Below are 72,089 nucleotides of genomic sequence, written 5' to 3'. Positions count from 1 at the left end.
GGACTGTGAAGAAAGCTGAGTGCCAAAGAATTGATGCTTTTGAACTATGGTATTGGAGAAGACTCTTGAGAGTCCCTTGGACTGCAAGGAGATCCAACCAGTCCATCCTAAAGGAGATCAGTCCTGGGTGTTCATTGGAAGGACTGATGCTGAAGCAGAAACTCCAGTACTTTGGGCACCTCATGTGAAGAGTTGACTCATTGGAAAAGACCCTGATGCTGGGAGGGATTGGGGGCAGGAGGAGAAGGGGACGACAAAGGATGAGATGGCTGGATGGCATCACTGACTCGATGGGCATGAGTTTGAGTAAACTCCGGGAGTTGGTGATGGACAGGGAGGCCTGGCGTGCTGCAATTCACGGGGTCGCAAAGAGTCAAACATGACTGAGCGACTGAACTGAACTGAACTGAACTCTGATGCCACTTAAACATTTTAGAGGAGTGAGGTTTACAGGATCCTTTTTCAATAACACAAATCACTTTAGGTTTATAAAAGATTCTTGTATTCTAATTAAACATGTATTTATGATACAAACTCTCATTCCCTTATATAAATTTATATTAGAATATCTGGATTAACCTGTGCACAGGTTATATAGTAAAGCCCATTATAGAGGTTACTATGAAGACAATTTGGCTTCCCTGATAGCTCAGTTGGTAAAGAATCCACCTGCAATGCAGGAGACCGAAGTTCAATTCCTGAGTTGGGAAGATCCACTAGAGAATGGATAGGCTACCCACACCAGTATTCTTGGGCTTCCCTTGTGGCTCAGTTGGTTAAAAAACCTGCATGCAATGCAGGAGACCTGGGTTTGATCCCTGGGTTGGGAAGATCCCCTGCAGAAGGAAAGGGCTATGCACTCCAGTATTCTGGCCTGGAGAATTCCATGGACTTTATAGTCCATGAGATCACAAAGAAACAGACACAACAAAGCTAGTAGAGGTGATGGAATTCCAGTTGAGCTATTTCAAATCCTAAAAGATGATGCTGTGAAAATGCTGCACTCAATATGTCAGCAAATTTGAAAAACTCAGCAGTGGCCACAGGACTGGAAAAGATTAGTTTTCATTCTAATCCCAAAGAAAGACAATGTCAAAGAATGCTCAAACTACTGAACAACTGCACTCATCTCACCTGCGAGTAAAGTAATGCTCATAATTCTCCAAGCCAGGCTTCAGGAATATGTGAACTGTGAACTTCCAGATGTTCAAGCTGGTTTTAGAAAAGGCAGAGGAACCAGACATCAAATTGCCAACATCTGCTGGATCATCAAAAAAGCAAGAGAGTTCCAGAAAAACATCTATTTCTTCTTTATTGACTATGCCAAACCCTTCAACTGTGTGGATCACAATAAACTGTGGAAAATTCTGAAAGAGATGGGAATACCAGACCACCTGACCTACCTCTTAAGAAACCTGTATGCAGGTCAGGAAGCAACAGTCAGAACTGGACATGGAACAACAGACTGGTTCCAAATAGGAAAAGGAGTACGTCAAGGCTGTATATTGTCACCCTGCTTATTTAACTTATATGCAGAGTACATCATGAAAAACACCAGGCTGGAAGAAGCACAAGCTGGAATCAAGATTGCTGGGAGAAATATCAATAACTTCAGATATGCAGATGACACCACCCTTACGGCAGAAAATGAAGAAGAACTAAAGAGCCTGTTGATGAAAGTGAAAGAGGAGAGTGAAAAAATTGGCTGAAAACTCAGCATTCAGAAAACTAAGATCATGGCAACCGGTCCCATCACTTCATGGCAAATAGATGGGGAAACAGTGTCAGACTTTATTTTTCTGGGCTCCAAAATCACTGCAGATGTTGATTGCAGTCATGAAATTAAAAGATGCTTACTCCTTGGAAGGAAAGTTATGACCAACCTAGATATCATATTAACAAGTAGAGACATTACTTTTACAACAAAGGTCCATCTAGTCAAGGCTATGGTTTTTCCAGTGGTCATGTAGAGATGTGAGAGTTGGACTATAAAGAAAGCTGAGCACAGAAGAATTGATGTTTTTGAACTGTGGTGTTGCAGAAGACTCTTGAGAGTCCCTTGGACTGCAAGGAGATCCAACCAGTCCATCCTAAAGGCGATCAGTCCTGGGTGTTCATTAGAAGGACTGCTGTTGAAGCTGAAGCTCCAATACTTTGGCCACCTGATGCGAAAGTTGACTCATTGGAAAAGACTCATGCTGGGAAAGATTGAGGGCAGAAGGAGAAGGGAACGTCGGAGGATGAGATGGTTGGATGGCATCACCGACACAATGGACATGAGTTTGAGTGGACTCCGGGAGTTGGTGATAGACAGGGAGGCCTGGTGTGCAGCGGTTCATGGGTTGCAAAGAGTCGGACATGCCTGAGTGACTGAACTGAACTGAGAAACATTCACTTCACTTCATGAAGATCTATGTTTATATCAGACCTTGTACCGTGAACACTAGACATTTGCTGAATTTGAAGAAGTCAGTAACATTATTTCAAACTCATATCTGTGTAAGTAACATATTTATCAACAGCTTCAATATTGGAATATATAATGCTAGACTTTATAATAGAGACAAAAATGGATCAGAAATAACACCTGTGCTCAAAGAATCTACAGCCTAGTCAAAGCAAAAGGACTTCTTGTAAAACGTACTGCTTTATCACTGAGGCATTATCAATATTTTAAGAGTTCAAATATAAAACTGTGAAGTGGAATGAGAATAATCCCATGGTGGAAAAAGTGATAAAGCAAACAAACAAACAAGTAGAGAGCCCTGGGAAACTTGCTGTTACATTCAAAATTCTGTGCAGTGGTGAACTGCTAAAATGCTGAATTTGATTTGTTCTTTGGAAGACTGCTTGAGTCCCAGCACTACCTGGCTTTGTACATTTGACTTTCTATTTGCCCTCACAGCTTTATTTCTTTCTGTCTCCAGGTTCTTATGATATATTAAGGCCTGAAGAATAGACCTGAGATGGGCCCAATTCATTTCAGCTTCACAATCCATACTAACTTGCAAACACTCTCTAAAGACAAGTCATAGAAAGTGCTTATCTAAGTTCAATATGTTTTTTTTTCCATTTATTTTTATTAGTTGGAGGCTAATTACTTTACAGTATTGTAGTGGTTTTTGCCATACATTGACATGAATCAGCCATGGATTTTTTAAAGATAAAGAGGTATAGACTGCGTCCCAGTGGACTTTGGTGAGGTGCAGGGGGAAAACAAAATCTTCTGTTTTGTTGTAAGTACTACATGCCCACAGGAATATTTATTTTCGCATTATTCTCCTGTGATTGATTTCCAAACCTGCAAGCATGTCACAAGTATAAGCCCAAAAGTTTGCCAAAATATCATCACATCTTGCTGTTACTGCTTTGAATGGACCATGTATAAATACCTGCTACTTCAACACTTTGAGTTGCTTTATGAAGAAATGTCTAACTTAGGGAAGAACATCAATATTAAAAAGGTACTTAAATTAGGATAGGAGTTACTAATTATAAAAAATATAGAGTAAGTTCCCTCAAAGAAAAGTTCGTGAAGCCCAGGAACCTGATCTTCAACATACACTTGTCTAATTAATTCAAGTATTATACATTGCTTTCTTCCTTCCTTTAAGTGTGATATACAAAATATTTAACAACTTATATGACACTGATACCAACCAGGCAAAAGTAAGCCCCATGAGTAACAGGGTCCCGGGAGGGCCTTATTTTGCTGGGTGTTACTTAATGGCTTAATCAAGGAGAGGCAGAGGCACCAGGGTGGGACTACGTGAGCTAGAGGGGTTGTACTGGCAGGGAGTTCCTCGGGTGATTAGAGCAGCAGCTATTTGTCATTCTTTAAAAATTTTTACCACCAATATTTACACACTGGTATATACCAACTAGATATAAGCCCAAGCTGTTTAAAATAAAGCAATATACATGGACAAATATAGTCATATTTTATGTTGAGAAACTTGATCCAGTGGATACCCAGAGATTAAAATGCATTACTTATAACAATACAATTCTAACTTGTCCATATTTGCCAATTTTTCTACTTGCCACCAGCCTACAGTCCCAGTACCCTACACGAAAGCACAGAGTGCCAATATGATAACAGGAGGCAAGAAACAAACAGGCCCCTCAGACAGTTCTCACTACATAACTACTGCATAAAGGGTGTACAAACAAGGCCATTCAAAGAGTTGACTAGGGATATTCAAGAGCAAAGAGTGGAAATTTAGAATCATTGCTGTCCAGCATATGACTTAAGGAACAAAAATGTGCTGATATGTTTTTCTCTACTTATACATTTCTCCTCTTTCTTCAGGATTCTGTTCATCCCATGTCTATCCTTTTATAGTGTACAAGAACACTAAATCTGTTTTCTTCCCCTTCTGTTGGGTTGGCCTAAAAGTTTGTTTCCTGTAACCTCTTATGAAAAAACCAGAACAAACATTTTGGTCAACCCAATACTTTACCTGCTGACCAGTCATATCTCATAAAAACATGGAATTTCTTGTGGTTTATCCCTACTCCTGTACTCTTGGGAGAAAAGCAATATATCCAAGGGATGAAAGGGGCTATCCTCCCACCTTCCACTCACCAATTATGGCCACATATGTCCCTGAGTGCACAGGGAAGATGCTTAGCTGCTCAAATATGCACTTGAAAAAAATGTAAACCATGAACATATTCATAACCCAGATGATGTTCATGAAAATCATTGACCCTTTCTCTTTTGGCTTACTCTTTTATTACTCAGGGAATGGAATAAACAGCACATTTTCTTTCTTATCTTCCCATTCATTCATGTCATAGGGATTTGAATTGTTTTCTTAACATTAGAAGCACCTGTGGATAAATTTAACAATTTTTATTCTATTTTAATGACAGAAAGAGAAGAACCTAAGAGTCTCTTGATGAAGGTGTAAAAGCTGGCTTAAAGCTCAGCATTCAAAAAACTAAGATAATGGTATCCACTCCCATCACTTCATGGCAAATCGATTGAAAATAAGTGGAAATGGGAGATTTTCTTTTCCTGGGCTCCAAAATCACTGCAGATGGTGACTGCAGCCATGAAATTAAATGATGGATGCTCTTTAGAAGAAAAGCTATTACAAACCTAGACAGCATATTAAAAAGCAGAGACATCACTTTGCCCATAAAGGTCCATATACTCAAAGCTATGGTTTTTCCAGTAGTCATGTATGGATGTGAGAATTGGACCTTAAAGAAGAGGAAGTGTTGAAGAATTGACACTTTCAAATTGTGGTGTTGGAGAAGACTCTTGAGAGTCTCTTGAACAGCAAGGAGATCAAACCAGTCAATCCGAAACGAAATCAACCCAAAATATTCATTGGAAGGACTGATGCTGAAGTTGAAGCTCCAACACTTAGGCCATCTGATACAAAGAGCTGACTCATTAGAAAGACTCCCATGCTGGGAAAGATTGAAGACAGGAAGAGAAAGGGGCAACAGAAGAGGAGATGGTTGTATGGCATCACTGACTGAATGGACATGAGTTTGAGCAAACTCCAGGAGATGGTGAAGGACAGGGAGACCTGGCGGGCTGCAGTCCATAGGGTTGCAAAGAGTCAGACATGACTTAGCAACTGAACAATTCTATGATGAATATATAGCAAAACAATAAACGGAGAAGATCCAAATGTTTTGCAAATAGTCACCTCAGACTCCTATCAATCATGGTGTATATCATTAGAATCAGTGACAGTTCTCAGGCTTCTTTTTTTTTTTTAAGCAATTCAGAAACATTGATGATTAACAGCTGTTTATCACAATTGATGGCACATACCAGCGATTTCACAGAACTCCATAAAATGACCATGCTTCAGAGGTGGTGGTTTAGCCGCTAAGTCATGTCTGACTCGTGCAACTTCACGGACTATAGCCCTCCAGCTTCCTAAATCCATGGGATTCTCCAGGCTAGAATACTGGAATGGGTTGCCATTTTCTTCTCCAGGGGATCTTCCCAACCCAGGAATCGAACCCCAGTCTTCTGCATTGCAGGCAGATTCTTTACCAACTGAGCTACGAAGGAAGCCACCAGACCATGCTACAGAGCTATTATAAAACACAAGAACAAAACCTTCACCCACGCATGTTCACAGGCATACACATATGCATGTGCATGCACACGCGCGCACACACACACACCCCATTTAAGTGCAGAGGGGCACAATTATAAATTCAGCTTAACTTATTTTTTGGCTACAAATCAAAAGAAGACTGGGAAAGGCAACCCAAACAAAACATATGCAGATGGACCATATCTTCCCCCAAAATGCTAAAACAGTTAGAATCCTCTTTACTCATTCCTGTGTGTGGTTCTCTGGTACCTTATCATGACCCAGTTATAATACCAGAGGGAGGAAGTAGTCAGGGAAAGCAAGGAGGTGATGAAAACTAAAAAGGCTTTGTAGAATTACAAATATCTAGTGTCATCATAGTAGGGAACAGGGGCAGGACACAAACCCTCCCAGATTTAAGAACTCTGTCTACTACCGAAGTATCTCTCTTCTGCTGCTTATAAAATGAGGACAACAATGCCTGCCATTTTACAACCTAACTGCCTAAGTTTGCAGTCAGCGTAACATGCAAATACTGCGCTTGGTGTTCCCGAAGGGTCTGGAGACTGGAGGATTTGCATTGACAGTGCCTGAACTGTTTTTCCGAGAGTTTTTTCAAACTCTCCACCGTCTACAGACTTAACAAGTTACTGACATATTGTCAAAGTTACAACAACAGAACATTAATCGTTTCAAGGAGTTCTGAAGCCAGGACAGTTCTTGTATGCTGGGAGACAGGGCCGCGGCCACGAGTAGTAGCCCTGGACAGCTAACCTGGTCTGCGCCCTTGGCAAGGGAGCATGCAGCTCTGCTGCCCGTAGTGGACACAGAGGGACACCGTCACTCCCCATTCACTCCTTTGGTGGTCTCATCACAAAGATGTTCACTTCTCACCTTTCCTCCTCTTCTGCCTGGTTATTCTGCGCTGGGGTTATCTACTGCGTCTTACTCATTGCCAGTTATTATGAACTGCTGTACATATTACCATCTCTCCGGCTGTTGACTAACTAAATTACCATGCATGTGGAGTAGAGTCTTTGCTGAGTACGTGGACCCTCTAGAAGAGAGATTCTATCTACAAGAGCTCATCAGGGGCTTAATCTGGCTGACACCATGATATGGCTGTGTGAATGTCTTCTTCCTCGGTCCCAGTTTCACCAGGCAATGAGAGCTCCTTACTGAGCCTTCAGCACCTCTGGTCAGAGGCTGGATGGTTCAAATTGTGAAAGGGATGCCTCTTGCTAAAAGAGAAACTGCTTTCTAACAGTCAGCTCTCCTCCCAAGTTACCTGTTACCTCTCCTACATTATCTACTTACTAAGCCAAATGAGCATACTGAAATAAAGCTAATAGCAGCTAACCTCAAAAGCAGGTGGAGGGTGAGCACTGAGGCTTCTTCCGTATCAGAGACCTTGTATCTGATCAGCCCTGTGTGGCTGAGAGAGATGGGTAGGGAAGTAGCAGCGCAGTGGACTGTGTTAAACAGACTCCTCTCCAAACTCTGCAATGGCCAATTTGGTCTAAACTACCGTGTGAAGTGTGGATAATAAAAACAGGAAACCTGGGACTTCCAGTGGAACGAATCTCTGTAAAATAGTCATAGCCTTAGGAAACCATAAATAGCAAAGCCACTTCACCATGTTATTTATTCTGACTAACATCTTCCAGATAAAAGGGAAGAGTAAAGGGGGAAAGGGAGAAACAAGGATGGGAAATTTTAAAAGGCTCTTTGTGTTTAAATACCTGAATTCCCTGCAAAGCCTCTCTCAGAATCCTTGCTATCTCTGGGCTCTCCTTGCCACGGAACTAAAAAGTCATAACTACTGCTTTGCGATATGCCATTTCTTACACACATTATATACAAATTATCTGTTTTGATAACTAAAGAGTTTGTTTGGTATTTTTTATCCTGAATAATATCTTCACAGATTGCTTGCAGTCACCATTGTTTTCAATAAGATTGGAAAACCATTTGGGTTGGAAAAATGATCATTTGTAGAAATGTATAGAGTGAATAGAGCATGCTAAATCTAATACACTTTCATTTTCCTATTAATATCCATATCATCCCTGAAGAGTTTTCCTTTCTGAATGATTTCTTATTTCAGTCTGAACAATAAAGTGATCTTATACTATGTAAGGTCCACAAGAACAGGGGTGTTTCTTCCCTGGCAAAGTCCATGGTAGATAACTACTGCATAAAAACCCAAAGAAATGAGAGAAAAGTAGCCCAAAATAAAACTTAACACAGTATAGTGTTTCATTTCTTCACAAGCTTCAAACTAACCCTTTCATTGCTAAATTAAGCAGGACATTTTATTCCCAGTCACTAATTAAAACCAAGTGGCAGAAACAGTACAGTGGTTCTACCCATTCATTATGAACCCACTTAAAATTCAATTAAATGTAAACAGGAAAATACTGTGGCAGAGAGACTATAGGCTCTCAGTGTGACCTTTTCAACTCACCTGGCTTTCATCCTGATATCATTAGAACTACTTAGTACAAGGATGCATTAATTGAATATGACTTACCTAAAACTTAGTCAGCTGAGAGGCCGAAAACAATTTCTATAGTACCGTGGTTTTTGTCTTCTGGATCTACAGCTCGAGGGGTGGTTTAAGAAACACCTGTATGCAAATATTGGTGATTTACCTCCCTGAGAGTGTAAAACAATTCAATCTGCAAATTTTGGCCACTGGTTACAATATGGAGGTGGCAGAGGGAGCAACATTTGAAGTCAACAAATAGTCTTTCATCTTTAGGATTTGCTTTCTGTACTCTTGAGTTTCCCTTTGCTTCCTAAATATTTGTCCAGGACAAGACTTTCCAACACCAGGTTGGCAAAGAATACAGACTGAATTTCTCAGAACTTTGATTGCAATTCATTCCCAAGAGCTCCCAAACAACTATCTCAGGGAGACTGAAAATATAACTTGGACATTACCTGAATGACATCATAGTCATTTTATTCCTTAAAAGCGCACTGCCAGAAATTTAGGCGGGACTGTCTAAGGCTGCTGATCCCTGGGCCCCTCCACAGGCAGCTTTGTGGCCTCCATGAAACGACACAGGGAACCACCTGAAAACTGGCATTATACAGCCTCGCACTTGCATGGGTAGCAAAGTGCAGGAATGGGTAATGTAACAATGGAATGGGCTGACAGTTTCTTTAGCCATCTGTTCTGCATGTGTTCAGCAGATCGTCACTATATTAGACCTTATAGTTTGTGCAGATATCCTCCAGAGAGAGAGAGAGGGTCTAAAATGACTCAGTGCAAAGATTAGTCTTAGTATGAGAGATGGTAGATAACTGTCTGTCTCACCAGGTTGTAAAAATCATCAATTCTGCAACTGACCACTTTGACCATACAGCTTGAAAGTTTACGGTGGTTCATTTGGATTTGTGGCTCTCTGTGACTCTTATCTCAAGCCACATCAGGTTTAAGGAGATAAAGAGACTGATGTTTAATTCTTTAATTTTATTAATGTTTACTAAGATTCTTCATTCTTTTTGTAATAAGAACTGGACTTTTGTTTCGTCTGCTTCTATAATAAGTGAGCCTTTGAGTAGTTCGACAAAAGCGTATCTTTACCTTCTTGGCCATACTTCAAAAAAAGGTATACACTCATCCTTTAAAAATGCACTGCAAATGAGACCCAGAACCGGCTACTTCTTCCCAGTGCCAGGATATCTGACCTCCTGACTTTCATCATGGACTTGGCTCTCCCAGATTAAAGGAAGATCAAAAGCATTAATCAAAGAGCAAGGATACAGGGAAGACTCCACTAAAGATAGGGTAAAAAGTGATGACTGAATGGTAACTCAGAGAGACGACACCTCAGACTTCAAAAGGTCTCTGGGAGAAAAGAAAAATGAGTATGTTTTTGAAGAAATCAATGTCTAATTCCAGAAGGATTTTTAGAAAAGGACACAAGGAAATACAGCAGAAGATGTATGCCAGAACTCTGTTCCTGTGTCTTCTTGAGGGAAACGTACAAACTCAGAATATGAAAACTTAGAATGTCAATGCATCTTTACAGAATGATAGGATTTAGGACAAGAGAAAATGAAATTAATGATGCTATCCATAACTTCCAGGGGAAGATATGCTTGGAGCTGGCTTCGGAAAGCTCCCAAGTGCATCAGCTGAGAGCATGGAGCAGGCAGGAAGAGAAAACAGACCGGGAGATGCTCCCCACAGTCCACTGAGCTTGCCCATCCTTGCAATTCATCACACTTAATTGAGTTGTTTAAAATCTGGCCACCCACAAAACCATAAACCCTGTAAGGTCAAATACCATGACTATGCTATTTAATTATATAGCCCTACTTAGCAAAACACCTCCATTAATATTGCTTGAATACATGGGGATATAAACATTTCTTATGACATAAAAGCCCTCAGTACAGCAAATCCGTAAAGCCTTTTCCTGGCGGGTTACGCCCTCTAGACCCTACTTAACATCAGAGTCCTCCCCCACCATCACCTGACACAGATGTGTCCAGAGTCTCTCTCTCTGAATGGTCTGGCCCCTAGACCTGAAACGAAAGCTGCCTCACCCAGTGAGTGTTGATTTCCTCCACCTACTAAACTACCCAGCCTAGAACTTAAATATTTCATCTGCGTCTGTACCTTACCCAAAGTAAACTACTCATCTGTGTCCTCTTTCCAGAATGCTTTCCCTGTGCTTCCATTTTACTTCCATGGATACTTCATAATGATCATAATGATGATGATCATGATATGCAGGTACTTTTCTAAGAATTTTGTATATATCACCTTATTGAAACCTTATAACAGTGCTATGGAGCACATAGTGTTATTATCCTCAGGTTAAGATGAAGAAACTGAGGAACAGAAGGTTTAAGTAATCTGTCCATATGCACTGCTAGGAGGAAGTGAGCACCATTTGGGTTTGAACCCAGGTATCCCGGCTCCAATGGTAACTCTCTTTAACACTATGATCTGTCTCTCTCCTAGACTTCTTAATGTGTGTCTGCTATCAACACAGTACTGTGCCAATACATAAGGGAATCTAAGATCAGGTAGGAATAGACCTTATTATTAAGATGTTTCCTATGAGGAGAAAAGAAACTTGAATATAATAAGCAAAACACGTTGAATAAATTCATGAACAACTTTTACGGTAATAATAAGGATCAGAACCAAAACTATCACCTAAAACTCTTGCAGAAATTTTCTCAGTTTCATAGTAAATAAGAACTGGAATTTGGTAAAAGTTTGTGATATACCCATGAGATAACACATCCAAACCCTACACTTCCTCAAAGGCCACTTCAAGACTCTCTATTCTGAAAACCTACCGGTGACTAACATCACTCCCGTCATAGTCTTTCTGTTATTCTGAAATTTCTGTGCATTCATAGAATTACATTTCAGATGGTTAATACATGGAAGTTCAGTGCAGTCATTCAGTCATATCTGACTCTTTGCAACCCTTTGGACTGGAACACGCAAAGCTTCTCTGTCCATCACCAACTACAAGAGCTTACTTAAACTCATGTCCATCAAGTCAGTGATGCCATCCAACTATCTCATCCTCTGTCGTCCCCTTCTCCTCCTGCCTTCAATCTTTCCCAGCATCAGGATCTTTTCCAGTGAGTCAGTTTTTCGCCTCAGGGGGCCATGTTATTGGAGCTTCAGCTTTAGTATCAGTCCTGCCAATGAACATTCAGGACTGATTTCCTTTAGGATAGACTGGTTGGATCTCCTTGCAGTCTAAGGGACTCTCAAGAGTCTTCTAAAATACCACAGTTCAAAAGCATCAATTCTTTGCACTCAGTTTTCTTTATACTCCAACTCTCACATCCATATGACCACTGGAAAAACCATAGCCTTGACTAGACAGACCTTTGTTGGTAAAGTAATGTCTTTGCTTTTTAATGTGTTGTCTAGGCTGGTCATAGCTTTTCTTCCAAGGAGCAAGCACCTTTTAATTTCATGGTTGCACTCACCATCCTCAGAAATTTTGGAGCCCCAAAAAATAAAGTCTGTCACTGTTTCCATTGTTTCCCCATCTATTTGCCATGAAGTGATGGGACCAGATGCCGTGATCTTAGTTTTCTGAATGTTGAGTTTTCAGCCAACTTTTTCATTCTCCTCTTTCACTTTCATCAAGAGGCTCTTTAGTTCCTCTTCACTTTTTGCCATAAGGGTGGTGACATCTGCATATCTGAGGTTATTGATATGTCTCCTGGCAATCTTGATTCCAGCGTGTGCTTCATCCAGCCCAGCATTTTGCATGATGTACTCTGCATATAAGTTAAATAAGCAGGGTGACAATATACAGCCTTGACGTACTACTCTCCCGATTTGGAACCAGTCTGTTGTTCCATGTCCAGTTCTAACTGTTGCTTCTTGACCTGCATACAGATTTCTCATGAGGCAGGTCAGGTGGTCTGGTATTCCCATCTCTTTCAGAATTTTCCACAGCTAGTTGTGATCCACACAGTCAAAGGCTTTGGCACAGTCAATAAAGCAGAAGTAGATGTTTTCCTGCAACTCTCTTGCCTTTTTGATGATCCAACGAATGTTGGCAATTTGATCTCTAGTTCCTCTGCCTTTTATAAATCCAGCTTGAACAGCTGGAATTTAACGGTTCCCGTACTGCTGAAGCCTGGCTTGGAGAATTTTGAGCATTACTTTGCTAGCATGTGAGATGAGTGCAATTGTGCAATAGTTTGAACATTCTTTTGGCGTTACCTTTTATGGGATTGGAATGAAAACTGACCTTTTCCAGCCCTGTAGCCACTGCTGAGTTTTCCAAATTTGCTGGCATATTGAGTGCAGCACTTTCACAGCATCATCTTTTAGGATTTGAAAGAGCTCAACTGGAATTCCATCACCTCCACTAGCTTTGTTCATCATTATGTTTCCTAAGGCCTACTTGACTTCACATCCCAGGATGTCTGGCTCTAGGTGAGTGATCACACCATCATGATTATCTGGGTCATTAAGATATTTTTTTATATAGTTCTTCTGTGTATTCTTGCCACCTCTTCTTAATATCTTCTGCTTCTGTTAGGTCCATACTATTTCTGTCCTTTATTGTGCCCATCTTTTCATGAAATGTTCCCATGGTATCTCTAATTTTCTTGAAGAGATCACTAGTCTTTTCCATTCTATTGTTTTCCTCTATTTCTTTGCATTGATCACTGAGGAAGGCTTTCTTATCTCTCCTTGCTATTCTTTGGAACTCTGCATTCAAGTGGGTATATCTTTCCTTTTCTCCTTTGTCTTTAGCTTCTCATCTTTTCTCAGCTACCTTTAAGGCCTCCTCAGACAATTTTGCCTTTTTGCTTCTCTTTTTCCTGGAGGTAGTCTTGATCACTGCCTCCTGTACAATGTCATGAACCTCTTTCCATAGTTCATCAGGCACTCTGTCTATAAGACCTAATCCTTTGAATCTCTCTCTCACTTCCACTGTATAATCATAAGGGATTTGATTTAGATCATACCTGAATGGTCTGGTGGTTTTCCCTACTTTGTTTAATTCAAGTCTGAATTTGGCAAAAAGGAGTTCATGATCTGAGCCACAGTCAGCTCCTGGTCTTGTTTTTGCTGACTGCCTAGAGCTTTTCCATCTTTGGCTGCAAAGAATATAATCAATCTAATTTCGGTATTGACCATCTGGTGATGTCATGTGTAGAGTTCTCTTTTGTTGTTGGAAGAGGCTGTTTGCTACGACCAGTGCGTTCTCTTGGCATAACTCTGTTAGCCTTTCCACCTGCTTTGTTTTGTACTCCAAGGCCAAATTTCCTGTTATTCAGGAATCTCTCGACTTCCTACTTTTGCATTCCAGTCCCCTATAATGAAAAGGACATCTTTTTTGGGTGTTGGTTCTTGAAGGTCTTGTAGGTCTTCAGAGAACTGTTCAACTTCAGCTTCTTCAGCATTACTGATCAGGACGTAGACTTGGATTACTATGATACTGAATGGTTTGCCTTGGAAATGAACAGACATCATTCTCTAGTTTTGAGATAGCATCCAAGTACTGCATTTTGGACTCTTTTGTTGACTATAAGGGCTACTCCATTTCTTCTAAGGGGTTCTTTCCCACAGTAGTAGATATAATGGTCATCTGAGTTAAATTCACCCATTCCTGTCCATTTTAGTTCACTGATTCCTAAAATGTTCACTCTTGCCATCTCTTCTTTAACCAGTTCCAATTTACCTTGATTCATGGACCTAACATTCCAGTTTCCTATGCAGTGTTGCTCTTTACAGCATCGGACTTTACTTCTATCACCAGTCACATCCACAGCTGGGTGTTGTTTTTGCTTTGGCTCCGTCTCTTCATTCCTTCTGCAGTTATTTCTCCACTGATCTCCAGTAGCATATTAGGCACCTACTGACCTGGGGAGTTCTTCTTTCAGTGTCCTATCTTTTTGCCTTTTCATACTGCTCCTGGGGTTCACAAGGCAAGAATACTGAATTGGTTTTCCATTCCCTTCTCCAGTGGACCACGTTTCGTCAGAACTCTCCACCAGGACCCATCCATTTTCGGTGACCCTACATGGCATGGCTCATAGTTTCATTGAGCTGAACAAGGCTGTGGTCCCTGTGATGAGCTTGATTAGTTTTCTGTGACTGTGGTTTTCATTCTGTCTACCCTCTAATGGATAAGGATAAGAGGCTCATGGAAGTCTCCTGTTGGGAGAGATTGACTGAGGGGGAACTGGGTCTTGTTCTGATGGCTGGGGCCAAGCTCAGTAAATCTCTAATCCAATTTTCTGTTGATGGGCTGTGTCCCTTCCCTGTTGATTGACCTGAGGCCAAACTATGGTGGAGGTAATGACGATAATGGTGACTTCCTTCAAAAGGTCCCATGCGTGCACCGGTGCACTCAGGGCCCCCAACCCTGCAGCAGGCCATCGCCAACCTATGCCTCTGCCAGAGACTCCTGGACTCTCACAGGCAAGTCTGGGTCAGTCTCTTGTGAGGTCACTGCTCTTTTCTCCTGGGTCCTGGTACACACAAGGTTCTGTTTGTGCCCTCCAGGAGTCTGTTTCCCCATTCCTGTGTAAGTTCTGGTGGCTCTATGGTGGGGTTAATGGCTACCTCCTCCAAGAGGGTTTATGCCACACCCAGGTCTGCTGCACCCAGAGCCCCTGCTCCTGTGGCAGGCCACTGCTGACCCGCACCTCTGCAGGAAACACTCACACACAGTTCTGGCTCAGTCTCTGTGTGGTCTCTGGGTCCTGGTGTAAAAGGTTCGTTTGAGCACTCTGAGCAACTCTGGCAGGTATGGGGTTTGATTCTAAATGCAATTTCACCCCCACTACTATCTTGCTGGGGCTTCTCCTTTGCCCTTGGATGTGAGGTATCTTTTTTTGGTTGGACCCAACATTCTCCTGTCGATGGTTGTTCAGCAGTGAGTTGTAAATTTTGGAGTTCTTGCAGGAGAAGATGAGTGCCCTCTGCCATCTTAGTCAGATGGAAGCTCTATCACCCTGAAAAGTCATAAACTTTACAGAAGTAATGACTATAAAACCATCTCTTAAAGTTCTTATAATTCTCAGTTGAGTGCAGAGCAGACATACATATCCACTGAATAAATTACATGGAACTTAAGGAGCAAGTGAGAGAGAATCTGTGACGAAAGCACATTGGCCCCTGGAAATATTAAAATGTTTAATCAGATAGAAGATTTGGGCCCCCTAAATAAAGACCAGGAGCATAGGTAATTAGCACAGTCTTAGCAGCAGGAGAAAACCAAATCAAACCAAACCCCACTTCATTCTCCCATCCCCTTACACACTTGCACAGTTGGAAACAAAAGGCAATTTACTGGCACCCAGTACAAGTCCTTTCTGGAAGTGATTACTGTCACAAATCCACTTTTAGTCAAAGGTGTTAAAAAATGAGATGGAGATCATCCAATTCTTACTTACTTTTGTGATGAACTGTTAAAGAGTGATACAAGTGGATAGAAAAGAAGGTGGGAAGGGAAAGAGACAGAAGAATAGACTATAGGAGACAAAATAAAAAGTTCAAAGTGGAAAGAAAAAGTAACACTTCATCATTCCCGATTTCCTCTTGGGCTCTGTTGACTAACTGAAGTGTCCTCATTCCCTGATGAGAGGCCGGCTTTGAAGAGCTCAGAGGATTCCTTTAAAGTCTTTGGACCTCATCTCAAGTTGAAGGATGCACAAGTGAAGCTCCCAACCATCATGATATGTTTACAAGGTTCTACTTAACCTATCTTGATGAAAATATCAGCCGACCTTGAATGTTTACCACATCTCAGTAAGCATATATGGTAAATTCAGAAGAAATATACTATAGCCAAAAGAGACTACACAAAAGACAGAATCCAGAGTCTTATGAACTGTTCCTTCTTTGAAGCCCTTTCTAAAAAGAAGGAAGTCAAGGGCATCTCTGTTTACTCTTACCAATATCCACTTAACTTAACTATGTAGAGTCAAGTAAAAAATCTGAGTGTTTTATGGAGAATAAGCCCCTCTCCACTGTGAATGCTACAAAGTGTAGGGTCTCTAGTTAAGCAGATAAACTAAGCCCACTCATGCTCAGATTCTTCATCATTCTTATCTCTGCAGGAAAAAAAAAAAAAAAAAAAACACCCTGGAACTTGCTTCTATTCTCCTAGGTTAATTTGCCTCATCTCAACCTTCATATTTCCCAGGAGCATCTTTGTAGTAGAAACTCCCATTGAGTTTATAGATTATCTTTCCCCTGACCTGACACCTAATACTCAGGCATTTTTATTTAATTACCTAGTAGACATTCATTTTGTTTTTCATTTGAATCTCAAGCCTAACATAATGAAGAAGAAATCCTCATTCTCACAGGCCCCTGGCAACTCATTTCTTTAGAAACTTCTGCAGCTCAGTAAGTGGCAGCATGCATGTGTGCCCAGGTGCTCAGTCGTGTCTGACTCTTGTGACCCCATGGACTGTAGCCCACTAGGCTCCTCTGTCCATGGGATTTTCTAGCACGAATACTGGAGTGGGTTGCCATTTCCATCTTCAGGGGACCTTCCTGACCCAGGGATCAAACCCGAGTCCCTGCAGATCCAGCATTGGCAGGCAGGTTCTTTCCCACTGAGCTACCTGGGAAGCTCTGCTGTCGTTCAGTCGCTCAGCTGTGTCCGACTCTTATGGCAGCAAAGTTCATCAATTTGGTCTTCCCAAATTGTCTTCTTTAAAGTAACTGTCCCCATCACAAAAGTTTTAGGGAGTACAAGGTTGCTCAGCAGGAGAATTGATCTATCTGCTTCCTTGGCACAAAGGAAGTGAGTCCATGTAACTATGTCTAGACTAATGGAAATGAGCAGAACTGATATGGGCACAACCTCAAAGTGACCTTTAAAATGCAAAGTCACTTATCCTGCATTCCTTTTTTCCTACATTCTGTGGGCTGGAATATAGATATGTTGGTAAGAATCTGTCTATAGTATTCTTTGCCGAAAAATACTTCATAACACATAATGGTCACTCAAAGCTTTTTTTTAAATGAAAGAAAGAGGAACACAGAGTAAGGCAGCTATACATTCTCTTGCACAGTTATTAGATATCTGTTATAAATAATTTAATATTACTGCTAAGAAGAGTTCTACAGAAATGCTGAGAAAGAAAAAAGACAATGTATTCATATATGATGCCAAAAAGTCATCACTGAGATAATAATTATGAAAGATCTGAGAAAGAATAAGTAGGCACTTTATGTAAGTGAGCTATGTCTAGAAGCCACACAAAGATGTGATCTGCACTCAAGCTCAAGGATAAAGCACTGTAGAGCCAGGAAGGTGCTATCAAGGAGAATCCCTGTTTAAAAGTCAACAAAATCTACAAAAAAAGTAGAGATGAAACCAGCAACTTTTTTCAGGACAGTGTATATTATTGGCTCAAGTAAGTTGTCCAGGAGACTTTCCTGTTAGCTCAGCTGGTAAAGAATCCACCTACAATAAAGGAGACCCCGGTTCGACTCCTGGGTCAGGACGATCTCTGGAGAAGGGTTAGGCTATCTACTCCAGGATTCTTGCCTGGAGAATTCCATGAAAAAGCAGACTGGCAGGTTACAGTCCATGGTGTTGGAAAGAGTCGGACACAACTGAGTGACTTTCACTTTCAAGTTGTCCAGAGTAACAGTTAAGCTAGAGAATTTTACTTTGGTTAAATCTTTCAAAGAAAAAGAGCAATGTATTATGTCACCTAACTACAATGTTAGGAGAAAATTTTCAGACTTCAAGCAGAGCTGGAACCAAATGTCATGATGATGTCATTGGGGATCTACTATTTCTCTTTATCTTTTTTTACTTTTTATTTTGATCTAAAATTATACTTACAGAAGATTAGTAATTTAGATTAACAGAGAGTTCCTGCACACCCTTTCCTTCCTCAGTTGTCCTCTTGTTAACATCTTGCATAACAACAGTACAATTATCAAAGCCAGAAATTGACCTTGGTACAACAGTTCTATTGACTAAATTGCAGACCTTATTCAAATTTCACTAGATTTTTTTCACTAACTTTTTTTTCCTGTTCCATTATCCTATTGGGATCCCATGTTGCATTTATCTGTCATGCTTTTAGTCTCCTCTAATCAATAATAGTTCCTCAGTTTTCCATGTCTCTCATGATGTTGATATTTTTGAAGATTATTTGGTAGAATGTTTATGAGTTTGGGTTCCTCTGATGTTTTTCTCTTAATTGAAGTAAGGTTCTGTATTTTTGAAAAGAATATCACAGAAAATATGTTATTGCCTTCTCAAGGAATTTTATCAAAGGATTAACAGTGTAATAGTGTCTCATTACTGGTGATTTTAATCTTGATTAATTGGGTAAATGGTGTCTCCTGGATTTCTCTATTTTGGAGTTACTATATTTCTCTTTGAAGGTAACAAGTACCTTGGAGGAAATCATTTAGACTATGCAAGTTCTGTGTCTTCCACAAATTTTGTGCATTAATTTTAGTGAGATGCAAAATTTCAAGTACAAAAAGAATCCTCTTTTACTAGTATACATGAAAAATCACAATCTAAAATTTACTGGAAAAAAATGTGTATTAAGAAAAGCATATTGTACCAAAATAACATTTAAAAATTATGTGTCTAACTATTACTTTTGCTTCAAATGCTTTATACTAGTAGTTCTTATACTTTTCTAGGCCATGGAACCTCTGGAGTAACTGATGAAAGACAGAGATCACTCTAATCCTCAAAAAATGCAAATAGGAATATGTCGACAATGTTGGGAATTTATAAACCACCAAACCTCATCCTTAAATACCTGAGGGGTCTTTAGGCTAAGCACCTCTTTCTTTTTTAAAAAACTTTATTTGTTTTTAATTGGAGGATATTTGCTTTACAATATTGTGTTAGCTTCTACCATACATCAACATGAGTCAATCATAGATATAGATATGTCTCTTCTGTCTTAAACCTCCCTCCCACCTCCCACCCCATCCCATCCCTCTAAGTTGTTAATACCCCAGATGAAGCTCCCTGCATCATATAGCAAATTCCCACCAGCTATCTGTTTTACATATGGCAATTTATATGTTTAAAGCTACTTTCTCCATTCATCCCATGCTGTCCACCCCCACTGTGTCCACAACTCTGTTCTCTGTGTCTACATCTCTACTGCTGCCTAGCAAATAAGTTCATCAGTACCATTTCCTAGATTCCTATCTATCTATTTATCTATCTATCTATCTATCTATTTATTTATACCTGATGTTTATTTTTCTCTTTCTGACTCACTTCAGTTTGTATAACAGGCTTTAGGTTCATGTACTAACATACGTTGGATCATAGAAAAAGTAAGAGAATTCCAGAAGAGCATCTACTTCTGCTTCATTGACTACACTAAAGCCTTTGCAGTGTGGATCACAACAGCGGAAAATTCTTAAAGAGCTGGGAATACCAGATGACCTTACCTGCCTTCTGAGAAACCTGTATGCAGGTCAAAAAGCAACAGTTAGAACCAGACATGGAACAATGGACTGGTTCCAAATTGGGAAAGGACCACATCAAGGTTGTATATTGTCACCCTGCTTATTTAACTTATATGCAGAATACATTTTGTGAAATGCAGGGCTGGATGAAGCACAAGCTGGAATTAAGATTGCCAGGAGAAATATTAATAACCCCCAATATGCAGATGACAGAAAGTGAAGAGGAATTAAAGAGCCCTTCATGAAGGTGAAAAAGGAGAGTGAAAAAACTGGCATAAAACTCAACATTCGAAAAACAAAGATCATGGCATCCAGTCTCATCACTCCATGGCAAATAGATAGGGAAATGCTGGAAATAGTGACAGACTTTATTTTCTTGGGCTCCAAAATCATTGTGGATGGTGACTGCAATCATGAAATTAAAAGACACTTGCTCCTTGGAAGAAAAGCTATGACCAACCTAGACAGCATATTAAAAAGCAGAGACATTACTTTGCCGACAAAAATCCATATAGTCAAAGCTATGGTTTTTCCAGTAGTCATATATGGAATGTGACAGTTGGACCATAAAGAAGGCTGAATGCCAAAGAATTGATGCTTTTAAGCTGTGGTGCTGGAAAAGACTCTTGAGAGTCACTTAGATCCCAAGCAGATCAAAGCAGTCAATCTTAAAGAAAATCAAAGCTGAATATTCATTAGAAGAACTGAGGTTGAAGCTGAAGTTTTGGCCACCTGATGCAAAGAACTGATGGTGAGAAAGACTGAAGGCAGGAGAAGAGGACAACAGAGGGCAAGATGGTTGGATGGCATCACTGACTCAATGGACATGAATTTGAGCAAGCTCTGGGAGATGATGAAGAACAGGGAAGCCTGGTGTGCTGCAGGCCATGGGGTCACAAAGAGTCAGACAAGATAGAGCAACTGAACAACCACCTCACTAGGACTGACTCAAATTCATTCCTTTTTATGGCTGAGTAATATTTTATTGTATATGTTATGTACCACAACTTATGTAAGCACCTCTTTCTTAATGCAATAGAACAACGGTAAGTCAATTTGCTTTTCATGATGTCCTTCCCTCAGTTTTATGGTATTAAAAGGGAAAAGAGGGAGGGAGGGAGGGATGGTGAAAAGGAAGATAGGAAGGAAAGGCAGATGAGGGGTTAGGATGGAGAGATGAAGAGAGGGAGAAAGAAATAATTATAGTATTCCATATGCCCATTACTTCCTTTTCCCAGAGTAGAAAGAAGTCTACAAAAAATGACCAATTCTTCCTAATTATTTTTCCCCTAAACTGCTTTTTAAGTTGGGTCTTGAAGTATATTAGAAACTATTCATTTTACCCCATCCAGCTTTTCTTTTCTCTGTCATCCCACCCATCCAACATCCCCCCATGCTTTTTTCTTTCTGAGTACATTGCTCCCTCAAATATTTCAAGTTTCTTTCAAATACATGTTCACAGAAATTGAATTATATTTTTTCAATTAAAAAAATAGAAGAACACTAAGAAGTTTTGACATTTACTTTTTTTTTTTTTTGACATTTACTTTTAAAAAACAAATTTCACCAGGATCCTAGGGTTGCTTTGTCCACACTTCCACATAGTCTTTAAATACCTAAAAATATTTGAGGGTCTGTCTTCTTCTTTAAAACTGCTTCTCCTCTGAAGCAATTGACCCTATGTCATGAAATTTTTGCAGCACATGTGCACTATGTATACTCACTATCATGAAACTCCTGTTTTTCAGTATGTTGGGATGTTGACTTAAATGCATTTTATTTAAAAATTAAAAGCAAATTTCATAAGCTATTTGCTTTGCACTGAGGAATTTGGGTCAGTCAGAGAGAAAGACAATGGGCTTTTTTCATGGACCTGTTTGGAGGTAAGAACCAGGCCTTTCCTAGAAGGACTCTGCCCTTCCCACCTGAGGGAGCTCTGAGTGTTCTTCAGGAACACTCCAGAAGGAAAGGCAGATGAGGCACAACTATTTCCTCATCCTAAGAGTTTTCATGCCTAATCACTGTTCCAGAAAATCTTGAGGCAAGTCTACTGCGTTAGCCTTTTACATAATATAATTTGGAAAGACTTTTTTTTAGCAAACCTAATTCCGATGAGTCCATCTGCCAAACCCAAAATTTGAGTTTTTCATACAATGCGGATGTAATAACAGACTCAAAGCACAAAAGATAGCATTTGTACAATCTATTAAGCAATAGTCAAAACCTTCCTTTTGTAAAGAGGAAAACTAACTGTATCATCTTCTAGCCAATACAATAAGTCTTAACTAGTTTAAGCTTTGAAATTGCCACATCAAGAATTTCTTCTCTAGATGTTCAAAGTCATGGAGAACATTTTGATAATTAGAGCTGTCCTTATGACCTCCAATTTCTTTCATTAACACTAAAGAAATAAAGAGGAGACCTTTGAAGGCCTGCTGCTCCTGCTAAGTCGCTCAGTTGTGTCTGACTCTGTGTGACCCCATAGACTGCAGCCCACCAGGCTCCTCTGTCCCTGGGATTCTCCAGGCAAGAATATTGGAGTGGGTTACCATCTCCTTCTCCAATGCATGCATGCATGCTAAGTCGCTTCAGTTGTGTCCGACTCTGAGCGACCCCATGGACAGCAGCCCACCAGGTTCCTCTGTCCATGGGATTCTCTAGGCAAGAATACTGGAGTGGGTTGCTGGAGACCTTAGCTCCCTATTTATCCATGGAATATTCTAACTCACTGAATTTCTTTATAAGAAACACAAAAACAAATTTTCACCAAGCAAGTTAGCATAAACATCTTCACAAAAAGAAAACCTAAAATTTGATTTCATATTAACAGAAGGTTGGACTAGATAATGCAGAGCCTGTTTCTCAGTAATGGTGCTATTATATGATAGTTGCATATAATTAATTATACTTACTTTAGCTATTTGCTTTCTGAGGTTGTTTTTTGGTATCCTGAAAAAGTGATCACTCTTGAGAATAAGCAAGAAAATAATGGATTCCAATACTCCCCTCTCCATTTCGAAATCACATAGATCTGTATTGACTCATATTTGCATTTTACTTTTCCACTTAAGCAACTGTTTCCTCTAATCATAAAAGGTGGAAATTTTTTAAATTAATGAACTTTCACATAGTGGATGAAAGTACATGTGATTCACCATGTTAGGAGCGAGACACTGTATCATAACACTGTATTACAACTCTATTAAAGCCAGTAATTTTGAGATGCTTCAGCAACTTTTGGCTTTTGTGTTAAAAGTGGCATCAGTAAGCACATCACATGTCTGAATTTAGATATGAGCTTTAAGAGATTCTGCTCTCAAAGCACATAAGAAAAAAGAAACTATTAAATTTCAGTGAAATGATGTTTCTGTGGCCTAGTTTTTTGGGATTGTGGAAAGAGAATAAAAATTGGGAAATTCTTAAGAGGTCCATTGTAATTCACCAGGAATTTTCCAAACACAAGTTCTACACCTATGTGTCCTATTGAAAGGTGAGTATTAGAGGTTCTGAGGTTGCTCAAATTGTCACCATCACTTTAATTAATGAAGTCAGAGTATGATAAGAGGACTAAAATGATAAATGACAGGAGTTAGTTAGATAATTCCTAACTAACTAGAAGTTATCTGTACTAATTTATTAACTGTGTGACCATGAAAACAGATCTTAGCTTCTTTGAAAATCTCTGTCTCTTTCCTTAATCTATAAAATAAGAGAGTTGGACTAGATGATTTCTCAGTCTTTTCTAATTAATACTTGTTTGATAGCCATCACAACTTCTAATGTATGAGAAGTTTAAGGAGGGCTCTACTTGTGATTTCACAGATAAGACTTTAAATGTTCCTCATCAAATAGCTCCTCATCAATCTAATTATGCTTCTAATATCTCTTGCCATATTTTATCCATAGCTCATGTGGAGATATTTATAACCCATCCTACCTTCAAACAAAGTAAAATGAAAATCTCATCATATTCTTTACTTAATAGTTTAGCACAGAAGAACAGTAGTTGCCTCTCCCAGGCACCTTAGAAAAAGTATGACCAGATGGACAAAAAGCCAGAAGACTTTGGTCCATGTGTCCACTCTTCATTGCCTTGGCAAGCTCTGAAAGCAGAACTTCAAAAGTGTCTCTGGAAAAAGTTGCTGAAATCAGTTCTCCTGCTGGCCTCTGACCAGGCAGACAATAGAAAATATCATCTGAGCTTGCACAGTCTAGATAGCATTTTGCTTGACCATATGGACAGTTCCAAACAGATAAAATCTAGTGGCTTCCTTCAAAGAGTTCATTGTGCATTCAGAGCTACTGAGTCATGAGTAACTTTTCTTCTATTCCTAGTCCTCTCTTAGATATACAACCATTGACATAGTTCCATCAATTAACAGTGTAATTGAGTAGTATACACATATTTTAACATTACTACAATTTAAACTCTTACATTGGTCCAAAAATAAATAGGTTAATGTAACAAAATAGCCTGAATCAATGTTTTGTAACTGATAAAAGAGAGACCGCACAAACCAGGGAGGCAAAGATGACTTGCTTGGTCACCAGAGTAAAGAGAACTGGAGAGCTATTGGGATGGAATCAATGTGTGGTCAATTTAGGTTTTTCTCACACACTGAAATAATCTCTTGTGGACCAAAGAGTTAACTGCAAAAGTTGTATGCAACAAAAGTAAGTATTGCTGAATGTAATTTGATTTCTGCATAGGGAAGGTTCATTGAGCTTAAAAGCAATGGAAAAATTATGGTATAAAAGATAAATACATTTAATTACACATATATTTTAAATATTGTGTGTAAATTAAACTGACCAAAATAAGAAGGCAAAACACAAATTAGGTGATAATACAGAATATATCACAGTTGAAATACCATTCCCACATAAATTTCCCAGAGATATTGTCGCAGACATCTGCATCTCCATAAGTAAGAACTATGAAAAGATGATACACATACACACACACAAATGAAACCATTCTGTCAGATTAGCAGGCTTTCCACTGATAGCACTCAATTTTAGGGAAATTGTGAGGAAGTCAACACACAGCATCTTCATAACCTTTGTTTAGAATGTTAAAGAGTATATAAAATTCCTAAAGCTAAGTGTGGCAATATATTTCCAACACTTTAAAAATTTCATACAATTTGACTTCTAGAAATTTAGCCTAAGGAAATAAACTGACTTGTGGACATTTAAGCACACAGTTGCTTAATGCAGTGATCATTATAATGGCAAATAATTACTGAGTTAAGCAAGGAAACACTTTGAAAACCAAATAATGGATTAAATTATAGTTTACTTCATGACCATTGTTTTGAATAGTATAGGAAATTTTTATTTATAATGTTAGCTGAAAATCAAAATAGGGATTATATAGGATATAAACTCAACAATACAGTAGCACTGGCTTATAAAGCATAAGGTAATCCTAGATAAGATTATCCTAAAATGTTGACAGTGTCTATCTTTGGTTGATGTCTATATACATATTTTATGTTTTTGTTTAATTTTTAAAATTGCTTCTATCTTCAACAAGCATTATTATAGAATAAAAATTAAACCAAAGTTAACTGGTGTTGTCAGGCAGGGATTCTAGGCTCCCATGTGCAAAGAATAATCCGGAAGGGAGTCGGGGTGAGGCTCTGAGTTGGCACCAACTCCTGGCCTCAGAGTCATTCTCTCCTCAGGGGAGCAAAGGCAGGAAGAAGGCAAGGGCAGAAGGCAAGGGCAGAGCCTCCCTCGCCTGGACATTAGAACATTACTACCTATAAATGGTAGGAATATTTACCAGGTATTTATTTATCTCATGAGCTTAAATTGTGGGAAATGCACAAGGAAATGGAGGAAATCCAGATATCAACAACATGAGTGTGAGCATTTGAGGAGTTTAAAGCAGATGTTTTGGTAGAGTATATTATAAATAAAACATGCTGCTGGAGATTGCATCTGGTTGCACCCAAGTTGACACGTAACACTCTCTCAGAAGCACAGTGGGTAAAGCGCCATGAAGGATTTGATCTCTGCTCTCTTCTACCCCATCTCCAACCGCTCTGCCTTTGACTGGCTGCTTCTCACCTTTCCTGGTCTCCTTTTCTTTCCACTGGTCACTCCTCCCGCCTCAGGACCTTTATACACACTCTGTCCTCTATTCGGATATTCCACCCTCACATATTCCCATTAATTCCTCTGAAACCTTCTAATCTCCTTTCAGATTGCACTTCCACAGAGAAGCCATTCCTCAACCTCTATACTGGACAGGTCAGGTATGCTCAGTTATGTAACAACACAGAATCTTGGTCCTTATTGGGAAGATCCCCTGGGGGAGGAAATGGTAACCAGCTCCAGCATTCCTGCCTGGAAAATCCCACAGAGAGAGGAGATGGATGGGCTACAGTTCATGGGGTTGCGAAGAGTTGGACATAATTGAGCAACTGGGCGCACACACACACATACACACACACACACCTATTTAACACTGTTTGTAATGCTATATTCAAGGGGGTTTTAATGAATGGGTCTTTGCTTCAATGATACTACAAATTCAATACAAGCAGAAATCTAAGTCTCCTTTGCTCATCATAAAATGTCAGCACCTGGCACAGTACTGGCATAGAGCAGAAAACACTAATTCAAAAAGATACGCACACACCAGAATTCACGGCAGTACAAGAGTCAAGGTATGGAAGCAACCCAAGTCTCCATCAATAGATAAAAGGATAAAGATGTGAACATTACTCAGCCATAAAAGAGAAGGAAATTCTGCCATCTGTAGCAATATGTATGGAACTGGAGAATATTACAATTAGTGAAATAAGTCAGACAAAGATAAATACTGTATCATGTCACTTATATGTGTAATTTAAAAAATAATGCAAATGAATGTATATAGCAAAAAAGAAACAGCTATAGAAAAAACTAGTGGTTATCAGAGGGGAGGGAAGATGGAGAGGCAAGTTGGTATGGGAGTAAGAGATACAAACTGTATATAAAATTGATAGGCAATGAGGATATACTGCACAGCACAGGCAAACATAGCCACTAGTTTGAAACAACTTTTGTATTATAATCTGCAAAATACTGAATCATTGGAAAAGACCCTGATGCTGGGAAAGATTGAAGACAAAAGGAGAAGAGGGCAGCAGAGGATGAGGTGGTTGGATAGCATCACTGACTCAATGCACGTGAACTTGAGCAAACTCTGACAGATGGTGGAGGACAGGACAGTCTGCAGTCTGGGGGGTCCTAAAGACCTGGACAAGACTTAGCGACCAAACAACAACAACAACATCTGAAACCAATATAATATTTTAATCAACCATATTGCAATAGAAAAAATAAATTCCGTACGTATTTGATGGATGATAACATAACATACTAGGAGAAAAGTCATGGTAGAAGAAACTGAATTGGCCACCAGGCAGTTAGGTGACATATACTACGTAAGGAGCCAGAGGTTTGATCAATGGCCTAAAAATGCAGGACTCTGTCTTAGACCAACTGTTTATTTGGAGGTGATGGAAACAATAACAAATGCTACAATAGCTGTCTGAAGATTTCCTAGGTCTTTTAACATGGGACATGAAACAGTAAACTGGACCAGCTACTAATGACTTGCCTTGAGAACCAGTCCCAATTCTACATCCAGTGATGTCGAGTTGGTATCTTGAAATCTGCCTTGGTGGGACTATTTACACCTGGGAAATTAGCAAATGCAAAAATCACTATGGTTTTTCCAGTAGTCATGTATGGATGTGAGAGCTGGACCATAAAGAAGGCTGAGCACCAAAGAATTGATGCTTTGGACTGTGGTGTTGGAGAAGACTTTAGAGTCCCTTGGACTGCAAGGAGATCAAACCAGTCAATCCTAAAAGAAATCAACCCTGAATATTCATTAGAAGGACTGATGCTGAAGTTGAAGTGCCAATACTTTGGCCACCTGATGAAAAGAGTCGACTCACTGGAAAAGACCCTGATGCTGGGAAAGACTGAAGATAGGAGGAGAAGGGGACGACAGAGAATGAGATGGTTGGATGGCATCAGTGACTCAATGGACATGAGTGTGAGCAAGCTTCAGGATATGGTGATGGACAGGGAGACCTGGCGTGCTGCAGTCCATGGGGTCACAAAGAGTCAGACACAACTGAGCAACCGAACAGCAACAACAAATCACAAATCACTACTCCCCCCCCACCCCCCGCCATTTTTGGAGAGCTGATTATTAAATATTTTTCATCACACCTCTCACATCATGCCATTAAGTTCCAAATCTGCCTCATAAGCCAGTGCATAGTCTGTATTTTAACTCATTTTTTCTGTAGTTCCACATCCCTGTATTTTCAGATATTCTTTTTATGTTAGGAACATTAACCCTTGCCTCTAACATAAGTTGAAAATACTTTGTTCCCAGTTTTCTTACTTGTATGTTTATTTACAGCATATTCTGCTATGCAAAAATTGAACACAATCAAAAATTTCAACCTCTTTCTTTGGATTGTTTATGAATTTTGAGTCAGTAAAGTTCTCCCATTCCTGCATCTGTAGGAAGTCACCCATGCTTTCTTTTAGAATTGACACAACTGTTGTTTTTTTTTTTAACACAATCTCTGATCCCTTCGGATTTGAGCTTCATGTAAAATATAAGGAATGAATCTTATGTTGTCTTTTTATGTATTGCCATTCTCCAACACTACTTAAATCTATTTTTTCCTATTTGTTGAGATATGTGGTTGACATTTATAAGTATTCTAAATTTTCTTATATGATTGGGTTAGTTGCTGAATTTTGTTTTATTCCATTTGGTCAGTCTGTCTATCTATGTACCATTAACAAACAGCCTTGATTTTATTCCCTTTTTCAGTATATATTTAATTTTGAAGATAGCTAGCTGTGTCCCCACTGTATGTACAAATTTCCTCTTCTTTTCAGTAATTTTCTGTCTATTCTTGCTTGCTCTCCTTCCAAATGAACTTTATATGTCAGCTATTGGGAAAAAATGATTTTTTAAAAATTGGAATTACCTGAAACTAATAAGCAGTTTATATACATATATATATATATAGTTTTCAAGATATTGAACTTTTCTATCCAGGAAAAGAGTATGCCCTTCTTTTCAACTCTCAAAAATGTTTAATGTTTTCCTCATCTAAGTTTTGAACATTTCTTGTAGAGTTCATACAAATGAATTTGATTTCTGTTTTGATAGAAAATGAGATCTCCATTTTATATACTGACATTTTTGCTTGTGTATATGATGCCTATTGATTTTTGTCTGTTAATTTAACAACTTATTATATTAAATTCTCTACTGTTTTTGACAGCTCTCCAACATTTCTTTTAGGATTTACAGATATAAAATCACTTATTTTCCATCTGGACATACTTTTACTTTTTCCTAACTCTTATATCTCCACTTGTTTTCTCTTGGGTTGTTTTCATCGACTAATACTTCCAACCAGAGGGTGGGAAAAAGAGAGGGAAAAAGGGAGAGAGAAAGTTCATGATAGGTAAATATGATCAATATACTGAACGTCTATAATATAAATGGATATTGAAAGTTGTAAAATACCCTTCTGCTACATTTGGAGATGATCATGACTTTTCTTCCTAGTCTTACTATATCAATGAAACAGAATTTCTAATAGTGAATCCCCTGAAATTAACAAACCACGTTGCATTCCTAAAATTAACCCCAGCACTTGGTCATAATAAAATTACTTTTAAAATGTTCTGTTGATTTCAGTTTTCTAATATTTCCCTTAAGATTTTTACACTGATATTCATAAGTGAGATTTTTTGTTACTTTTCTTTTTTGGTACAATCATTCAGCTTTGGGGATTAATGTTATACTAGATTCAAAACATGGAGTTGAAAGATTTCTTTCTTTTCTATATTCTCTGACATACTTTAAGTGCATTGGGAGTGATAATACCAATGATAATCTCTTTTAATGATGGAATTATCAAATCATTAAAGGTTTGGTAGAATTTTTCTATGAAACCTAATGAACTTGGTGCTTTTCTGTGGGGAAGCTTCATTTCTATTTATTTATTGTTCTATTTATACTTTACTAAGGAGAGTTATAACAATTTTTATTTATTCACTTGTATCAAGATTTCAAATCTATTTGCACATAGTTGTGTAAAATAGAACTTTTAAAACTGCTTGGTCTGATACTGTTATGTTTTTTTTATTTCTAATGTGTGTTTGTGCCTTTATCATTTTAAAAACTATGCTAGGTAATAGTTTCTCAAATTTGATATTAATGCTATAGCTTATTATTTTAGAACTATTTTTCTATTTTTTAACTCACTAGTTTCTATTTATAGCAATTCTTTCTCTATGCCTTCTTTTGATTCACTCTTGCTTTTCTAACTTTTTAAATTAAGTGTTTAATTCATTTTTTAAAATTTTTATTGACATAGCTATTTAATGCTATAAAATTTCCTCTGATAACTGATTCAATTATATCTCAAAGATTGTTTCCTGTTTTCATTACTGTTATTTCTTGGCAATTTTGCAATTTTGAGTCCCTTCTTTGAGCAGAGTGTTTTTAATAGAATGTTTGTAAAGAAAATAGAATTTTATTTGCCATTAGTATATCCTCCTTCCTAACCATAAATGGCTTCAAATAGCTAGTGATCTCCAAAAGAGACATACAGATGGCTAACAAACACATGAAAAGATGCTCAACATCACTCATCATCAGAGAAATGCATATCAAAACCACAATGAGGTACCATCTCACGCCAGTCGAAATGGCTGCCATCAAAAAGTCTACAAACAATAAATGCTGGAGAGGATGTGGAGAAGAGGGAACACTCTTACACTGTCGGTGGGAATGCAAACTAGTACAGCCACTATGGAGAACAGTGTGGAAATTGCTTAAAAAACTGGAAATGGAACTACCATAAGACCCAGCATCCCACTGCTGGGCATACATACCGAGGAAATAAGAACTGAAAGAGACACATGGACCCCAATGTTCACAGCAGCACTGTTTACAACAGCTAGGATATGGAAGCAACCTAGATGTCCATCGGCAGATGAATGGATAAGGAAGGTATGGTACATATATACAGTGGAATATTACTCAGCTATAAAAAAGAGTGCATTTGAGTCAGTTCTCATGAGATGGATGAAACTGGAGCCTATTATACAGAGTGAAGTAAGTCAGAAAGAGAAACACCAATGTAGTATATTAACACATACATATGGAATTTAGAAAGACAGTGATGATGACCCTATATGCAAGACAGCAAAAGAGACACAGATGTAAAGAACAGACTTTTAGACTATGTGGGAGAAGGCATGGGGGGGATGATTTGAGAGACTAGCATTGAAACATGTATATTACCATATGTAAAATAGATGACCAGTGCAAGTTTGATGTCTGAAGCAGGGCGCCCAAAGCCAGTGGTCCAGGACAACCTAGAGGGATGGGGTGGGGAGGGAAACAAGAGGGGGGTTCAGGATGGGGGACACATGTCTAGCTGTGGCTGATACATGTTGATAAATGGCAAAACCCACCACAATACTGTAAAGTATTTAGCCTTCAATTAAAATAAATAAATAGGTCTTTTAAAAAGTAAATAATGACACTTCCTTCAGTTCAGTTCAGTCGCTCGGTCATGTCTGACTCTTTGTGACCCCATGGACTGCAGCACACCAGGCTTCCCTGTCCATCACTAATTCTTGGAGCTTGCTCAAACCCATGTCCATTGAGCCGGTGTGATGCCATCCAACCATCTCATCCTCTGTTTTCCCCTTCTCCTCTTGCCTTCAATCTTTTCTAGCATCAGGGTGTTTTCCAATGAGTCAGTTCTTTGCATCACGAGGCCAAAGTATTAGAGTTTCAGCTTCAGCATCAATCCTTCCAATGAATATTCAGGACTGATTTCCTGAATAAGGCATGTCCTTATGATTAAACTCAAGTTCATGAAGAAAAATAGCAAAATACAACACAATCAACCTTAGTGAGAAAAGCCAAAAACCAAGTGAATGGTAAGCTTCTCCTAACTTTTAAGCCTTCCATTTCCAAGTTCAATCATTGGCAGTTCTTCATCTCTGATTCCCTCAGGTGACCTGCTTCCTTTGTAGAGCCACAGTATGGAGACTTTTAGTTGACCAGATGTTTTAATACTGTCAAAATACCATGTGGCCTATGTCATCCCTTGCGAAGGACTGTGGAGTATATTCAGTCTCTGACAAATGAGTTTGCACTGCAATAAGATCTCCTACTGAGATGGGCAAAAAAAGGAACTTTTTTGCAGGGGACTGAGAAAAGGATTTTCATACATGGTGCTTTACTAATTTTTTTTTCTGTTTAAGTACATTCTCAGCAATAGGATTTAACTTCCCATTGTTTAAGGGGGCTTTCAGCAACTCTTTCGTAAGCAATTCCCAGCAATTCTTTATAAAGTAAGGATGAAAGCTCATACTGACTCTATACACATACACTGAAACAAATCTCCTCACCCCTCTAAACTATAATTTAGAATCCAAACCTCAAACAGTGCATCATTTCCTTCCTGCTACTATGGCTCAGAGATGAGTAAATGTGGACTTCAGCTTTCTATCTGAGAACTGATTCCTTCTTTCTCATCTCAGTTTAGTTGGTACCTCATACGGGGTCAGCAAATGAAATGTGATTACACCTCAGTCTTCCTGAGGCATTTGGGAGTTCACCATGAGTCAGGGGAAAAACTCAGCAGCGTTGCCGAGAACAAAAGCCAGAGGAATAGGGCCAGCGCCAGCAGAGATAAATCAGCACGCCAGAATGAGGGCCAGTGCCAGTGTAAGCAGCTGTGAAGAGCTAGAACCCTGCGGCATTAGGAGAATAGACCACAGTAGAAGGCCAGCAGCCAAACTGGAAGTTCAGGGGGCTGGAGAGAGCAGGCTCACTTTCCCAGCTGACCAAATCGGATCAGATCAGAGTCCGATAAGAATTACTTTGTTCAACCTGAAGCACCCTTCAGAAACAGCGCCAGGGCTACACAGCGGGGGTCAGTGGCACACTAAAGAGGGATCCCCAGGAAATCCATCCTCAAGAGTGAACGAGGAGGCCGTTCTGGAGACTCCTGGAAGACCATGTTGACATAACCATAGCTGAACACTAAACTGCCCACGCCTCTCTAAATGCTCAGACAGCACACAGTCCCAGGACCTGCCATCAAGGAGCAGAATTGCAGTCCCCTGCTCCCAGCTCTCAGAATAAGACAAAGTAGGCCTGAAATGAAGATAGGAAGGAAACAGGTGGGGACATGAAGTGTTAATATCATTTTATGTGAGAAATGTCCCAAGTGTAGGTCCAATCAAGACTTTTTTTTCCCTAAGAAAGTGAGCTTCTTATAACTGAAATGACCTCTAGCTATGTAAAGATATTTCTCTTTACCTCCCTTTGTCCTGGTTACCTAAGGAAATTCATTTAAAAATAAAAAAGAGATTACAATTTCTACTCAAGGTGTGAACTATTATGGTTGGGATGTGTCTTGCACTCTCCAAGAGCAATGACTGCAGTGAATGTAATATAATTGGAGAAGAAAAACCTGTTAATTCATTCCAAAGTAAAAGTAGCTAACAACACGATGGCAACATGTAAGGTGACTTGTTTTGATGCTGCCCTATCATCTAGATGCTCGTTCTATTAAAGTAGGCTTAAGGAAATGATGTAAAACTATATTTGTTAATTGTGTTATTTTGCCTCAAGTTTTCTTTGTTAAGTAATACTAAGAACTAAAAAAATACAAAAAGGTATCACATTATTTGCTTCAAACTTAACTTTATTGTTCTAATATCACTAAGTAAAAAAAGAGACACAGAACAAGATGCCATTCTATGAATTCTGAGAATAATCACAAAACATCTAATTTGTCTCTTATGTTGAAACCAAGAAAGATATGTTTGGCATTTTTCTAGTTCCCTTCAAATATCATTATCATATAACAACCTTATTCAAGACCCAACAAAGGCCTTAAAAGTCCATGATAACTAATCTTGAGCAAAACTCTATTTGTGAATTTATTATTTTAAGATATATTTCATACACACATATGGATATGTATGTATATATATAGTGCATTAATAATGTGTATACATTATTTTACATAGTTAAAATTATATTTTATATAATTAAATATGTAATTATTTATTATATATATGTTAATATATGTATATATACATAATGATACTCTCATAGTGCCAGGTATTCTTTAAAATGCTTCTAAGCCTCAAACATTATAATAACATTATGAAATAGGTACTGTTACTGTCAACTTCAATTTACACATAAATAAACTGAGAAATAGAGTATCTACATAAGTCATCCAAGGTAACACAGTGGGGAATTCAGGCAGTTTGACTCCAGAGATCCTGCAGAGATTCATGCTGTTTGGATTTTGCTGATTGAATCTCCAAAGAACCTTTCCTTTCTAGTTAATAAAAGCACCTTGAAGTAATTTTACTTTGGCTTCACACATTTTATTGTTATCCACTACTGAAATGTGATACTGATTTTGAAATCCCAGTTCTTATTATTATCATCTTCCTAATATCATCATTATCATGTACAGTCAACACTCATTTAGATTTACCCGTATGTGCACCAGCACCTCTGCTAGCTATTGCTACTTGCTTCTCTAGCCTTCATCCTAGGAGCAGATTTCTTTTTTTGGAAAATGCAAATTTTACATGCTCTTTCACCAAGATTCTGAGGATTGTACATTTTTTCAGTGTTTTTCTTCTGCTTTTCCTTTTCTCTTTTGTCTCTGAATAATAGTTTTGCTGGGTATAAAACTCTAAGTTAGGAATATTGTCTCTCACCACTTAAAATACATCATACTACTATGTTTATTTCTATTGCTATTTTTGAGATGTCTATGTCCTCTCTGCCATTAATTTGTAGGTATTGAATTTAGTCTTTCATTGCTTTTAAGGTTTTTTAAATATATTCTTTAGTTTACTGACACAAGAAATGTCAAATGCAACTTTTTTCTATTTTCTTTCTCCTTTGGATCCCAAGAAGTGTTGTTCTTGTTGACAGTTTAAAAAAAGGATTTAGGAATTAATAAGTATTAATGAACATTTGACATTTTTCTCCATGAATTTTTGTCATTTCAACCACCATATAAATATATTAAATTCTTAAAGAGAAGGAACTTATTTTTACATCTTTTATATCGTCTTTTGTAAGACAGAGCTCCGCACCCAGTGAAAGGGTTTCATTAATGATTTGGATTTGCTCTTACTTCTTGTTTGACCTAATTTTTTCAGATTCAATTGTTGATATTAGGTTAACATCTCCAACATTTTGTTCCTTTCCTTTCTCTCAGCCTAAGACAAACCATTGAAACCAATGATTAAATAAAGGCAAAATTCCAGGGCTTATAGTTGAGATTCAAGTAGAAACTGCTACTGCTCTCTGGTTTTCAGTTATATTGTGTATAATCAATCAGATCAAATTATCTAGTTGAAAACTACCTCAAGTTCGTCTAAAATGCCAGGTTAATAATATACAGTTTTATAGAAATATCTTTTCATTCTAAATAATCCTAAAGTCCATCTCAGATCTCTTCTATAAAAGTGAATTCTCAAGAAGATATAAATACTTTGAGTGGCAACATGTTTGTACCCAATAAAGCACAAGATAATACCAAAGTTTTTCTGTTGCATAAAAATTAAAACTTAGTGAGCACTATTGAATTACAACCTTAGCCAGATAGGGATTTGAAAATGGAGCATCAATCTGAGGCACTATGGAAATAATCCATCTAGACAGGTTTAGGGAGGAAGTAATGATTTATCAGATATTATATGCAAGCTTATTTAACTTATATGCAGAGTACATCATGCTGGGCTGGAAGAAGCACAAGCTGGAATCAAGATTGCTGGGAGAAATATCAATAACCTCAGATATGCAGATGACACCACCCTTATGGCAGGAAGTGAAGAGGAACTAAAAAGCCTCTTGATGAAAGTGAAAGAGGAGAGTGAAAAAGTTGGCTTAAAGCTCAACATTCAGAAAACTAAGAACATGGCATCTAGTCCCATCACCTCATGGGAAATAGATGGGGAGACAGTGGAAACAGTGTCAGACTTTATTTTTTTGGGCTCCAAAATCATTGCAGATGGTAACTGCAGTCTTGAAATTAAAAGACGCTTACTCCTTGGGAGAAAAGTTATGACCAACCTAGATAGCATATTAAAAAGCAGAGACATTACTTTGCCAACAAAGGTCTGTCTAGTCAAGGCTATGGTTTTTCCAATGGTCATGTATGGATGTGAGAGTTGGACTATAAAGAAAGCTAAGCACTGAAGAATTGATGCTTTTGAACTGTGGTGTTGGAGAAGACTCTTGAGAGTCCCTTGGACTGCAAGGAGATCAAGCCTGTCAATTCTAAAGGAAATCAGTCCTGAATATTCATTGGAAGGACTGACACTGAAGCTGAAGTGCCAATACTTTGGCCACTTGATGTGAAGAATAGACTCATTAGAAAAGACCCTGATGCTGGGAAAGACTGAAGGCAGGAGGAGAAGGGGACAACAAAGGATGAGATGGTTGGATGGCATCACCAACTCAATGGACATGAGTTTGAGCAAAGTCCAGGAGTTGGTGATGGACAGGGAAGTCTCATGTGCTGCAGTGCATGGGCTTGCAAAGGGTTATACATGGCTGAGTGACTGAACTGAACTGAATGCAGGGGAATTTTTGGAACCTTAAAAAAGGTAAATGATGGATATCTTTTTTCCCCATCTTCTCCACTTCTTTCAAGCATGTTTACATCCAAAATGATTACTTAAGTGTGAATTTATGCCTATCTTTATTTATGGCTATATTCCTAGAATATGGCCTGACATACAGTAAATGTTCAAAAATGTCTAATAAATGAATGAATACTAATGAATATCTAAATCCCCTGGCACTAGATATTAATATGTTTTGAATAATCAGCATTTTAAAAAGTCACATGGAGACTGCTATAAAGACAGTCCTGTTGTCCTCATTTTTGGCAATCATCTATGTTTTAGCACACAAAAATTTTGTATGTGTGTTTGGAGAATGGCTGCTCAGACATTTCACAATTTACTGCTTTTTTCATGCTGAATTAGACTTATTGTGAAACATGTTCACTTTTTGGTGCTTTGGAACCTGTCTGCTCCTGGGTGCCAATTACACCCTGGCAGGAGCCCGAAGATCTCCCTGGAGCAGCCAGTGTCAGCATCCCATAAAATATGCTCCTGAAATGGATCGTTCTTCTACTCGGGGAACATGCAGTAGAGGCTTAGCTAAAATAAAGAAAGGACAAAGCTATGACATCTAAAAATAAAATCAAAGGGGATCAAGTTAGGGTTATTTATACACACTGATGCTGGGCTAAGTCTAAACACCTCACAGCTGTTCAAAACTTGAGAAGAAGAAATCAACTATATCTCTAACATCTACTTGGCTAGAGGGTGCTAAGGCCAGGTATCTCTTCCATCTACCACCAGCAGCCTTTGCTACAACAATTCTGCCTCAAGTCAGTTTAAAGTTGTGGTTAAGAAAGTTAAATTTGATGTCAGAAAATGTGGGTCCAATCTGTGCAACGTCTTGGCTCTGTGACCTTGGCAAGCTATTTCATCTCTTCCATCCCTGGTTTTCCATTCACACAATGGGAAAAATAACGGTTCTTTCATTCTAGAGTTATGGTGAGGATTTGATGAAATAATCCATGTGAGGCACTCAGCCTAGCTTCTTGCTTATACATTCTCAATAAGCATTTACAATTACTCTCATCACTGTAAGAATGTAAAATGGTCCCGTGGTTATTACATCTGAAGTATCTTTCTACTCCAGTTGAACCTTAAAGGATAAAATGTATAGAGTAAAATTCTAAGAGGATAGGTGACCCATTTTCCTCCCCCAAAACCCATATGTCAGTATGACTCAAGGTTGAGTCATCCTCCCAGACTTGATGCTGTCTCCATATTCCTAGTTCTTCTTCATGATAGTCAGACTTAAGATCCAGTGATCCCAGAATGAAAATTTATCCCTTATGACATCTGTAAGGAATCGTTCTCTCTGGGTTCATATTGCCCAGAGGGTAGAGGATACCATTACCTTGCTTTGTACTATGATCCTCTTCTCAGTCTAAAGCTCAGTTCAGACCTCAACCTAAATCCTGAACTTCTTTGATCCCAGAAAATCAAGGTTTCATGCCCACTTTGTGACACCTTCAAGTCCTTTTATCTATTAACACCTATTCCCCTTGATCCTCCTATTTTCACCTTTTTTTATGTCTTTCTCCCTCTCTATAGTGTTCTCATTCTTCTCTAATATCATTATTTAACAGCCCCACAAAATAATACTGGAAATATTACCTATAAAAACCACTGGGCAGTAACCATGAACTTGGCATTAATTGATGAATCCCAAGAGTGCTTTAAAAGTGTATGCAAAAATAGTATGTATATTTGCGTGCATGTGTGCACGAGTGTGTGTGAGAGAAAGAGACAGAGAGGGTGGGAAGAGAGGTTGTGGAGTGTGTATGTGCATGTGTGTACACACTTGTTTTCCTAAGGACAGAATACATTGTTTTCTTCAGATTCTCAAAAACTTTCTGATACTAAAAATGTTAAGAACCTCTACTAAATTGATCAAAGACTATAGAATTGTTTTAATGTGCATTAACCATTATATATCAAGAGATTAAAAATATAAAGATGATGACTTCTTAACAAATATTTATTTGTTTAATTGCTAAGGAAATAAGTGGATCGGAGCCTCTGCCTTCAAGAAGTTCACATTCCACCTAGAAGAACAATGAATTTTTAAAATGAGAGTATTTTATTTTGCTTGTCATTTTTGTTGTGTCTTATGTTAATAAAGAGTCTGTGTGTAGTTAAAAAAAAAAAAAAAAGCTGAGAAAGATTGGAGGATGGGGTAGAACAATGTTGAACAAATCATATCCAACACAGAGGAACAGGAAATAAGGTATTCTTAAGAATAAGGCAGTTTTAGAGAAAATATGAGTCTGGGGTTAGAAAAATTGTTAAAGTCATCACTAAATAAACAGTGAAGAAGTAGACAGCTAGAGATGTGGGACAGAGGTGAACTTAGTGGATACAGATAAGTGTCAACGGGCTATGAACAGGATACAAATTATAGTCTCAGTGGTTTAAACCCAGTCAAAATGAATGGGTGGTCAAGATGTATTATAGCCTGGGTGGTCAAAGAGCGGACAGAATAGGTCAAAGGAGAGTCTCCTTGAACTACAGAAGACCTGACTGAGCACATTTGTTCAAAGAGGATGAGTTACCAGCCATCACAAGTTTCTTCTTTTTGTTGGAACATTTGTCTTAAGAGTAGTACTCTGGTCATTGTTCTTTTGATTGTACAAGGAAGTGCATACTGTTCTGAGTACAACTGTTCTAGCAAGCTGTGGAGACTATTAAAACACTATACCCACCACTTGTTTCAAGACTTGGTAACCAACTGTAATGCATTACAAAGCAAAACAAAAAGCAAGAACAACTGCAATCACCAGTGACCCCACAGAAACGGTCTGTAATGAGAAGTCATTCAGCAGCATGATTTCCTAAATATAAGTATACAGAAGTATGGAAAATTGTACAAAGACAAAAAGAATAACTGGGTTCTAAACACTCAGTCTATTATTGATACATTTTTTTGGAGATCAAGAATTAAGGAATAGTCAAAAGTTGTTTAGTGAGATAAAATTTGGGGGACAGTGAGAAAAATAACTGTTGACTGCTGGCTTAGTTTTATTAGAACCAGACCACCATACTGGATACTGCAGCATTTCTGCTTGTGGCTAGAGGTCTGGGTATAGTTTTTGGAATCTGCCACTGTTTTTGTGTGCCTTGAAGTTTCTTCCAATTTCTAAATATATTAAGAGAGCATATGGCCTTCAAAGGAGACCTACTCTGACCTCAATGACTACAGCTTCTATTTGTTAAAACAGTTTAGAAAAACAGTATTCTGATATTTTCACATTGGTAAATATCCTCTGACCATACTCGAGAAAAACAAACAAACTAACTAACTAAAATGTGCAAAAATTTTCCCAGATCTCTGTGGAAAACAAATCATTGTTTTGATGTATTCAGATGTCAGAGGTGAAAGTATAGTATAAGTAATAGCTGAAGTTTTTCTGGCTATAATCATGACAGAAAAATTCTAAGTGATTTATTTAAGCCAATTATAAAATTTCAGGTAACTCTATGAAAACACATGTAGGTGGAAAATAAAAGGGAATAGCAAACCAGATAGATGATAGATAGATAGATGTGAGATAGTCTATAGTTCCCTTTAATGTTGCTAAATAGGTTTGATAATTGAAAAATACATTTTAAAAAAAGAAAGCAATTTAAGGATAAATCTTAGATACCTTCCACTGGCCTAAATGAAAGAAATCTCCATTTTACTTATGCAGTTGAAACTTTAAATCAAGGTTTGTTTTTCAATATTCTAATGGATGTAAATTACTGAGTACTCACTGTTCTTTAAACAATTAAAGGGAGATTCTTGAGTAATAACATCATATAAATAACTCCTAAACATAACCCAAAGCCTATAGGCTTATAAAGTAAATAAACAAACTAATAATAATTATGTTTCACCTCTCACCATTGCCTCATGGTAACATACCTCATGTCACCTAAGGCTCATAGAAGGGCATTATGAAAATAGAGTATGCTTAGAATAGCTTCAGAACACTTTATGACAACCAGTGAGGGAAAATTAGAAATCAAGCCAAATAATGCTAAGATCAGTACCTCTGAGCTGTGGATACAAGTTCGCTATTCTTGGCAAGCCTTCATGGCCATGACTTTATGGTACCCACTGGAGAGGAATGTGAAATGTCCAAAAATGTTCCCATAGTAGTCTATGCCCAGATTGCATCTATTTTTAAAGAAAGGAACACCTCCCACTTAGCTCTGTATTCCATGAGACACACAGATTCTAAAGGTTGGAAAGATGAAAGGGTGAATTCAATACCTAAGTCCAGATGGAATTGTGCCTTCCCTGAGCTCAGAACAAACCAATCAATAAATAAAAGAATATAACAAGTTAAGTGATATTGACCTTACCACAGAAAAAGTCCTAAAGCACACATCACCTTTATCTAAACTGGAATGTCACAAAATAAGTCATTTATCTTAACTTGGCAAGGGCACAGCTTCACAGGAATGGATGCGTGGTGTCAGAAATCACATCAAGTAATGGAATAACTCAGAGGCAAGTGAACAGAGGACCAGAGGGGTTTATCTGCGGACTCTCAGAGTCTGTTCAGTCATTCTCTGTGGGGTTCAAGGTTCCCTGATTTCAAAGCCCAAGGGCAGTGTTCTGTCACTGAGTGGCACCCTGTTGCTGAGTGAACAGACAACCTGCATTCCTCTCTGACAATCAGCTGGAAGATTCAGACAATCTGTTCAGGCTAAAGCCTGGAATGGCTGATACTTCTTTGATTTGCTTTGCCAAAGTAACAGAAGAGAACAGTGGCATGTAGTGAGTAGAAAGAGTGCTTGAAAAGATTCTAATTTAAAAAATTAAAGAATGTAAATCAGGAGGAAAGTCTGTTGAGACTTCTATAACCAACATCTAAGGATATCATGTGTTTTTCTTTTTTCCCCCAACTGCATTAACAAGGACTGAGTTATAATGCATAGAGCTTTTGACTATCTATGTTATTGGAGTATATTGATAGGTAACTAGATGGACTCATAGGTAGATACTTTTATATAAATATATACATAAATACAGTATCTAGAAAGATTTTTTAAAGCTTTACCTTCTTTTATTACCTAGCATGTGTAACTCAGTATGTGGCACAGAGTAGATTCTTAGAAAGTGTTTGATAAATCAATGAGAGAATGAATTCTTGGATTCTACTTCCTCTAAAAAAAAAAAAAAAACCATTACAGGAGTTCAAAAGTCTTGTTTTCATCTCCATTCCCTTTTTATCTTTCCTCCTCCCAAATTCCCTAAGAAAGATGCCAGTAAATAAAATCATAAAAATTAAAAGTTTTAAGATAGAAAAATAAGAGAAGCAAAGTAAAAATATAATTTTACAATAAAAAAGAATTTGAGTTTTAAACATCAGTGGTGTCATCATTTCATTAAAATTAGGAAAATAGTACCTACTATATGAGAAAAAAAATTATGTTCTGAAAGATTTATGCCTCCTATAAAAATAAAAGACATGCATAGAATAAAATATTAGCTTAAGATTATGCAAGACTACAAACTTGGCTATTCTATTAATATTAACCTAGTGAAACTGGGTATGCACAGCCATGCATGTGTGTATATGTTAGAATGTGTGGACAGTGTGAGAGAGAGAGAGACTCCATGTATGCTGTGTTTTCTTGGTTTCTTGCTGGTAATGATCTCAACTATGCACTGGTTTCTGTACCCCTGGTTTCCACCAACTGAATATAAATTATCAGTTTTAAAAGTTTAGATTATTCTGAGCAACTCTCAGTGCAATTTACAGTTGGAAACTAGAGTCTATTTTGGTACCTTTTTTTTTTTTTTCCAAGAGAAAAAAAATACTGAATTTTTTAAGAGTCATTTCATTCAACAGCCACCAAGGGTCATTGTTAACTGTTATCAATAAAGAAACTTTCGTATCATATGGTCTCTAGTGGTTTTATTTTTCAACTACATAGTTTCATACTGTCATCCTAACAGCACCCTGGTTTTACTTTGGAAAGCTATCTTTCCCAGTCTATGAGCAAATAGGGTGAGAAGATAAATCTTGATCCTGCCCCACTTTCCCCCCATACTGGTTTTTCCAGTCTTATCCTCTTAAAATCTGGCACAGTCAAGAATAATGTGGGTGATCAGAACTTGATTCATGGAGTTCTCGCTATCAAGATGTTGAATTTTGAGCAGAGGAACTCAATGACAGAATAAATAGTTTTCTTTTTCTTCTGGGTTGGGCATTTTTTATTATTCTACTCCTCTATTCATCACTTGAAAACTCTACAACACCTCTTTTGTTTATTCAGCACTTCCTTCTGGTGCGCTTCAGCTGCAAACGGTTGAGACAGTCATATTTCTCAGCTTAAAGCACATTAATCACCATTGGCCCAAGCACAATTTCTCTTTATCCATTCATTCATTCCTTTCTCTCTTCATTTTTACCATATAACTTTCTCCTTTCCACTTCTTCTCTTAAACAGCCATTCTAATGTGTATAATGTATACCTGTCTAAATAGATTAATACTAACATTGTTTGTGCACGTTTTTAATTTCCATAAATAAAATGTTATATACATATATATAATGTATATATTTATGATTTTTATATTCTTTACTCAGAATTATTTTAAATATCTATCCATATAGCTATGTATATATCTAAGCTGATGCTTTTGATATAAATAATTATCATCTACTACATTTTACCCATTCATTCCCTTAGAGTGACTTCAGCTTTCTGTTTCCATAATAATATTGAAATAAACATTCTTATGGGCCTGGGTTCTTTAGAATACATACTAGGTAACAGGACAGGCATACGTTTTATTTGACAAAGCAGTAACTATCAATAAAATTGAGAGCATTAACAAAATAAAGTCTCTGTCCTCACGAAGTTTATGTCCTTCAAGAGAAGACAACAAACAAATATATAACAGGAAATACAAGGGAAAATAACTGGTTGAGAGTAACATATGCATGTGTACACAAAGTTTAGCATTCATAGGATTGAGGTTAAAAATATAAATTTGAGATCCAGTCATGAAACTCTATAAAGTCACCTAGAAAGTTCAAATAGATGATGCATTGGTCTGGGGACAGAACTCTGATGCACTTAAACATTTAGAGATTAAAAACATTAGAAAATGCCAACAAAGGAAACCAAAAATGAACTGCAGGTAAGACAGAAGGAGAACCAAAAAGAAGTGGTGTCCCAAACCATTATTTTCTCCAAAAAAAATCATACAGTGTCAGGTTGCTGTTTGGTCAAATGACATGAGAATTGAAGTTAACTTTAAGTCTAAAACTACGGAGGTCATGATGATGTTGATAATACGGATATAGCTGTACTCAAATAGTGCAATAGGTTTATGAGAATATTAAAGATAACTTGCAGACAGTCTTCCTTTCAACATCATTTTGAGGAAATTTGCTATAAAGTACAAAAGAGAAATTGGGTCATGGCTGGAGGAAGATAAGTAGTAAAAAGAATTTTTATAAGATGGACAAAATTACAGCATGATTTTAGGCTGCTGTGAATGTCAAGCCAGGATAGAGGAAAGATTAAAAATTTTGATGCAGGAATGATGAATTCTTAAATGTTATCCTTAAATTGGTGAGAAGGAATGACATTTGAAATACAAGTAGCAAAGCAGCCCATGACATGAAGGTAGGCCATTCATCCTTAGTGACAGGATGGAGAAAAGAATTTGGGGGCATAGATGAAAGTAATGGGGGCAGGGAGAGGAGGAATTGGTGGGGTAGATATGGTGGTAGAAGAGAGTGGAACATCTTTTTCTTCTATTTTCTTCTTCAATTGGCCTCATTTCAACTATCCAGCTTTTTCCACCTTCACTCTTTGCCTCTCTTAATCTATCAACAAACTCTTGATGCTTCAGAATATAATGTGTCTGCACAGTGTATTTTCCGCGCCTCTATGTCTCCCATTTTTCTCTTATATCATCTTCCCCAATCAGTCAGTTAACAGACGTGCACTTATTTTTCAGTACAAGTCTTAGCTAAATTTCCCTGACCTATTCAGTAGCTTTGTTGCTGGGTTTATGTGTGTTTTAAGATATCGTATTACTTTCCACTAGACTGTGCCTACAAAAATACCTGGGATAATGTGAAGTCATTGTTTTATTTCAATTATTTGCCAACACATACTAAAAGCCAGGCATTGTCCTAGTTCTTAGTATACAACCATGCACCAAAATCCTGCTTTTAAAGCACACACACTCTAGTGACTTTCATAGAAAATAAGTCTCCAATGAAGCATCTTTCCACTTTAGTGATGGGGCAGCTTTAGAATTTAGAGCTTCCCTGGTAGCTCAGTTGGTAAAAAAAATCCACCTGCAATGGAGCAGACCCTGGTTCGATCCCTGGGTTGGGAAGATCCACTAGAGAAGGGACAGGCTACCCACTCCAGGATTCTTGGGCTTCCCTTGTGGCTCAACTGGCAAAGAATCCACCTGCAATGCGGGAGACCTGGGTTCGATCCCTGGGTTGGGAAGATTCCCTGGAGAAGGGAAAGGCTACCCACTCCAGTATTCTGGCCTAGAAGGATTCCATGGACTGTATAGTCCATGGGGTCACAAAGAGTTGGACAGGACTGAGCAACTTTCACTTTCAACTTTAGAATTAACATTTGCTCATAATCGGTTTCATTTTACCCTCTATGGCTAAGATATAACATAACATTAAAAGTGTAGTACACTTTTTTCATTTGTTTTCTTATTTTCTTTTGCTTGTTTTTGCTACATAACCTAATCATAAATAATGACTTTTGTAATTTAACACCTCAAAAAATTGTGACTTTCGGAAATGTGGGTTTGAAGACTGAAATATTTATTTTTTTTTAATGAAACAAAGATGAATATTTTTAATGATAAAAGGCAAAATTCACAAAAAAAGATAGACATCACAAACCATTAGACACCTAACAACAAAGAAACAAAGATATATAAAGAAAAATCAGAAGAAATGTAAGGGAAAAGAAAAAAATACATAACCATAGTGAGACATATTAACATTTCTCTGAGGATATTTTATCAAGTGCAGAAAAAAATAAGAACAGGAGCATCTTGAATGATGTCATTAATAATCTAAATATAATAGATTTATATTTATATTAATTTATATTAATCTCATATTCTACACAAATACATTTAAAATTTTGTATTTTACATGCTATTATTAGATGTCCATAAACTGGCAACAAGATAAACATTACTAAATTTCATCAGTTATACATATACACACATTTTAAAAATTATTTTCCATTACTGTTTATTACAAGATATTGACTATAGTTCCCTGTGCTATAAAATAAGCCTCTGTTGCTTGTTGCATATCTGTTTTTTTAAATTAAAAGTCTAGCATTCTAATTTTTAAAAAGCACTTTGTTTTGAGTTTTCTCTCCTTCACGTTGCTATACATTTCTCAGTCTGCCATTAAACTGACAATGGAAATTATGGGAGAGCTCATATTTCCTAGGACTAGCTGAAAATGAAAATGGACACATCTGGGTGCTGGCTGCTTTATCCTATTTTTTGTCCACAGGGGTCTAAACTTTTGGATAAGTTTGCTCATTTTAATTAGATTCATTATCCTTTCCAACACTGATTTATCATACACTGGTAGCCATTAATATTTGCAAGGTAATTGTCAAATCCAAAACTAGCATATGGATTCCCCTACCCTAAAAACAGACAATTTACTTTTTACTATCAACAGGATTATTTAAAACAGACACAAGTCCACCACAACAGTAATCCATAATAACCAAGAAGGAAAATCTTACACCATCCCATTCTAAGTTACTGGAATCACTAACTCCATATTTCATTTTTGGAAGGCTATCCGAGATGCAAGTTTGTTTTCCATTACCTGACATGGGTTTAAGAAATTAATGGAACCATCTTCAATATAGTTTACGTAATTTAAAATATTGGCTGCACACTGGTGCCTATTTATTCTCCAAGTCCAGGAAAAATTTGAGTGAAAACTTTGGAACTGTCTACGAGTAAAGAAATAGTGAAATTTTAAGTAAGCATTGAGAACTGGTAAAATGAAAAACAAGTTTTAGATTTATAATGGTATTTTTTTCATTATCAACATGACATTTAGAAATACTTAGCCTAAAAAGTATCTTGTCCTCCTTACTTTCAGGATTTTGAATTAAACGTGCTGGGTTTTGACTCCTTTTTCTCAGTGGACAGCATTGGGTGTTGTCCCCTCTGAGATCAATAAGGGAGACAGGGCACCATGGAGACCCGTGACATTCTCCCTTCCATTCAGGATTATTTTAAGGAAGAGAAGAGTCCATACCAATGTGTTTCAGCTAGAAGAATGGGGATCCGCACTCTGGTTGATGCACAGTTCCCATTCACTTAAATGTGCTAGTAAAAGAGAGAACTGTCATTCCTGTTCTCCCATCAGTCTTGCTCAGCAGCAAATCCCTACAGGTCTGAAGTCTTCATGAACAAGCTCAAAGCATGGAGTCACCAAAAGGCCATTGCATGGAGAAGAAACAGAATACCAGCCCTCCTTCCAATCCTAAATTCCTATCCTGCCTCCCAATAACACATACTTCTGTGTGTGTGTATGTGCTTTGGTGTGTGTGTGTGTGTGTATGTGTTAATCACTCAGTCATAGCCAACTCTTTTGCGACTCCATGGACTGCAGCCCACCAGGCTCCTCTGTCTATGGGATTCTCCAGGCAAGAGTACTAGAGTAGGTAGCCTATCCCTTCTCCAGGGGACCTTCCCAACCCAGGGATGGAACCCAGGTCTCCTCATTGCAGGTGGATTCTTTACTGTCTGAGCCGCCAGGAAAGCCCACTATACTAGAGTAGGTAGCCTATCCCTTCTCCAGGGGATCTTCCCAACCCAGGGACAGACCCCAGGTCTCCTGCATTGCAGGCAGGTTCTTTACTGTCTCAGCCACCAGGAAAGCCCATGAATACTGGAGTGGGTAGTCTATCCCTTCTCCAGGGGATCTTCCCGATCCAGGAATCAAACCAGGGTTTTCTGCATTGCAAGCAGATTCTTTACCAGCTGAGCCACCAGGGAAGCCCATATCAATATGTACTGATCAGCAATTAGCTTGAATTCCCTATTGGCTCAGCATTTTGAAACTTTGAACTAGTGAAGGGCAACTAGTTGATCAAAGTGATAAACCACTTCCATAGTTTGGCTGAGCTGTTTATAGAACTAAGATGATTTGTAAAGGCCTGTCAAAAAACAGTTTTATCAAAACCATACAGGATCCATTAAGCCAATCTGGGGTTGACTTGAGAACTATATTTCTTTTAAAAAAAAAAAATGGGTTTGCATGAGGTTGTTTCCTGCAACCGAAATCTAGGAATAAATAAAATCATCTTTGTCAAGATATTTGTGATTTTAATAACATCTGGGTCCCCTGTTATCATTACATATATTTTATTAAGCATTTTGAAATCATTTTTCTGAGTCATGAATCCCAAATCATCCATTTCCTAGAGTTGTTTGCTTCAAACATTTTACTGAATTATAAAATGTGAAAAGAACAATGCACATGTCATGTGCACCACTGGATGAATTGTTACAAGTAGAACCTAGCCATGTAACCAAGCACCCAGATGACAAGCAGAAATTCTCACCATCCAAGAGCCACTCACTCGCTTCCTCATGTATAATGACATCCTGATGGCTAATAGCAGAGACTAGTCCTGGTTTTGTACCATATAGATTTTTTTCATATATAGATACAATAAAGCATCATCATTTGTTATATGCAAGCAAAATTGTATGTAGTATTATAATTCCATTTCCTTTTAATAACTGGTACAAGTAGGAAATGAGTAAAGGGCTTCCCGGTGGCACTAATGGTAAAGTACCTGCCAGCTAATGAGGCAAAAGAGAGGCAGGTTCAAATCCCCGGGTCGGGAAGATCCCCTGGAGGAGGAAACGGCAACCCACTCCAGTATTCTTGCCTGGAGAATCCCATGGACAGAGGAGCCTGGCAGGTACCAGTCCACGAGATCACAAAGAGCCAGACACGATTGAAACGACTTAGCACACACGCAGAAAGTAAGGAAATCAGTATATCTACTCCAGGAAATTCTGAAATTCTTCCAAAATATTTGATTTCTAGAGCTGCCTTGTGTGATTTTCTTCACTTACTAAGACATATGTAACTGATGTTTATTTGTTTCCACATCATAGACTTGGACTTCTTTCTGAGAATCAAATACTCTTAGGCTTCTGTTTTGAAAGGTTGAATTCTGAACTGCTTGTAAGCTGATGGTCATGATAATCAATGTGTCAGGAATTGGAGCTGAAATGAAATACACCTGCAATGTCCTACTGGATATGGTGGGACAGGTTCTGTTTCTTTTTCTCTTTCCAGCTGCTCTGCTTTCGACCCTTCTTCTCAGCATCAGTTTTCTCCTGTTCTGATTTCCTGTTGGGATCCAGCCAGGCTTCATCATTTCCTGCCTGCATGACAATCTGCCCTAGACCTTGTAATCAGCTGCTCCGCTGTGATTCCTCCTCTGATCTTTACCTCGGGCTCAGGAGACCTCTGGGTTGGAAAACTGTGCTTAATTTCCATACTTTTTCTCTCATTTCCCTCCACCTTTCACACAGCCCTGAATGAATATTAACAATGACATTTTCTTACTCAGAGATGTTTAGATATGGAAGGAGAACTTCTCTTATTTGGTTTAATCAGAAACAAGAACAAGAAGACTTGGGGAAACTGAAAGTTGTGCATTTTCATAAAGTGCTTCTAACAGCTGGCTTTGAGGCACTGGTAAGTTGTCATTTTCTCAAAAAGTGCATTACCTTTCATAATAAATATTATGTTCAGTAAATATACAGATAGGACTGTCACAAACATATCATAAGTTCATAACTGCTAGTGGCATGGATTCATACAAATGTAATTAAAATTAATTAAATTTATGATAAATTAATTTAATTAATAATAAATAATTTAAATGTATTACAATTTTTAAATGTTTGCCCTTTGTGCAGTCCCAGGTTACCTTTCTCATTGTATTCTATGTTGTAATAAGAATATATTTTGTACTGTGCCATCTAAACCTAGGACACTGGTCACAAGTTAAATCTGAAAAGATACTATAATCAAATCATCTTATGGTCCTCCACCCAGTGCTGTTAGAAAAATAATTAAACATTCCCTACTGACATTGGCAGTATAGGCCAAAATGGAAGAGTTTATAAACTGGGTCAATTATTATTAAATATCAACACAATATCATTAAAAATAAATAAACACTATAACTCTATTCTTCTAATGAGTACCACTTAACTAGTAGGAAACACTTGTAGGGCTACATGCAGCCATTTTACTTAAAGCTAATATGTGGTCTACAAAAATAACATGTAAGAAATCCAAATTGAGCCTGGTTTAGGATTCATATCAAAATCCACTGGGGCTGAAAACATGCATTTTCTTCCTTCAATTCACTAAATTATAGAAGTTTATATTCTGGGCAATTTCAGAATCGTAGAAACCTAACACTAACATTTCTGGATGCTGTCATCAACAGTTCTTAAGAAAAATAAAACCAGGAACTCCACTGATTGAACAATAGCTATGTATATTCCTACAGAACCTATCTAAATAATCTCCTATGATTGGAAGATGTCCTATATAAATAAAAAGCTTTCTGGAGAAAAAATTAAATAAATTTCCATTGCAATAGCTGGCAGTACAAATCCATCATGTGCTGGTTTTAAATTAAATTCAAACTTACTCCTAGCTGTCCTAGGGTCTTCATTACTTAAAATTAGTAATCATTTCAATAGAAATCAAATCCTCACTAGGAAGTTCACTCCAACTCTCATCCTTTAGGTGTTGGTCAATACCTTCCAATTTTAGATTGCTAAAAACAAATCTAGTTTTCTGGTTTATAGAGCTACTTCTCCATTTTCCTAGTCTAGCATCTAGGATATCAACTCTAAGTAAATGACAGTTTTACTTCACTGCAGAGTGCTATGATCCATGTGAAATTTTAAGAAATTCTGTCTTGACTGTAGTACATGCTATGTTGAGGGCATGCAACTCATCTGGTCAAAAGAAGTATAGTAAAGTCATGCTAGTTTATTATTTATTTAGCAGAAATAGTTTGGCAGACCATCATAATGCCCCAGACTAGAATAAATTAACTTAGTTAGTCAGTTTCTAAGTTAACTACACTGAGTGAGGCTCTGCATTAGGTACTCAAGGGAATCACAAGGATGAATAAAATATGATCATTGTCCACTAGTAGCTCACCATCTCTCTCTGGCAAAAGATGGAACTTCTATCACCTAGATGTACAGATCACTAAAGTAATTTTCTTTCAAGAAACTTTTTAGTTTAACAATAATCCAATTAGGTGCATAGATACAGATTTTCTTCCCACTTTTAGACAGAGCATGTGTACCAAGAAAACAATAATGCATTTCATTTCCTGATCTATTCAATACTGATTTATTAAAACAAATATGGAAGGAAAGCAAATGGAAAGTAATGATCATAAAGTTAGTCAATGTTTATCATATACCCACTATAGATAAATCACAGAAGTACTTCTAGTAGAAAATAAAGCTGTGAAGGAAAAGGAAGAAAAATGGAAATGAATGGGAAAAGTAATGTGGTCAAAGGATAACAGAGGCTTCAAGATTAAGAAACACAGAAAAAAATCACTGAAATCTATAGAATTAAAAATGAAATGTACTTGCTGAAATTGATATTATCATTATTATTACTCTATTATTTTTATTGTGGAAGAGAATGAGAAAATAATCCTAACTCAGGGAAGGTTAAGTGGACAGAATACAATTAAGAACTATTTGGGCTGGGAGAGAGTGGAGGAAAAAGACAAAGAGTTGAGTCTTGGGGAACAGAATCAAATGTGAAGAGTGTAGAACAGAAACTATGGTTTTACTGGAGAATATGCTATAATATTTAATGAATGCACCAACTCATAAGAAGTACAATCACAGCAAGAAAGTTACCATCTAAAGAGTAACACATGATATCTCAGTTGTGCAGTGTTGAATATATTTTCCTTATTAATGAAAAGGAATAAGATATAAAAATAAGTGAAACCATTTAAGGAGTGGTATAAAAGCAATGATTTCACATTCAAATATCTGTCAAACATATTATATGTCAGAGAAACCTTCTCACCAGAACACTGCTCATTCACAAGATGTCTGAAAAAACAGGACAGCACCAAAATGCAGTTGGCCCATCGCTAATTTTTTTCATAATTTATCTGAATTGAAGTTTGAAGCAAATGTACATTTCAAGGTGCATCAATTCCTTTCCAAAGTATTCCAATGCAAGATGTAGAACATTTCTGAGGGATTACACAACTGGGCTGTAGCCAAATAGCATAGGGCTTCCACCACCCCAGGCAGTAATCTTGAAATGAACATCCTGGAATAACTAATTACTATTATACATTTTGTGGTTTCAAAACTTAAAAAAAGAATCAAGGCAAAAGTTCACATATGAGTGCTCAGTTGGATTAATGGAACAGTTCTGACCTCACTGGCCACCAATCAGGAAGAATGAAATATATCGAGCATCTTAGTACAACCACACAATTCATATAACAATGGCATAAATATCATAAACTGCTGTTAAATGGGAAACATGTTGACCCGTGTCATAAAATCCTTGAACCACAATGAATATCTTCAAAAATGATTTGTATTCCCTTGCTTATCCAAACTCTGATTCTCATTTATTTGATATTTTGAGACAAGAAATTCAAATGCAATATAGTCCCTAAACATGTTACTTCTGTGGTAGAACAATATAAAAGTTACAAAATGCCCAGGTTTTTCTTCCCCTCTTTAAAGCTAATGAATAATCTCTTAAAATGTACTAGATCTGCAAAGATTTAAAATAAGCAACTTTTATCCATGTATGTGATTCCACTTAAGCTGGTAGTAAATGACAAAATAGGCCAAACACAGAACTTCATTTTACATTTATGTTCAGAGTCAAGGTCTGAATGAAAATCATAAATAATAAACTTTCTCTTATACACACACATACATATACATCGACACACATACATATGCAAATATATGCATATATACACATATACAAACATTCCTGCATGAAAGGATCGTTTAAAGAATGTGAAGCTAGTTTTAATGAATAATTTAAAATGTTTGAGCTTCAGAAGGAAAATAGAGTATGCTGAATTAAAAATGCTATATTTTATATAAATATTAAAAAATTTTTGAAAAATCAGTGGAAAGACTTTACTTAAAAGAGATCTAAAGTCAATGCTTCTGTGAGGTACTTCAAAGTAATACTTTATTTCTATGATATACAGTATCCTAGAATTACAAAATAGTAACAAACATTTTGACACTCTGCATTATTCTAACTGCTTCACAACTATAAATTTATTTAATCCTCACAACAAACTTGTGACATAGGTACTATTATTATCACCTTCATTTCACAGACAAGAAAACTGGTGCAAAAAAGTTAAGAAATATGTCCAAGATCAATGAACTAGTAAATGTCAGATATGAGTTTTGAAAACAGAAGTCTGAAAGCAGAATCAGTAATCTAAGCTACTATCTCATAATGCCTTCCTCAAAATGCTACTACAGTGGACCACTGAACAACAGTTTGAACTGCGTGGGTCCACTAATACACAGATTTTTTTTCAATAGATATATTGGAAAATTTTTTGAAAAGTTGCAGCAGTTTGAAAAAAAAAAAAAGACAAACCATGTAGCCTAGAAATATCAAAAAAATTAAAAGATTATGTCATGAATGCATAAATATATGTACATACTAGTCTATTTGACCATCCACACCATAAAACACACACAAATCTATGATACAAAGTTAATCTTTATCAAAAAAGTATACACATAAACACTGACACTAACACACAATACAAGGTGCCATTTGCAGTTGAGAGAAATGTAAACAAAGGGAAAGATGCAGTGCTAAATCGTAACTGCATAAAAATAACTAACACATACTGCAGTGCTGTTATAATTTTGTAGCCACCTCCTGTTGGCTATTGTGGTGAGCTCCTGTTGTATTAGCTGAAAATACCATGTGACACTAGTCATCTCCTTATGAGCAGTTTGTCTCTCCAGTAAACAATCTATCTCAATTAAAAGTGATCTCTTATGGCTCTTGCATACTTTTCATTGTGCTTAGCATAATACCATACACATCTTGAATAACACCATGAGACCCATACAACTTGCTACTAGTGATCCTGGAAGAGATCCCAACAAGCATAGGAAAGTCACGACATTGCAAGAAAAGGTTAAATTGCTTGATATACACTATAGATCAAGGTCTGCAGTTATGGCCACACATCCTATCAAGATAAATTAATCCAGGATAAGGACCACTGTGAAAAAAAAAGGGGGGGAACATAAATTCATCAAGCTGTCACTGCAATTATACCAGTAGGTGAGGAAACCTTGTACTTTTTGCAAAGTAGCTTTTTATCTCATACTGAAAATGTAGCTTTTATGTGGGTGCAGGATTGATATAATAAAGATATGTTTATGTAGATTCTAATATGACTTCAAAATCAAAGTCATTTTATGACAACTTAAAAAAGAGAAGAATCTAAAGCTAGAGAGTTTAAAGTCAGCAAAAGATGGTTTGGTAATTTTAGGAGGTTTGGCTTTAAAAATATCAAGATAGACAAGAGAAGCAACGTCTAGCGGCCAAGAGACAGCAAACCAGCTCCCAAATGCCATTAAGGGAATCACTGGGGAGAAAGACATCTACTTGAACAGTTTACCGATACAGACAAAAGTGTCCTATTGTGGTTAAAAAAGAAAGAAAGAAAGAAATTCCACAAATGACATTTATTAGTAAGGAAGAGAAGTGACACCAGAATTTAAGGCAGGAAGGCATAGGGTAACTCTATTCCTTGATGCAAGTGCAGTCAGGTTTATGATAAGCACTTTCCTTTCCTATAAAGCTGCTAACACTTGAACCTTAAAGGGAAAAGATAATATCAGTTACTCGTCTTTTAGTTTTACAACAAAAGAAGACCTGAATGAGAACCCTTTTGATTTATGAAAGTCACTCAGTTGTGTCCAACTCTTTGCGACCCCAAGGACTATACAGTCCATGGAATTCTCCAGGCCAGAATACTGGAGTGGGTAGCCTTTCCCTTCTCCAGAGGGTTCCCAACCCAGGGATGGAACCCAGGTCTCCTACATTCAGGCAGACTGCTTACCAGCTGAGCCACAAAGGGACCCCTTTTGCTGTATAGATTGGCTCCATCCACACCTTGTCCCTGAAGTCAGGAAGTACATTGCCAGTGAGGGACAGCCTTATAAAGTTCTTTTGATACTTGACAATGCCCCTAGCCAAAGTCATCAAAGCACTGTCCCCAAACACACTGTCTCTAATTCAGGTTCTAGATCAGAGAGTCATAAAGACTTTTAAGGCTCATTACACGCTATGGAAAGTATTATCAATGCTATGGAAGAGAGCTCCACTAGAGGGATTACCACGAAAGTCTGTAAGGATTACACCATTTAAGATGCCATTGTTGTTCTAGAAAAAATTGTGGAAGCTATCAAATCTGAAACAATAAATTTCCGTGGGAGGAAACTTTGTCCAAATGTTGTGCATGACTTCACAGAGTTTACAACAGAGCCAATCAAGGAAATCAAGAAAGATTGTGGATATGGCAAAAAGGTAGGGGGAAGGATTTAGGATATGGATCTTAGAGAAATTCAAATGTTAATAGACTCTTTACCAAAGGAATTATCAGAAGATGACTAAAAGTGATTCATGCTTCCAAACCAGTGCCAGATAATGAGAAAGCAGTGCTAGAAAACAAATTCACATTAGACGTGTGGCAGAAGGGTTCTGATTACTCAAGACTGCTTCTGATTTCTTTTACACATGAAGGAAATGGCAACTCACTCCAGTATTCTTGCTTGGAGAATCCCATGGAGAGAGGAGGACTTGAAGGCTACAGTCCATGGGGTCACAAAGAGTTGGACTCTATTGAGCGACTAGGCACAATATGAACAGACTCCAAAATCACTGCAGATGGTGAGTACAGCAACGAAGTAAAAAGACACTTGCCCCTTGGAAGAAAAGCTATGAACAACCTAGACAGAATATTAAAAAGCAGAGACATTACTTTGCCAACAAAGGTCCATCTAGTCAAAGCTATGATTTTTTTCAGTAGTCATACATGGGTATGAGAGTTGAACCATAAAGAAACTTGAGCATTGAAGAATTGATGTTTTTGAACTGTGGTGTCAGAGAAGATTTTTGAGAGTCCCTTGGACTACAAGGAGATCAAATCAGTCAAACGTAAAGGAAATCAGTCCTGAGTATTCACTGGAAGGACTGATGATGAAGATGAAGCTCTAAGACTTTGGCCACCTGATGAGAAGAGCTGACTCATTAGAAAAGACCTTGATGATGGGAAGATTGAAGGCAGGAGGAGAAGAAAATGACAGAGGATGAGATGGTTGGATGGCATCACCAACTCAACGGACATGAGTTTGAGCAAGTGCTGGGAGTTGGTGATGGACAGGCAAGCCTGGTGTGCTGCAGTCCATGGGGTCACAAAGAGTCAGACACAATTGGGTGACTGAACTGACTGACAATATGAACCCTTCTATGATACAGGCACTGAAACTAAAGCAAATGGTGGAAGGATTGGAACCACAAAGAAATATTTTTAGAGAAATGAAAAACCAAAAAAGTTAGGCAGAAATTACTATGTATATCTGTAAAGTTACACAAAGTCTGCCTGTCTTTCCTATCCCCACTTCCACCTCCTCCACTGCTTCTACCTCTGCCACCCTGAGATAGCAAAACCAACCTCTTCTCTTCTTTTTCCTCATAGGCTTACTCAACATGAAAATGAGGATGAAGACCTCATCTCATGATAAAGACCTCACCTTATGATGATCCACTTCCACCCAGTGAAGAATAAATAATCACCATGCCACATAAACCTATCTGTTGGGTACGTCTGTGAGTGTTGCCATGTGAAAATATAACAGTGTGGCAAGAACTGTATGAGATGTTTTGATATCATCATCTTAACATGAAGTCATTCGTCATTATTAAATCATTAATCATTCATCATTAACATGAAGTATTCACGGTACAGAACACTGTGCGCTAGACTCATGTTACAGTACATAGTCCATGCCTTACATACACATAGGTAAGTGATATTTAATATAAAATTAATAATAATGTGTTGGTTCCATTATTATTTCATAACTTTCCTTTCAAAGGATTACATTACTGTCCATTATGCCTGTCTCTCAGCCTCTCTTCACAGGTAAATTTTAAATATAATAATGTTTCCTGGAACTTTCCTGGTGATCTAGTAGTTGAGAATCTGCCTTCCCCATACAGGGAACATGGGTTTGATCCCTGGTCCAGGAAGACCCCACATACCACAGGGTAACTAAGCCTGAACACCACAAGTACTGAGTCTCAGGGCCTCAACTAGAGAGTCTGTGTGCTCAACAAAAGATCCCCCGTGACACAACTAAGACCCAATGCAGTCAAACACATAAATTAAGTAAGTAATTTTAAAAATGGTTCCAATAATGCATATGACTACAATACTGTGTGACATAAAATTTTTATCACAATTTATTCATTAGCGTATAGGCTAGGCTAACCTGAAGCTATTCCATCATAAATATTGACAGTGTTGATTAAACTTTTACTTCCACTGATTTCCTTAAGTGACTCTGTGATTTTCTTAGATCTCTAGTCACACTATTTTCTTGTCATGTTCACAATTATTTATAGGTATACAGATTCATGCATCAATAACAAATGAACAGCAATATGACTACTTCATGGTAGCCTAATGAGCTGGATACAATAGTTACAGTTTACGTAGGTCCAACTCTTGTGAGCCCATGGACTGTAGCCCGCCAGGCTCCTCCGTCCATGGAATTATCCAGGCAAAAATACTGGAGTGGGTTGCCATTCCCTTCTCCAAGGGATCTTCCTGACCCAAGGGATCAAACCCAGGTCTCCTGCATTGTAGGCAGATTCTTTACTGTCTGAGCCATCAGGGAAGGACCACCAGAAAAGTGCCTTGCTAATCTTCATTTCTATGTTTTCTAAACAAATGCCCATTATTTTTATAAAAAGAGATAAGTATTTTAATAAATATATTTATTATGCATTATGTATGTCAAGTAGAGAATATATTCAGCAATCATTTAGCAGTTTTAAAAAAATAATCTATTAGCCAATATTTGAGGATTCCTAGGTGGCTCAGTGGTAAAAAATCCACTTGTCAATATAGGAAATGTTGGTTTGATTCCTGGGTCAGGAAGATCCTCTGGAGAAGGGAATGGCAACCCATTCCAGTACTCTTGCCTGAAGAATTCCATGGACAGAGGAGCCTGGCGGGTTACAGTCCATGGGCTCACAAGAGTTGGACCTACATAACCTGTAACTATTGTATCCAGCTCATTAGGCTACCATAAAGCAGTCATATTGGTACTTATTTGTTATTAATGCATAAATCAGTATACCTATAAATAATTTTGAGCATGACAAGAAAATCATGTGACCAGATATTTAAGAAAACCATAAAGAGACTCAATTAAGGAGATCAATGGAAGTAAAAATTTAATCAACAATGTCAAAAATGACAGAAAAGTAGAAACCAAATTATAGGGTAATTTCTAGACCTATAACCAGAGTCAAGTCCCAGCAAGACCATGAGTGTGATTTACAAAATGTTATCACCCATGGAGCTGAAATACACCCCAAAAGAACTGCATGAATTTTCCAATTTAGACCAATAGAAATCCAGGTAAAAATGTGTGGGAATTGATCTTTTTTTTTTTTTTAAAGATAAAAAATTAAGGAGTTGAGATGAAGTCATTGATATGGGCCCATTAAACAGAAATCCCAGATTTGATGTCTTAGCTTGAAAAGGGCCAGGAATGGCTCTGAATTTTGCTCAGTTGACTGACTGAAGTATAAACCCAAAGGTGTTGTACATTAAATGAAGCTGAAATGCCAGAACTTCCTTTATAAAGCAGGGGCCAGCAAACCTTTTCTGTAAAAAGTCAGATGTTTTTTTTTTTTGTTTGTTTTTTTTACTTTGCAGGCCATATTCTCTGTCACAACTATTCATCTCTGCCATTGTGGCATGAAAGTAGGTATAGAAAATATGTAAATATATGGAAAAGACTGTGTTCTAATAAAACCATTTACAAAACAGACAGTAGGCTGTATTTGGCCCGTGGGCTATAGTTTTCTGAAACCTGCTATAGAGGAAGATAGCCAATTGCTTAGGGATATTGGGATATTAGAATGGATTTATATGAAAGAAACGTTCACCTACCTCTTGCGGGTCCAGAGAACATGCCCTGTGCCATAGCTGTGAGGAATAAGTGAGCACTAGCATCGTTAAAGAGCCTTGTAATGGCCCTTCTGTGTAGGCTAGAAATTACACTGGAAACCAGCACCATCAAACTGAGATTTCTAAATACAAAGAGAATAGACAGCTCCCAGGCCAGCAGTTGCCACTGCCCACAAGTTGAGACTACCACCTGGCCTCTGGCTCCTCCTATCACTGAATCAGCCAGCAAAGAAATGGGGGGCTCTGCTACCTGGGTGACGGATCCTGATTATCAAGGTAAATGTGAAAATGACAATCAGGGTAGGGAGGAATATTTCCAAAATTCAGGAGCTCATCAAGGGCACTTCTAGTACTTCTATGTCCTATTGTGAAAGTCAACAGAGAACTACAAAAACCCAGTTTAGCCAGGGTTGTCAGTACCCCATACGACTCAGGAGTGAAAATTTTGGTAAGCATACCATGCAAAGAATCACAGCTCAACTCAGGTGCTTGCTGAGAGCAAAGGAATATGGAACGAGTAGTACAATAAGGCAGTAGTAAATACCAGTGATGACCACACAAGTAGCTGCAGAAATGAGGACTACAGTAGATATGGTTTTTCCTTCTTATTTTGATATGAATAGGTTTGTGTGTATAAGCTATATACAAATTAGTCATCATATATGTATGATATGTATCTCAGCATACAGAACATTTATACATGTATATAATAAGCAGTGGACATCCCTGGTTACTCAGACAGTAAAGCATCTGCCTACAGTGTGGGAGACCCGGGTTCAATCCCTGGGTCAGAAAGATCTCCTGGAGAAGGAAATGTAAACCCACTCCAGTATTCTTGCCTGAAAAATCCCATGGATGGAGGAGCCTGGTAGGCTACACTTCACGGGTCGCAGAGTCGGACACAACTGAGCGACTTCACTTTCACTTTAATAACCAAACACATATATATATATGTCTGAAAGTGAAAGTGAATGTTGCTCAGTCATGTCCAACTCTTTGCAACCCCATGGACTGACTACATAGTACATGGAATTCTCCAGGCCAGAACACTGGAGTGGGTAGTCTATCCCTTCTCCAGCGGACCTTCCCGACCCAGGAACTAACCCAGGGTCTCCTGCATTGCAGGGGGATTCTTTACCAACTGAGCTATCAGAGAAGCCTATATATATATATGGTGTGTGTGTGTGTGTGTGTGTGTGTGTGTATGTAAGCTATCAGAAGAAAAAATGTATATATATTTGTTTTCTTCCCCTCTCTCATCCTCTTATTATCTAACATACGGTACATTGATACTAACTCACTCTTTATCTTGGAAGCTGAAGGACTAACCATGGGAAGGTAGAGAAATTGCAGACCTGCCCTCTGCCTCATGTTACGTGATATATAATTTACATATCTATAATACATATATATATGTAACTTATATAGGATTATATATAACTATATATACACTATTAGCATATATAAAACTATATATATCCATAGTTGTAAAACCCAACATTTCTCTTTATATATATAAAGTTACAGTTATATATGACTCTATATAACTATATATATATGATTATATAACTTAACTTTATATATGTAAATATATAAAGAGAGAAAAGACATATTCGAAGCGCAGAGAGAGGTACAATAATGAAATTGGAGAACTCCTGGAGTGAAGATGTGATCTTTAGAACACAGGTGGTAAGATTTAAAGACATAGACAAACAATTTTTTCTCTAAACTGAAGGGAAAAGAGCTATTTAAGAAAACAAATATCAACACAGAGACAGTATCAGATTTGAGAATATTAGCTGATGGGAAAAAAGATAAGTTCTTCTGCAAAGGGAAAACGAGAATGCTATAAACTGGAGTTTAATGGTAGTTAAGGTTCAGGGAAAATGGTGTGAAATTCTCCTAATAGCAAACAATTACATACTTTTCAGTTCAGTTCAGTCCCTCAGTCGTGTGCAACTCTTTGCGATCCCATGGACTAGAGCACACCAGGTCTCCCTGTCCATCACCAACTCCTGCAGTGTACTCAAACTCATGCCCATTGAGTCAGTGATACCATCCATCTCATACTCTGTCACCCCCTGTTCCTTCCACCTTCAATCTTCCCCAGCATCGGGGGCTTTTCAAATGAGTCAGCTCTTCTCATCAGGTGGCCAAAGTATTGGAGTTTCAGTTTCAACATCAGTCCTTCCAATGAATACTCAGGACTGATTTCCTTTAGGAAAGACTAGTTGGACATCCTTGCAATCCAAGGGACTCTCAAGAGTCTTCTCCAACACCACAGTTCAAAAGCATCAATTCTTTCGTGCTCAGTTTTCTTTACAATCCAACTCTCACATCCATACATGACTATTGGAAAAACCATAGCCTTGACTAGACGGACCTTTGTCAGCAAAGTAAATGTCTCTGCTTTTTAATATGCTGTCTAGGTTGGTCATAACTTTCCTTCCAAGGAGTAAGCGTCTTTTAATTTCATGGCTGCACTCACAATCTGTGTTGATTTTGGAGCGCAAAAAGATAAAGTCTGTTACGTTTCCACAGTTTCCCTATCTATTTGCCATGAAGTGATGGGACCAGATGTCATAATCCTGGTTTTCTGAATGTTAAGCTTTAAGCCAACTTTTTCACTCTCCTCTTTGACTTTACCAAGAGGTTTTTTGGTTCCACTTCACTTTCTGCCATAAGGGTGGTCATCTGCATATCTGAGGTTATTGATATTTCTCCCTGCAAACGTGATTCCACCTTGTGCTTCATCCAGCCCAGTGTTTCTCATGATGTACTCTGCATATAAGTTAAAAAGGCAGGGTGACAATATACAGCCTTGACGCACTCCTTTTCCTATTTGGAACCAGTCTGTTGTTCCATGTCCAGTTCTAACTGTTGCTTCCTGACCTGCATACAGATTTTTTTCAAGAGGCAGGTCAGGTGGTCTGGTATTCCAATTTTTTAAAGATTTTCCCACAGTTTATTGTGATCCACACAGTCAAAAGATTTGGGATAGTCAATAAAGCAAAAATAGATGTTTTTCTGGAACTCTCTTGCTTTTTCAATGATCCATCAGATGTTGACAACTTGATCTCTGGTTCCTCTGCCTTTTCTAAAACCAGCTTGAACATCTGGTAGCTCACGGTTCACATATTGTTGAAGGCTGACATGGAGAATTTTGAGCATTACTTTACTAGCATGTGAGATGGGTGCAATTATGTGGTAGTTTGAGCATTCTTTGGGATTGCCTTTCTTAGGGATTGGAATGAAAACTGACCTTTTCCAATCCTGTGGCCACTGCTGAGTTTCCCAAATTTACTGGCATATTGAGTGCAGCACTTTCACAGCATCATCTTTCAGGATTTGAAATAGCTCAACTAGAATTCCATCACCTCCACTAGCTTTGTTCGTAGTGATGCTTCCTAAGGACCACTTGATTTCACATTCCAGGATGTCTGGCTCTAGGTGAGCGATCACACCATCATGATTATCTGGGTCATGAAGATCTTTTTTGTACAGTTCTTCTGTGTATTCTTGTCACCTCTTCTTAATATCTTCTGCTTCAGTTAGGTCCATACCATTTCTGTCCTTTATGGAGCCCATCTTTGCATGAAATATTCCCTTGGTATCTCTAATTTTCTTGAAGAGATCTCTAGTCTTTCCCATTCTATTGTTTTCCTCTATTTCTTTGCACTGATCACTGAGGAAGGCTTTCTTATCTCACCTTGCTATTCTTTGGAACTCTGCATTCAAATGGGTATATCTTCTCTTTTCTCTTTTGCCTTTTGCTTCTCTTCTTTTCACAGCTCTTTGTAAGGCCTCCTCAGACAGCCATTTTGCTTTTTTTGCATTTCTTTTTCTTGGGGATGGTCTTGACCCCTGTCTCCTGTACAGTGTCACAAACCTCCATCCACAGTTCATCAGGCACTCTATCTATCAAATCTAATCCCTTAAATCTATTTCTCTCTTCCACTGTAAAATAATTAGGGATTTGATTTAGGTCATACCTGAATGGTCAAGTGGTTTTCCCTCATGTCTTCAATTTAAGTCTGAATTTGGCAATAAGGAGTTCATGAGCTGAGCCACAGTCAACTCCCAGTCTTGTTTTTGCTGACTGTTTAGAGCTTCTCAATTTTGTCTGCAAAGAATATAATCAGTTTGATTTCGGTGTTGACCATCTGGTTATGTCAATGTGTAGAGTCTTCTCTTGTGTAGTTGGAAGAGGGTGTTTGCTATGACCAGTGCGTTCTCTTGGCAAAACTCTATTAGCCTTTGCCCTGCTTCATTCTGTACTCCAAAGCCAAATTTTCCTGTTACTCCAGGTGTTTCTTGACTTCCTACTTTTACACACTTTTAAAGTTTAGCAAAACTGATGTAGACGGTGATGATTTTTATGAATTCATCCTACTTAAGGCCTCTTCTTGTATCTTTCCCCTTCTATCAGAAACCTAAGTGGTAGCAAGCATTATGGGGAATTCAGAGCTAAGATACAGCAGAAGATAAAGCAGAAGCTAAGGGCCTAGGAGGCTAGGGTGATCTTAGGGAGTATCATTAAAGGAGAGTATCATGGGCTTCCCTAGGAGATCAGACAGTAAAGATCTGTGTGCTATATAGTGACCATTTCGGGTGAGGATTTTACTGAGCTGGAATGGCCCATTGGATAGATGTGCTCTGAGCTGTGTGTTTGTTTTGTTGTGGGTGAGCAACAGGCTCCCTAAATATTATAAATTAGGAGGGAAAAAAGTAATATGTAAAAGTATCACAGAGATAAACATCAAGCTCAAAGCTTGACGGTATCATGGTGTTCTGTGACAGTAAGATGACGGTGTTGAGGCAACTGAGTTGAGACAACAGTTCTAAGAATATGTACTGCAATTTAAAGTAATATTTTAGATAATTTTACTGTAGCCTCTGCTTCCCATAAAAGCTGATGAGGAAAATGCCTGACTCACCCCCAAGTCTGTTCTCCCAGCTGTTGATTTAGAAACAATTTCAGTTGCACATTTCTCTCTCTAAACTTTTCTAAGCATGACACTTTAACACTCTCCAATGCCCTGTTGTTTTAAAGAAACAGCATTATCTTTCTTTATATCTCACATATCTTGTGTTATTTGTATGGAATCTCACACATTCTATGATTGTATTTGAGTTATTTAAATGTGCATTAAAGCTCTGAGAAATCTAGGAAGGAAGTTATTCTCTATAGGTTTGCTATTTATCACAATTCCTTCTATAAATACTAGAACTTATTATTGATTCCATTATTAAAATGAAGATTCACATTGTAAAAAAATGAGATGCTAGCTGTATATGAGTCCATGGATATTATTTACTTTAATTTGCCTGAATCATTTCTTGACTCACCAGTAACCTCCTCACATAAATAAGCACTTGAGTTCACTGTAGGATCAGGTCAAACTAACTCATTTGAGTATCATTTGACTACTTCTTTCCTCTTTAAGTATTACCCCTAAAAATTTTTCATTTGGTAACTTTTTTTGGACAAAATGTCTTTGTAAGTCCTCTCTAATCATAAAAACATACTAAGAATCTCCAAGAGCCTATCACTTTCAAGATACAGTCACTTTTACTGCTATTATCATAAAAGAATTGCATGCTGTGCTTGGTATAGACTGTTAAGCCCTGAGGCATGGACCATGTCATCCTTCATGATTTTTGAAGTTTGGGAATTTTTTTTATAGCACTGAGTACACAGTTTGTGCTCAACAAATGATAAATAACAATAATGGATTTCATTTGCAGATGCAATCATTTGAGAAATGAAGGTTTTTTCATACAAGCTGATCAACACATTCTCCCTCTACTCAGGGGGAAATGTCCTAACCCTTCCCCAGGTTAGGCCAGATACACAGTTTATTCTCAGGCACATATCCTATAGTACTTCAGGATACTAAAAAAGTCAGCAATAATGTAAAATTCATGGGTATGATGGTATATTGTGTGGTAACAGCAAATACACAAATGCATTTAAGCATATTACCACAGTTTCGGGCCAGGAGGCAATTACATGCCCAGAGCAACAAGCTACCAACACTGACTATTAAAAGATACAGAAAGTACAGTGTCTGATATTAACTAGTTCACTCAGATTACTGAAAACTACATTGTTTATTTTTTAACTCACTCAATTTTCAATGTGAATTTATTAAGTACCTACCATATGCCCAGAGCCATTCTAGCAACAATTACAAGCAGATTAACAACACCCACTTCCTTCTCCAAAGGAGTCCACAGTTTTATGTGGATAGATGTATTTTTTGTTGTTCAGTCTCTAAGTCATGTCTGACTCTTTCTACCCTATGAACTGCAGCATTGCAGACTTCCCTATCCTTCACTGTCTCCTGGAGTTTGCTCAAACTTATATCCATTGAGTCAGTGATGCTATCTAACCATCTCATCCTCTGCCGCCCCTGTCTTCTCTTGCCCTCAATCTTTTCCAGAATCAGAGTCTTTTCCAATGAGTTGACTCTTTGCATCAATGGCCAAAGTATTGGAGCTTCAGCATCAGTCCTTCCATTGAACATTCAGGGTTGATTGCCTTTAGGATTGACTGGTTTGATCTCCTTCCTGTGTAAGAGACTCTCAAGAGTCTTCTCCAGCACCACAGTTTGAAGGCATCAGTTCTTTGGCACTCAGCCTTCTTTATGGTCCAGCTCTCACATCCATACATGACTACTGGAAAAACCATAGCTATGACTATATGGACCTTTGTCAGCAAAATGATGTGGGTTTTTTTTTGTTTGTTTGTTTGAAGGATAATTGCTTTACAGAATTTTGCTGTTTTCTGTCAAACCTCAACATGAATCAGCCACAGGTATACATATATCCCCTCCCTTTTGAACCTTCCTCCTCCCTCCCTCCCCATCCCACCCCTCTAGGTTGATACAGAGCCCCTTTCTGAGTTTCCTGAGCCACACAGCAAATTCCCATTGGCTGTCTATTTTACATTTTTACATATGGTAATATGTTTCCATGCTACTCTATCCATACAGCTCACCCTATCCTCCCCTCCCTCCACGTGTCCATAAGTCTATTCTCTATGTCTGTTTCTCCATTATTGCCCTATAAATAAATTCTTCAGTACCATTTTTCCAGAGTCCGTATATATGTGTTAGAATACAGTATTTATCTTTCTCTTTCTGACTCACTCCACCCTGTATGATAGGTTCTAGTTTCATCCACCTCATTAGAACTGACTCAAATGTGTTCCTTTTAATAGCTGAGTAATATTCCATTGTGTATATGTACCACAATTTCTTTATCCATTCATCTGTTGATGGACATCTAGGTTGCTTCCATGTTCTAGCTATTGTAAATAGTGCTGCAATGAACAATGAGATACAAGTGTATCTTTCAACTTTGGTTTCCTCAGGGTATATGCCTAGCTGTGGGATTACTGGGTCCTATTATTCCCAGTTTTTTAAAGAATCTCCATACCATCTTCCATAGTGGTTGCATCAATTTACATTCCCACCAACAGTGCAAGGGTGTTCCCTTTTCTCCACTCCCTCTCCAGCATTTACTGTTTATAGACTTTTAATGATGGTCATTCTGACTGGTGTGAGGTGATATCTCATTGCAGTTTTGATTTTAATTTCTCTAATAATGAGCGATATTGAGCATCTTTTCATGTGTTTGTTAGCCATCTGTATGTCTTTGGAGAAATGTCTGTTTAGGTCTTTTCCCCATTTTTTGATTGGGTTGTCTGTTTTTCTGGTATTGAGTTATATGAGCTGCTTGTATATTTTGGAAATTAATCCTTTGTCAGTTATTTCATTTGCTATCATTTTTTCCCATTCTGAGGGTTGTTTTTTTACCTTGCTTATAGTTTTCTTTGCTGTGCAAAAGCTTTTAAGTTTAATCAGGTCCCACTTGCTCACTTTTGTTTTTATTTCCGTTACTCTAGGAGGTGGGTTATAGAGGATCTTGCTTTGATTTATGTCACTGAGTGTTCTGCCTATGTTCTCCTCTAAGAGTTTTATAGTTTCTGGTCTTAAATTTAGATCTTTAATCCACTTTGAGTTTATCTTTGTGTATGGTGTTAGGAAGTGTTCTAATTTAATTCTTTTACATGTAGCTGTCCAGTTTTGCCAGCACCATTTATTGAAGATGCTGTCTTTTCCCCATTGCATATTTTTGCCTCCTTTGTCAAAAATATGGTACCCATAGATGCATGGCTTTATTTCTGGGCTTTCTATCTTGTTCCATTGGTCTATATTTCTGTTTTTGTACCAGTGCCATACTGTCTTGATGACTGTAGCTTTGTAGTATAACCTGAAGTCAGGAAGCTTGATTCCTCCAGCTTCATTCTTCTTTCTCAAGACTGCTTTGGCTATTCAGGGTCTTTTGTGTTTCCATATGAATTGTGAAAGTTTTTGTTCTAGTTCTGTGAAAAATGACATTGGTAATTTGATAGGGATTGCATTAAACCTGTAGATTGCATTTGGTAGTATAGTAATTTTCACAATATTGATTCTTCCTACCCAGGAACATGGACTATCCCTACATCTGTTTATGTCATCTTTGATTTCTTGAATTAGTGTCTTAAAATTTTCCATGTACAGTTCTTTTGTCTCCTTAGGTAAGTTTACTCCTAGATGTTTAATTCTTTTTGTTGAAATGGTGAATGGAATTGATTCCTTAATTGCTCTTTCTGATTTTTCAACTATTATATAGAAATGCAAGTGATTTCTGTGTATTGATTTTGTATCCTGAAACTTTGCTAAATTCACTGCTTAGCTCTAGTAATTTTCTGATACTATCTTTAGGGTTTTCTATGTACAGTATCATGTCATCTACAAACAGTTGGAGCTTTACTTCTTTTCAGATCTGGATTCCTTTTATTTCTTTTCCTCCCTGATTTTTGTAGCTAGGACTTCCAGAACTATGTTGAATAACAGTGGCAAAAGTGGACACCCTTGTCTTGGATGTCTGTGTTTCTTAATAAATAATTACAATAAAGGATGGTGAGATAGAAGTTCACATAGTAATTAGTATAATGTACCATTAAAACACAGAGAAAGAAACACTAAATTTTGTTGATTCCTGAATTTTTCAATGTAGTTTTCTCATAGCAAAGTACTTACATTACAAAAAATTACATTCCCATCTTTCACACAACACAAATTTATGTCAGAAGTGTGTCTTCTCTTGTATACCCATACCACTATAACTCTGTTTATTGCTTTATTTTCTCTTCATAAACTTTTCATAGAAAAGAACAATCTCACTTCTAAGATTCATGCTACCATGATTATTGTACAAACTAAATTTGTACAGAATTATTGTACAAACTGGCCTCCGTGCGTCCGCTCTTATGCCTAGTTCATTCTATTGTCAATGTAACCTGTAGGGTGATCTTATTTAAACAGAAGTAGGATCATGCCATATTCCTACTAAACCCTCCAATTGTTTCACATCTCATTCCAAGCAAAAGCCAAACAAATTACAATGGCAAATCAATCAATTGATGTATCCCACATCACCATGCCCTCTCCCCCTCTGATTTCAAACCCAGTTTTTCCCATGATGTGCTCTACTCCAGCCCATTGCTATCCTTCATAAATGATGCTGATCATTGTCTGCCCTTAAGTCCTTGTACTTATATTCCCTTGCTTCAAGTGCTCTTCATATATAACCACATCCACACTCACTGTTCAGCCTCTCACCTGTCCTCACTTCACGTTATTTACTCAACTGTCATCTTCTCAGAAGTAAGGACTTCTATGTGCAGTATATTTAAGCTGCAACCCTCCCTTATTGCCTAGTCCCTATCCATCCTTTATTTTACCCCATAGCATATGTCACCTTTAAATATATTTTGTATTTTTCTTACTCATCCTGCTTAGTCTTAGCTCATCTTATTTACTATGCCTGCCTCACCTTCCTAAAACCACCTAATTGGAATATGAGTCCTGCAAGAACAACTGTTTTCATTGGTTTTATTGTCTTAATTTATATAAGGCAATCAATAGATTCCTGTTTAATGTACTATATATTCACTTCTGGGGTTATTAAGCTTTGTCTTTGAATTAGGCTGTAAGGTCCATAATACAGGAACCAAGTTGCTTTGCTCACTGGTGAATTTTTATACCTAACACTGTCCTTGACCAGGAAATCATTTAAATATAATTTTACCAGTAACAAATGAACAAGTGGATCATGTATTATAGATGATATGCTTATTAAATAATTTGAAAAGATATTTATACTTCTATCACCTTTAAAGTGTCTTACAAATATGCAACCATGAATCAAACTGATTATCTGATAAGATTAATAGCATAATATAACATAAAATAGTGTATATGCATGCTAAGTTGCTTCAGTTATGTCTGACTCTTTGGGAACCTATAGACAGTAATGGTTCAGGCTCCTCTGTCCATGGGATTCTCCAGGCAAGAATACTCGAGTGGGTTTCCATGCCCTCCTCCAGGGTATTTTCCCAACCCAGGGGTCAAAGCTGCATCTCTTATGTTTTCTGTATTGGCAGGCGGGTTCTTGACCACTAGTACCAACTCAGAAGGCATAAAAGTGTATAATTATATAAAACCACTTAATAATTTAGAGTACTAAAAAATAAGTTGACTCTTGTAACAGTGGGTGTAAAATTGTGGGTATATATTATGGTATCTGACTTGTAAAATGTAAAGCATGTCAAACAACTCTACTTATAGTTAAGAGATATATGCATATTTTTTTTAAAAAAGAAAGGACATCCCTGGTGGTGCATTGGATAGGAATCCGCCTGCCAATGCAGGAGACATGGGTTTGATACCTGGTCCAGGAAGATTCTACACGCTGCAGAGCAACTAAGCCGGTGCTCCACAACTACTGAGCCTGCGCACTACGGTCCATGAGTCATAACTACCGAGCCCCTTACACTTTGACTACTGAAGCCTACACATCTAGAGCCTGTGCTCTGCAACAGAAGCCACCACAATGAGAAGCCCGCACACTGCAAGAAAGAGTTGCCCCCACTCACCTCAACTAGAAAAGGCCCATGTGAAGCAATGAAGATCCAGTGTACCCAAAAATAAATAAATTTTAAAAAGGAGGAAGGAAGGAAAGAAAGATGTATGGGAATGATAAATATCAAATTCAGGAGAGGATATACCACTATAAGGAAGGGAAGGGTTTGCAATTAGGAAAAGACCCAAGAGGAATTTTGGTTGAGTTTGTATATTTCCCTTGGGTAAGCCAGTTGTGGAAACACAGAGCTGTTCATTAAAGTATTCTTTACACATTTTTGTTTGTCTGAATAATTTTAAATAAATAAAAACACAAATAAACATGTAAAATATACTACCCACAACCCAAGAGAGCTTTCAACTATCCCCACGTTCTCCCTTTGCTTTACTACCTAAGCAAGCTTTTCAGTGATTCCTGAGACGCATACTCACTTTTAATGCTCAGGTTGCTTGTTCTCCAAGTTTTAGCTTTTTCTACTATGCATGGAATCCTGACTGGTGTTAACATTTGTACACAGAAAAACTGTTTACTCTTAATTGATTTTTATTCTTGAAATTCAGCTGTAATTATCTAATGCTAGCTATCTTCCCACTCTATAACAGCTATAATTAAGGTGAAGTTAGAAATATAGTTAAGTTTCTTTCATCTACGTATCCTGAAAAGTGATCCCTGGAAAATTGCTTGGGAATATACTTTTAGTATAAATCAAGTTTTTTGGGGGGGACTAACCGGTATCACCCATGGTTATATGTGGTTCTTTAACTCTTAATATACAGGTCCCAAAGAACGTGTGGAGGAGTAAACACACTTGCAACGTTTTTGGCACTGAGATTAAAAGCACCAATGAAACTTTTAAATGTGATTATTTTATGTCTCTGGGAGGGCCCACTGTGATATTACAAAATCACATACTGAAAGGCTTAGAAATGAGCACTCTCATTTTCCTGAGAAAAAGCACATTTAGGTAGCTTGAAGTTTGTATCAGAACCCAAGTTTCCCAAATTCTAGTTTGATGTTCTGAATCACTATTCCCAGAAAATGTACAGTCTAGTGATAATTCTTCAAAGAATATAAGAAACTTGCCAGGTACTCCACTGTGCTAACTTAAGAATATGATAATGAAGGTTTTAATCTTTAAAATGCTCATATTTAGTATTTCACCTTTCCTTCCATGATAGGTGATAATTTAAGATAATCAAGTGCCTCAAATCAGATTTCCTATGGATTTGTTTTTTTAATTAAAATAAATATACTAGCCCATATTATTAACCAATAAAGTTTCAGCAATAAATTTCATATTTCAAAGAACTTTATAGGTAAGCTAATATCAATACCTCTACCTATTTTTGTAGACTAATATAATCCCTTTAGTTTCTTGAAAAGGAATATGTCAAGTAGAAGGATTATAGAAACAACACACTGTGAAAAATCCACATATACTTATAGAATGCATATTTTAATGAAGAATTAACATGTGTACATTTGTGTGTATGTCTATCTAAATCCTACATGTGTTTGAAAATCTTCCTATGTATAATCACATAGGCATTACAAATGGGCAGATGTTATTTCTCCAGCAAGAAAGTATCACTTTGATATTGTCTTTTATCACCACTCTACAGTAGCAGCAATTCAGAAATACACTGATAAAATTATGAGACTGTGTATCAAGAACAGATACTGAGAGAAAAGATGAAGTAAAGGAGATAACAAAATGTGAAGTTGTGTTGCTATTTGTCAGTCATAAATCATCAATCTAGCCAATATGAAGCCATCGGTTGTAATGATTTAATAACAAATAAACTTGTCCATGGGGTTTTAATTAACCTGATCTTTAGTTTTCTTAATCTTATCTGAAAAGAAATAAAATTTTTTATCAGAGAAGTAGACATGGCCATGACTACCCTCAGAACTATAATGCAACACAGCACTCATTTTAAGGCACCAGATCCAGTTCCAAAAGCTCTAGGTCACTGTCCCCTAAATATTGGAGGAATAAA

General features: G+C 37.7%; 1 long non-coding RNA gene across 1 annotated transcript; it reads left to right on the top strand.

Annotated features, from left to right (window-relative positions):
- The first annotated feature begins 12,888 nt into the window (after positions 1–12,888).
- Positions 12,889–70,250, top strand: LOC136148095 (uncharacterized). The gene is made up of 4 exons (XR_010659437.1): positions 12,889–13,014; positions 49,387–49,514; positions 56,605–56,727; positions 69,828–70,250. It is a non-coding gene; the product is annotated as an uncharacterized lncRNA (long non-coding RNA).
- The last annotated feature ends 1,839 nt before the right edge of the window (positions 70,251–72,089 follow it).

The sequence above is a fragment of the Muntiacus reevesi genome, chromosome 16 (genome assembly GCF_963930625.1).
Source record: "Muntiacus reevesi chromosome 16, mMunRee1.1, whole genome shotgun sequence".
Classification (NCBI taxonomy): Eukaryota; Metazoa; Chordata; class Mammalia; order Artiodactyla; family Cervidae; genus Muntiacus; species Muntiacus reevesi.
This window is presented reverse-complemented; position numbering and strand designations above follow the sequence as displayed.